The sequence below is a fragment of the Cannabis sativa genome, chromosome 5 (genome assembly GCF_029168945.1).
Source record: "Cannabis sativa cultivar Pink pepper isolate KNU-18-1 chromosome 5, ASM2916894v1, whole genome shotgun sequence".
Classification (NCBI taxonomy): domain Eukaryota; kingdom Viridiplantae; phylum Streptophyta; class Magnoliopsida; order Rosales; family Cannabaceae; genus Cannabis; species Cannabis sativa.
This window is the reverse complement of record NC_083605.1, coordinates 72,287,302-72,359,390: the sequence shown is the minus strand read 5'-3', so window position 1 is coordinate 72,359,390 and position 72,089 is coordinate 72,287,302. Positions and strand designations below refer to the sequence as shown.

Genomic DNA, 72,089 nt, shown 5'->3' with positions numbered 1-72,089 from the left:
AAGTGTTGGCTGCAAGAAACTATGACTTGTACATTGTTTCTTTCAGAGAAAGCCATAGCCGCCCCTCTCTCTCTCTCTCTCTCTCTCTCTCTCTCTCTCTCTCTCTCTCTCTCTCTCTCTCTTTTCCTCTCTTCAATTTCGAAATAGCCTTGAGTGATAGAGTAGTGCCCACACACATCAAGTGGTATCTCAATCATAGTGTGTAAGACTGTGAAGAATCTAAACAACAAGGAGAATCAACATCAAAGGAAGGACAGAAAGAGATCCAGATTCAGATCTTGATTATGCTCTGCTACAGAAAGGAATCAAGGGCTAGAGATCTGAATGGAAGGAGTCATTATATTCCGCTGCACCCAATGTAAGGTTTACTAAACTTTATATGTGTTTATTTCATTGTTTTAGAATTCATATTAGGATGTTAATGAAACATACTTGGTAGTAAATCTAGATCCTGGTAAAATATTTCCACAGGCGCCTTTCCAGGATTCAACATACCCCAATGTCTTTGATTTCATCGATTCTACTATTTTAGTCTCCTAGCACCGATTCTTCTTCATAGGTTGCCCCTCCCAATGATGACAATGAGGAAAATAACGTTGTTGACTTGTAGTTTTATTTTATAGTTTGTAGTGTAAATAATATTAATTTTTATAAACTAACGATAATTTAATTTAGTTTTTTAATTATAATTTTAATATTGGTAGTATTACTATAGGTTTCATATCAAGGTCCTAAAATCGGTGGCTGAGAGAAATTAAATTTTTAAGTTAGTTAGGACTCACTACAAGAAATATCACTTTTGCCAGCACATTTTTGTGCTGGCAAAAGTTAGTATTGCGCTGGTAAAATAGAATTTATTTGTGAGGCGTTGGCAAAAGGGGGTTGGCAAATCAATGTTTGCATTAGAACTTTTGCCAGCATAAAATGAAAAGCGTTGTCAAAGATGACTTTTCCCAGCACGTAAATGCGCTGGTAAAAGTTAGATTTTAGCCACTGCAAATGTACGCTGGTAAAACTTTGACCTCTTTGCCAGTGCAGTTTGCGAAATGCGTTGGTAAAAGTTACTTTTACCAACGCAGTAGCGAACTGTGTTTGTAAAAGTGACATTTATTGTAGTGACTTAACAAACTTAACAAGCTTTATTATGAGCGAGATCTTCACGTTAGCTTAAGTATAGGTGCTTCTGGGAGCGTGTATGAAAGCTTTCAGAATCACACATCAAAGCACTCGTAGAGCTTCCCGAATAGGACAGAGTCAGTTGAAGTTGACTATTCGGAACTCTTTCTTAGGAGGAACATCTAGTCATCTGAAACTTCTTTTCAGAGAAAGGCTAGCTTTCCTGAAGACCCTTCCCGAAAAGACAAGAAAGTCTTCAAGCATCTACTTCTGTGAGTCAACAACTTTTTAAGAGTAACTTTTTGAAATTTTTTTATTTGGATAAATTATTCCACCCAAGGTAATTTGAGTATGCATGTTATTTACTTTTATGATAATTAAGATAAATGTGAATATATTGGTAAATGAAGCTCCATGTGGGATCGATGTGTCGTGTAGAAAGATTTCCAATGGAATATATAATAATAATAATAATAATAATAATAATAATAATAATAATAATAATAATAATAATAATAATAATAATAATGCCCCAAAAGAAGATGCACCTAATGTATCTTTATATATTAAAAGTGCCTATCTAACGGTATTTCTTGGTTTAACATTCTTGGTTTAACAGAATATACTTAAAAATAAAAGAATATTCTGTTAAATTTAACGATTAGGTTTGATCTCCCGTTAAAAAATAAACCCAATAATTAAACCAAAAAATTAAACAATCTTTTAAATAAACAATCTTTTAAATATTAATAATCTCTTTTTAAATTAAAAAAATCATCTTAGCCACATATCTCTCTAACAAACTTATCTTGGGAGAATATTAATAATTTTTTTATTTATTTTTTAAAAAAGAAAAATATAGATAAAATATTTAGAAAAGATAATATAAAATAAGATTGATTGTGTTGGCTTAGAGATTTTTGGGCTTGGGCTTAAAAAATAATAATAAAAAAAAGATAAAATGGGCTGTAATTAGTATTTACCTTATATGTTTGTGCTTATTTTTAGTTTTATTTTTAATTTTACCACCAAGAGGAGAAGGTTGAAAAATATTAGAATATGAAAATATTATTAGTGCTTAATTATTAGTAATTTACAAAGAATGTGAAAGTCTATAAATATATAGTTGTGTAGCTATTATTAGATATGAAATGAGATAATAGAACTTCTTTCAATTAGAAGATTAATGTACATTTTACTATTAATAACATACATTATTATAACACAACTATATTTTACTTACTAAATATACTGACACATATTTTATTTTTATAAAACAAATCGTTCAAATAATTATACTATTTTAATTATTAATTCAAATAAAAAACTAAAATATTAAATAAAACTAACACTACGTGGCTTGGCACGTAACAATCACCTAGTATAATTTCTATCTATATATAGAGAGGGAAAAAAACATGTATATAAATTAAAGTCAACTAGCTAGGGTTATTTCCACCTTTTTAAATTTTCTAAAAATAATAATTAAGTTTAAAGTTTCTTTTTTTCTTTCAATTTTTTTTCTTCATGTTTATCACTTTGTTATTATTAAAAAAATGAAATTTAAATTTTTCATTGGTTTTTATATACGAAAAAAAAAATTAAATATTTTTTCGTTTACATTAAAAAAAATATACATATATTGATACGTAAGTTTATCATTATTTCATCCAAATCAAATATTTTTGTAAATTTGATTGCTTGGTGACCAAATTTCACGCGCGTATAGCCAAACATTTTTTAAAAAGAAAAACTTAAAATAAAATAAAAAACATTATTTAAGTGTTTAATTTAAATAAATTTGCAGTGAAACTTTTGTTATGTTTTATTTGTATACAATTCTCTAATTTTTTTTTAGTTAATTACTATATAGCTTAAATTTACTTTTTTCTACAAATTTAAATTTTGTTAATTTTAATTGTTAGTTGTCACATAGGATTATTATTGTATATATATTTATTTTTCTAAGTAATTTTAATTATATATTAATATTATAAAAATAAAAATAAATAAAATAAATAATTTCCTTTTCTCTTTTTCTTCATTTTTTTTTCTTCTACCCACCATCATTACCACAACTGTCATGACTTCCCGGCCAAGACCAAGAAAGCTCGGTCCCGTCTCTTCCCCAACATCCGACGTTCGCCGTTTGGGTACAGTTGCATGCACGAGAGAAAAGAAAAAAGAAAGAGAAATAAGAAGAAACGTCAAGTTAGTGTTTTAAATTTTATTAGTTCATTTTTTATTTATTTTGTAATTATTTTTTATTGATTTTAATTTTTTAATAATTTTTATAACGTTTAAATAATTAAAATTATTTGAATAAATAAACATATGTCATGTGTATATAATAATAATCTTACGTGACAGTTAACAGATAATTTAAATTTACAAACAAAAATAAACTTAAGCTAATGCTACAAAAAAAATAAGAAATTAAGGGTACTATATATACAAATGAAAATATAAGAAAGTATGACCACAAATTTCTCTTTCATTTATGTAAAATTTCCTATTATTATTTAATTTGTTCTTTTCCATTTAATTAATATCTTTGTTCATGATCTTGTTCTCTTGTGATCATATTTTTTTTTCTTTCAAATAGTACTTTTTTTATTTGTTAGCTAACTATCATTTTTTTATGTTCATTGATATATACATACACGTATTATATATATGGATAAATTTGTATATTAATTGATTATTGACAAAAATTAGTATCATTTTCTATAAGTTCAACAAAAGGGAGTGACATTAGAATATATGGCCAATTATAATGACAGCCATATTATAACACAAAAGTTCTATTAATGGATACACTTTTCAAATTAAGAAATAAATATCTCAATCTATATATAATTTTAATAACAAATAAAAAAATGTGAGCAAATAATAAATTTTCCTAATGACAAAAATAATAAAAATATACCCCCACTTACATTAGTGTAACAAAAGTAATATACCTAAACTCTTATTGAAAAATAATCATTTTATTACTCAACCTAAAATATGAAATAATTAATGACCGCAATGAACATAGCACTACTAAGTACAGCAAAATTCATATAAAATTATAAAATATTAATTTCAAACCTCAACTTCACGAATACAAAGTTAATTAAGTTAAAGAAAAAAAAATCAAATAAATATAAAATATAAAACAGTGCGAAAGAAATTAAAGAAAATTAAAACTAATATTTTAGCGAGATTAATATTCTTGAAAAATAATAAAAATACATTAATGTATATCGTATACATATACATAAGTATTTGCGCTTTTATTACAGTAACTGGAATTAGAATAATCAGTGGGAGAAATAAATAGGTTTAAATAAAAAATAACCTAAAAAATATTTTATTATACTGTTTACATTTACATATTAAATTATCCAGAAAGAAAACTAGAATCATATTATTTTATTTACATAATTAAAAAAAGTAATCATGATAATTTAATTGAGAAAATTATCATGATCAAATCATGTAATTATTTTTTATTCATAGACTTTTAAAAGGTTTATTTATGATCTGATTTATTTTTAATTAATTATTAAAATTAAAATAATTAGGAAAGAAAAACATATTTCCTATAAAAATTGGGGGAATTTTTTTTTTTTTTTTCTAATTTTGTGTGGATATCATTACTTTTTCTATTTCTAAATTTAGTAAATAATTGTAAGAAAATCGATATCATACCATTAATTTTCATTCTTTTTAAATAAAGGGTAAATTGCGGCATTAATACCTAATGTTTAAGATTTTATACACTTAAGTACCTAAGGTTTATTATTGGAGGCAAAAATACCTAATGTTACAATTCTCTTACACCGTTACTACTACTTCCGTAAATATAGACACGTGGAGGGCACAAATGCATTACATTTATTTATTTTATTTTAAAATTTAATATTCTTAATATCAAAAATTAAATACTATGTGTTTAAAAAAAAATAAGAGAGATGCAATACTAAATTACCATATGTGAGTGAACTAGTATATGGAACATGATTATTGAATTGAAGTGTCAATATCTTGTGAAAATTATTATGAAAACTATTTTTTTTTTTTTTTAGAAATAAGTAGCATTTAGTTTCTGATATTAAAAATATTAAGTTTTAAAATAAAATAAAAATAAATGTAATGCATCTGAACCCTTCACGTGTCCATATTTATGAGTTAACGGAAGTGGTAGTAACGGTGTAAGATAATTGTAACATGAGATATTTTTGCCTACAAAAATAAACATTAGGTATTTAAGTATATAAAATCTGAAACATTATTAAGTATTTATGCCGCAATTTACCCTTAAATAAATGTAGAGACCAACTTAGGTGGCGTTTGGTTGGAGGTAATGAAATGGAATGGAATGGAAAGGAAATAATTTTTATTCCATTCCTTTGTTTGGTTGCATTTTAAAGTATTAGAATAGCATTCCAATGGAATGCTCTTTCCACCATTTTGGTGGAATGGCTATTCCATTTTAAAAAGAAAAGAATGACCATTCCAATGTAACAAGAAAAAAATTTAATGATTTTTTTATCAATTTTTTTATGCATTTTAAATTTTATTCCATTCCATTCCTATTCCCATTCCCATTCCCATTCCCATTCCTATATTTTCATTCCTCCCAACCAAACGTCCTTTGATGGAATATTTATTAAATTAATTTAATTAATATTCATAAATATATTTTCCAAACTTTTTCGGCTGAATCTGTATATATTGTGTGATTATATTTGCTTAGTTTATTTTAAGTATAAATACAGGAAACTTGACAAAACTTGATAGAGTTGGAAAATGATTAATAACCTATCATGCTCGACCAAAACAAGCAAATTTGGGTTACAAAACATCATGATGCCCTTCTTATAAAGTCCTTTTAATTTAAGCACAAATTAATGTATAAAATATATATAACTCTTCCCTAAAATGCCAAAAGCAAAACTAAGTTGTTGATGATAATGATGATACAATTAAATTCAAAATAATACTAAAATTTATTTGTACATAAAGTAAGTCAAAAATAGTGTCAATTTAGAACCAACACCAAAAATTTGACTTTTTATAACTGAAGAATAGGTGTCGATTTTATGATCTGACACTAAAAATATAAGTGTCAGTTTGAAACTGATACTAAAAAATACAATTTGTAGTAGTCACTCCAAAAAATCTTACTTTTAATCACAACAAAACTTGTGACTAAAAATGAAAAAATTGTGACTAATTATAAATTATTATTCTTATGTTGTGACTAAAAGGTCCATGGCTAAAGATATTAGTCACAAAAATATAATTTGTTGTGATTAAATATATTTTTAGTCACAATACTTATTGTGACTAAAACTAAATTAGTGACAGCTTGTAACTAAATATTATGTTTTAGTCACAAGTAACATTTTGTTACAAAAAAATTATGTTGTGACTAAAAAATAGTTGCTAAGAAACAATTTTTTGTAGTAAGTGATTCTCAATCTGATCTCTCCAAGTAGGTTTTGTTCAAGAAGTTTCTATAAAATAAAATAAAAAATCAAATATAATTAGCTAGGTTATTATCAATTTTTTTTTTTTTCATTTATTTTAATTTGGTAATAATATATATGAATAAATCTTTCATTAATTTGTGCATGCATGTGTTTCATGTGTAGGCAATAGATTTTAAGAAAGGTAACACGTAATTATCAGCCATGAAACAATATATACTTTTAATGAGGCCCACCCTTATTATAATTATGTATGACTAGTATATTACTGTTGTTAGATCCTATATATATTTATATATATATATATATATATATATATTCTTTAGTTTGTACAGAAAGAATAAGAAACTATAGATTACAAATTGGAAGAATGAATTCTTCATTTTCTTCTTCTCTCTTCCACTGATTATATTTATACATATCATGACTTAATTTCTATTTTAGTGGCCAAGAAAATTTATAACAAAAGAATTACTATTATATATAATGCCACAGCTCATATATAGCTAGGCGTTTTATTTTATCTCTCTAGCTTTTTTGTTTTTAATAATAATAATAATAAAAAAAAAAAGTTAAATGTATATGTGTATGACTGGAACCCATTTTCTTATGTGTGGTTCAATTAATTTATATTAAGCATGTGTTTTTATTTTGTGAAGCATATACATATAAGGACACATATAAGCACAGGATACATTTTGTTGGCACTTGCATGCAAAAATAAAAATATATATACATATATGTATTGTATATAAATATATATATATGTACTGTGGCATGATTTAAATTATATATATATATAACGTCTATGTATATATATACATTAATACTGTATAATGCTATATGTATTAATTTGTGATTTTTTTTTTTAGAGAAAAATGATAATTATTGTATACGTGTACTTACTTTCTTTTGCTATATATATATAAAGATAAATATCATTCACACGTAGTATTATATGTATAAACTATAATAGGACAATGTAGATGTATTAAATGTAAAATATTGATATAGTTAATTAACAAAAGGACATAATTTGTTAAGAAAAAAAAAGACAGTTAATTATATAAAAATGATAATAAAACACATCTCCCCTATCTTAGTATATATTGATGTATTTTCTCTTTGTCAAAGCGTATATAATTAATGTATTAATTAGCATTTTAATATAGAGCTATATATATATAAATGCTAAAGCTAGTGTTAATGTGGTTAATTAGTATATTAAGCATGGGTCAAGTGGTATTTAAAACATATGTATGAAAATTTAATAATATATATATGAACTACTTATTTCATTATCAATTAATTTTGAGATCTTACCATATACCTCACTTTAATGATATTTCATTATTTTTCTGAAAAAATAATTGTAAATAAATATTATCTATTAAATAATTAATAGTTGAAATTTTTGAATTGTATATATTAGTATCTACGGCCGATTAATAAGACAAATTAGTGTGGATTGATGAGTGAACGCATAATTAATAGTTTAATTCACTACTATAAAATGAAAGAGACCACTACAAGAAAAATGAGAGTTTTGTCAACGTATTTTTTTTTACCTAGTTAGCAAAAGTTAAATATTAGTAAAATAGATTTTTTTTTTTTTTGCTAGCGCTTTTTGCAAAATGGGTCGATAAATCAGTATCAGTATTGGAATTTTAATCGGTACAAAATAAAAAGTATCGACAAAAATGATTAAAATTGGCGCATTAAGACTTACTACAAAAAACTGCTACTTTTAAATTAGTCACAACATAAATTTTTTGTGACTAAATGTGACTTTTAGTAAACAACAAAAAGTGTGACTAAAACATAGTATTTAGTTACAAGTTGTCACTAATTTAGTTTTAGTCACAACAAATATTGTTCTAACTAAAAACACATTTAATTAGTCACAACAAATTGTAATTTTTGTGGCTAATACTTTTGTAACGTCCCCGCTTTAAACCTCTATTGGGTCCTTACACCCACGGAATAAATGGCTCTTATACACGAGTACGTCACTCTGGCTGCTTCATGGACTGATGACTGACCCTACAGATCAACGCGAGTGTTTCCAGCGTGCTTTGTCCTCACTCACACGCTGCCTGGGAAAACTTCCCAGGAGGTCACCCATCCTAAAATTACCCCAAGTCAAGCACGCTTAACTGTGGAGTTCTTTCGAGATGGGCTACCGAAAAACAAAATGCACCTTGTTGACATAGGTAGTACCAATCAATCCATTTAAGCTATCTTCAACTGTGTAGTCCCATACCTACACAGTCTCAGAATCATCCCACTTGACCTTCCCCAGGCGGTGTGGGATTGCACAGCTTACCCGGTGTTTCCCCTAACGGATCACGGGACTACTGAATGTCACAATCACCCCCCCCCTTACGGGGTCCGACGTCCTCGTCGACCACACTTCCAGCTGGGTCAAGGCTCTGATACCATTTGTAACGTCCCCGCTTTAAGCCTCCATTGGGTCCTTACACCCACGGAATGAATGGCTCTTATACACGAGTACGTCACTCTGGCTGCTTCATGGACTGATGACTGACCCTACAGATCAACGCGAGTGTTTCCAGCGTGCTTTGTCCTCACTCACACGCTGCCTGGGAAAACTTCCCAGGAGGTCACCCATCCTAAAATTACCCCAAGTCAAGCACGCTTAACTGTGGAGTTCTTTCGAAATGGGCTACCGAAAAACAAGATGCACCTTGTTGACATAGGTAGTACCAATCAATCCATTTAAGCTCTCTTCAACTGTGTAGTCCCATACCTACACAGTCTCAGAATCATCCCACTTGACCTTCCCCAGGCGATGTGGGATTGCACAGCTTACCCGGTGTTTCCCCTTACGGATCACGGGACTACTGATTGTCACAACTTTTAGGCACGGACCTTTTAGTCACAACACAACACAATAATGATAATTTATAATTAGTCACAACTTTTTTATATTTATTCACAGATTTTATTGTGACTAAAAATAAAAAAAAATTGTAGTGACTATTATCAACTATGGAAACCGTTAGAATAACTAAGGTGAGATTTTTTTCTGTGAGTTTAGCACCGAAAAAAAACCGTTAAGATAACTATTACCACAACAAAAAAAAATATCATGAACAACACTAATTGCAATTTTTTTTTAAATAGTGGGCAACATAATATTATGAGATATAAAAAGTAAAGGCATATGTGAATGTTTTGGAGAGTGTCTTAGCCACTTGAGGCATAAAGGTATGTATATATAAAAGGTCATGTTAATTATTTGAGTATAGAATTGAACATTTACTAAAAAAAAGGAACATTTTCACATATGACACTCCATCTATGATGATCTATATCATTATATATATTATTTTTATTATATATAAATATTACTCTCTCATGATCTCGTGCATCAACACTAAATAATGGAGCATATCTCTATTTACAAGAATAATAATTATTAAGGAATCATATCTCTTGATAATTGAGCTACAAAACTAAGTGAATATTATTTCAAATGAAATTAATTAACACTACACAAACTATATATATATATATAATATCCCATAATTAATTTATTCGATATATATATATATAATAATTTCGGTTTCTACTTTCTACTATAGAATCATCTTCATGTCATAATACTACTATACAAACTCCTATAAGTACGTAATTTAATTTGTATAATATTTATATAAAACATTAATTATGTGGTTGTGCATTGTATAACATGGGTTAATGTGACATCTATATATAATTATATATAATAATATAAATATCCATATAGTGAAATATCTTTTACGTGCATGGTCATTATTTGAGACACATATCCATATATAATATTTGTTCACCTTTCTGATACTACTATAGTCTCTCTTATTATTATACTCTATAATTTAAATATACCATTATACATAAGGCAACTCGAATATTCTAATTAGGATTTATTCAACAATTATTCAAAAAATATATATATTCTAATTAGAATTTAGGCTGCACTAGCTTAGACATTTATATTGGAATAGGAAAAAAAAAAAGCTAAGAGATCATGTTCTTTATTATTATTGTCTCCATATATGCCCCAAAAAAAATTAAAATTCACATAATACTCTTTTTTTATGTTCTTTTTTTGCCAATAAAATATAAAACATAACATAATTAATATATCTACATGATTGAGATAATAATTAACTAACCTACAAGCCATAATCAAAATAATATCATTCATTAAATATATCTAGATATATAGCTTTTAATTAATTATTAACTTGTATTTACCAGTCTTTCAAGTTGTCTTTGGCATAATTATTTAATTTATTTTTTTCTTTTTAAATATGATGTTATTAATTATTAGACTTCCCATAATATTTAATATATTTTTTTAAAATGCAAGCTATAGAATATAGAGATATAACTTAGCCAACATATTGTCGTTAATGAATTAATATTGATTTTATTACAACATAGATCAAAAGTGTCATCAAGAAATTAGCTGGGGAGCACAAAAATTTATTAATATTACTATCAAGAAACAAAAAATAACAGTCAATAATTAATTAAAAATTATGAGTCAATTTTTGTACTAAAATGCTCAAAGACTGTAGGATATATTGTAATGTCAAATCTGTCACTATCAAAAAAATGGATATATAAGTTTTCAAGCAATTCTATTCACCAAGAAAATGACAAATAAAATTGAAGCAAAAATAAATTAAAAAAAAAACCCACTTCTTTTAATGACCCCTTAGCTAAGGTAGATATCATTTTGTGATGAGTGTATTAAAATTAATTAAGAAAATGCAGATATTGGTTAAATTTGAGATGATGAGGTGTCCCCAGTAGTATAGTACTTTTTGGGAAATGAAATCTGAGCCGTTGATGCCACCCCTCTCTTTCTCTATTTATATCACCAACTCACACTTCATTTTATTCATTCCCCAACTCCATCATTTCTCACATACCAAAAATAATCACTACCACTACTTCTTATATTACTTATAAAACCTCTGCTACATACTCTTCATTAATGGCTTGCTTTAATATGTCCAAGGAGGTCAGCCAACCCCCCTCTCTCTCTCTCTCACTATATTTATATATGTGTTTCATTAATTTTATTGACTTGGGGTCCTATTGATTTTTCCCCTTAATTAGAGAATTTTCTTTTGGGGTACTCATAATTAAATTTATGCATACATACATTGCTTCAATTGCCAAAAATTCTTTGATTAAATATATACACTAGCTAGCTATTACATAAAATTTTATTTGAATATATATTTATTTATATATATAGGTGGATCATGAATTGAAGAAAGAAGAAGAAGGTGGTGAAGTGTTCACTCTTGATGGTACGGTTGATTGGCATGATCGCCCTGCAATCAGAACAAAATCCGGTGGTTGGGTTGCCGGAACTATCATACTATGTAAGCTCATATACATACATATATATATTATATATTATATACAGAAAGAGAGACACATTATATGTGCCTTTCAGTTTCAATTTCTATTATAGTGACCTTTATTAAAAGTAACGAAATAAAGAACATCACTACTCACAAGTTAAAAACAAAAACTCCCCTGTTTTTCATTCTCAAAAATCTCACTCTTTTAAAAGTTGGCCGCAAAATAATATCTCCATTATATATATATATATATGCTCTTTTTTGGTTGGTTGAACTCTACCTATCTTATCATGCACCTACACATATATATGTATAAGCCATATATGGAATATTCATGAAGTTTTAGAGAGTGATATAATAAATTTTTATCCAAAATGAGAAAAAAATAAATATTTTCTTCTTTATTAATATATGATAGATAAGTAGTTAGAAGAGGAGGGTGTGATTTTCAAATAATTTTAAGATAAGTGAAAAAATATAAGTGTAACATGTGGCAATGGCCAAGTATATATATGCATATGTGTTAAAAACTCTAAATAAAGTTAATTAATATTGTTTGTTTTCATGTGCATATATATAACTCAGTCTTTTATCATCTCTAATAAATACAACAACAACAACATTCACTGCATCAGCCGCACGTTACTCTTTTTTTTTTTCTTATATAAATAAATATATTTATTATTTTATATTTAATATATATAAATAAATAAAAGAATATATATATGAATTATAATGTTGTTATTTGTTTTATAAGAGGGAGCTAATTTAGATAGGGTAAGAGTGAGAAAAGCATGCATTCAATTGTTATACGTACAAGACACGTAATACCACTTCTTCATTTTGCATGAGGTGGGTTCATGACACGTGTTATTGATCTTTCATAAATTATTTTAAAATTTATGTTAATATCATGAATAATAATATATGTAATATCTAAACATACATTTTAACTAATTTTATAAATTTATTTTAAAAAATAAGAAGTATGATTTATTTGTCCCATGTCACAGTTTTCTTAAAAGAAAAACTATATAATTTCCACCGATATATATATAGTGAAACTATGTGGTATATATTCATTTTGGTATTTATATATATGTAACGTATTAATTAGGTCTTCTTTATTTTCTTCATCTTCATGGGGACTTAGTTTTTCCAGAATTAAATAAAGTATATGATATGTTCCATAAATAATAATAATAATAATAATAAAATTATATGACATATAGTTTGCCAAAATAACTAATAATATAATATTAATTATGTGTAATGTAATGTCTACTATACCAACACGAATGCGTGGATATTATTAATTTATAATACTTTATTTTTCGCTGGTGTTTTTATTTTTTATTATTTTGAAACAAGGAAACTAATAATATTAATAGGGAAAAATAAATAATTATATTGGTGGTAGGACACCCAAACCAAAATTTTGTGGGCAAGGTTTCATCAAAATTTTGTCTTTATTCGCCATGTTGGCCAATCATATTATCTTCAAGAACTTGACCTAATACTTCAAATAACTTTGTCTCATCAAAAAATTTGGCTAAAACATTGGTGCTTTTGTCTCTTTAATGGTCCAAAAATCTCTTAGCTTTTTTAGTATTAGAGTTAATAATTTAATTTTTTTAAAAAAAAGACATGACTTTTCTTTTTCCTCTTTATTACACTCACACCCAATATCATACTTAGATAATAAAATTAAAGACAGCCTTTCTACTTTGATAGTGAAAGAATTAGTTAAAGGTTCTTATGTGGCCTCAATTGGTTTAGAGGTCACATAATAAATATTTTTGTGTTGCCAAATTGGAATGATATTGATCATTTCTAAAGTGGGCATTGCTTTTTTGGTGCTCTTTAATCTCTGGTTTCAACCCTTTGATCTTTTTTAAAAAAGAGAGATTACATGACAAGATCACAGCCTCAATTATATTATAGTGAGTCATGATCAGTTTATTTTAACTTTTTATTGTTAAATATTGTTTTGACAAAAATGATCTTTCTCTTTCTTATGTTTTTGACCATAAATGCTTGTAGTTTTATGCTTGGAAGCAACTTTGAAAACGATCTTTAAAGCCCTCTTAACTTAATTAGTTATGGCTAATAGGTTATCTTATTTTGTGGGAATCCTTTATTTATTACTTAGACAACAAAACATAATTGGAATTGTACAAACATTCCCTTAAGTGGGTTGCCTTGTCAATCAAGATAATTAGCCAATAATATAATCCTCTTTGTTTTTTTTACTTGTTTTGTAAATTGTATTTTTGGAAACTTGCCACTTAAGTAAAAAATTAATTAAAACTCTTTTTTTCTCTAATGAATTATACAGTGAATCAAGGCCTTGTGACACTGGCATTCTTTGGAGTTGGGGTGAATTTGGTGCTGTTTCTGACTAGGGTTTTGCAACAAGACAATGCCAGTGCTGCTAACAATGTGAGCAAATGGACTGGAACTGTATACATTTTCTCACTCTTTGGTGCTTTCCTCAGTGATTCCTATTGGGGAAGATTCAAGACTTGTGCAATCTTTCAAGGAATCTTTGTTGTAGTAAGTCCATACACATATATGTGTATTCATATCTTTTATATATTGAAAGATTGATAAACATGTTGTTGTGATATATATATATATATATACTAAGATCAATTTCATGACAGGGTTTGGTATCACTATCTTTGTCAACAAACCTATTCTTGCTCAGACCTAAAGGGTGTGGAAATGAAGAAACTCCATGTGGAAAACATTCAAGCATTGATATGGCCTTGTTTTACCTTGCAATATATCTTGTTGCCCTTGGATATGGTGGGTACCAACCCAATATTTGTACATTTGGGGCTGATCAGTATGATGAAGAGGACCACAGGGAAGGACAGTCTAAGGTGGCGTTTTTCAGCTACTTCTACCTGGCTTTGAACCTTGGCTCACTCTTCTCGAACACCATTTTGGGTTACTTTGAGGATGAAGGGATTTGGGCAATTGGGTTCTGGGCATCTGCAGCTTCTGCTTTTGCAGCATTGATGTTGTTCCTTTTAGGAACTTTGAGGTACCGTCACTTTAGGCCGAGCGGTAACCCTCTCTCGAGGTTTTGTCAAGTCATCTCTGCTGCATCAAAGAAGTGGAGTGTGAGGATGCCACCAAGTGGTGAAGATTTGTATGAAGAAAATGTTAAGGATTCTTCTAATTGTAACAGAAAGATACTCCACACTCATGGTTTCAAGTAAGCATATACAATATAAAGCTCATGAAATTTAGGCTTAAATTAAATGACAATGCTAATTTGAATTTTGTTCTGAATGTTTAGGTTCTTGGACAGAGCAGCATATGTCTCATCCAGAGATTTAGACACCCAACAAACTATCAACAAAAACCCATGGCGTCTTTGTCCTATTTCGCAAGTAGAAGAAGTTAAATGCATTCTGAGACTGCTCCCAATTTGGCTATGCACCATAATCTACTCGGTGGTCTTCACACAAATGGCTTCTCTCTTTGTGGAGCAAGGTGCTGCAATGAAAACTACAATTTCCAACTTCAGAATCCCACCAGCGAGCATGTCTAGCTTCGACATCCTCAGTGTGGCAGTTTTCATCTTCCTCAATCGGAGAATCCTTGACCCTTTGGTGGGGAGACTAAAATCAAGTTCGAAGGGCCTTACAGAGCTCCAAAGAATGGGAATTGGTCTTGTGATAGCAGTATTGGCAATGGTTTCGGCTGGGATTGTTGAATGCTACAGACTCAAGTATGCAGACAAGGAGTGTGCTCACTGCGAAGGGTCGAGCTCCCTAAGTATTTTTTGGCAAGTTCCTCAGTATGCATTCATAGGAGCTTCTGAAGTGTTCATGTATGTCGGCCAACTTGAGTTCTTTAATGCTCAGGCACCGGACGGATTGAAGAGCTTTGGAAGTGCGTTGTGCATGACATCTATATCTCTAGGAAACTATGTCAGCAGCTTGCTTGTGAGTATGGTTATGAAGATCTCGACCGAGGATCACATGCCTGGATGGATCCCTGGAAATCTCAACAAGGGTCACCTAGACAGGTTTTTCTTCCTGCTAGCAGGTTTGACATCCTTAGACTTGTTTGTCTATATTGCTTGTGCCAAGTGGTACAAGTGTATCAAATTAGAAGGAAAATATGACGAAAATGACAACTATGACAACAAAGAAGACAAGGAGTCTGAGAACATCAAACTCTAAAGCAAAGGAAGACCATAACAGACATGTTAAGGCCTATGGTAGCAAAATAACCTTATAAATTAAATAAGAGAAAAGGGGTATGCACAAACACAAGGGGCATAGCTTAGCTTCGTGTTTCGAATAGTTGTGAAAAGGAAAAGAAGACTGATAAAGCCCCCCCTTCTTGTGCTGTAAACTTCTCAGTTTCTACATAGCCTGACAGACATTTTTTGTTCACAGTGAGCTGAGTAGAGTTTGTAAGTGTGTTGTTTTAAGAGATGGGCAACTTTTGGCTTAAGTCTGATTTGCTACCTCATCTTCTCAATTGTTCATTGTGCTAGCCGTAGGATTAACATGTGCTTCATTGCACATATCTATGTATGAAATTTGCTCTGTTTAACGTTTATAAAGGTGACCCTTTCATCAAATGCACTTGATTAATAAATGAAGATTTTCAAATGCTACTATCAGTTAATATATCTATTGTCTACTGACTCATGTTTTTGGTGATATACCATTCACAGTAACTTTTTCATGCCTTAACTGCTAACTCCTGACCTAGCAATTCTCTGATTTTTCTTTCTGTATCCATTGTAAAAAGAAAAATGGAGGTTCTTTGAATAACTAAGCTGAAAATGGTGAATAGAAAATAACTAAAAGGGTCAAGTATTCTAATTTCTTAAAACTAACATGGGAAGAAGAGAGCCTTTATCTGCAAGTAACAGATTCTCTTACCATGTATGTGTTTGTTTGTTGAAGCTCAGGGAACACCTATCGCATATCATTATATGCCATATAATACAATAAAACTTGGATGCAAATCATGGTGGTATGCTATATCATATGTCATGACATACCTTGTTAGTTCACATTTAATGCCACGAGAGGTTGAGCTACCTACCATCACGGTTCGCTATGAAGAATGGCTCTGTCTGAGCAACCTGAGATGTTGATCAAGCCTTCAAGAGCACTGTAAGTTCTCATCTTTGGAGATGAAATTTGCTCTCAAGCTTCAACCAGGATGTCATAGAATACGAATCTTTACAATCAGCTCTGGTAAGAAATGATCATGGAATTTAAAGTAAAGAGAATAATGCATGTCTGAATCTCAACTCAAGTTCAAACAAAACAAATGTTAGCTAGTGTTCTCATTGTCCTCCATTTGACAGTGTCACCAAACTAATCTTACAATGTTTCGCCAATTAATATTATGAAAATCATATCAAAATAGTTGGGAGAGAATGCAAATGGAAGAATATCAGTAAGAGACATGGAACAAATTATTTATATATATATATTTAAACAAAAAAATCAGAATTATGGAGCAGGATCTATACAGCCATAAAATATTAAAAACACTTGAGAATTTTGAGGTTTCTACACATTAGCTTTACAACAAGAGGGAATAAAAAATGTTGATAATTTTATGTCTGCATAAGTGACAGACTAAATCTCAATCAACATTAACTGTTTCAACATGAAAGCTTCTACCTAGAACCCCAAATATTTAAGATGTTTGCAAAATTAAGAAAATTTTCTTAACAAAAAGAAACAAAAATACATACAAATATACACTTACAATTCACAACTTGAATTAACATATTGTTTACTATCAGCCACTAAAAACGAAAACTCCCGCCAGCACAAAATTTAGCTCTGGACCCTACGTACTTGAATGTGATGAGTCGATTCTGAACGCCATATTGGTTGCGCACCACTTTGGACAAGGGTGACATGTTCTCCCTCCTTCAAATGACCCCTATCCTGAAGTCAGAAACAAATAACTGTATAAGATGATGATACAAAAGAAATAAATCTATAGAAGTTAAACCTCACTAACCAGTAAGAGCTTGAGTGCTCTAGAGAAGGTTTCCTCCGCATCATTTGAGAATTCCATATATATTGGCAGAACGCCATGATAAAGCCCTAGCCTCTGCTTAATTCTTACTCTGCTAATCAAAAGTTATCATGTCAAAAAATAAAATATTCTGTGCTTGCAGAGCCGGTGCTACCCTCAAATATAATGAGCACCCGTGCATATTTTGAGTATTGAATATGTATGAAACAAGCATGGGAAGCATATGCCATTAGAGAATTTTATATTAGGGGTCATGGTCCCAACACCAACATAAGGTGACGCCCTATAAATAGTATGTGGTTTTCTATAATTATTATTAAACTAAAATAAATGGAACTGAATTTTTTTGCTAAATATATTATGTATGTTCATCTTCCTAAAATTTCTTTACACTACTAGCCCAAAGCCATAGTGTTAATAAATGCACTAAGATGTTAGCATACGAATCGCTGAAGAGAAATTATTTACAGCTTCAACTGATAAAACAAATGACAGTCCAAATTACAAATAGAATTGTTACATCAGAAATGAATTACATATTATTCCTCATGATAGACTTACTCATTTGTGAAGGCAAAGATTGTTGAGTGAGGTCGATAATGACTTAGAAGTATAGCCATAGATCCTGTTCTTGTGAAAACAATGATTGGTGTATTAATAGTGTTTGACATTGTTGTGGCATGAAAAGCAAATATTTCACCCATGCGGTTCTGTACATGTAAACCAAGTATGATAAGGAATTCAGTAAGCTTTACTTAAAGCAGCTTCAACATAGATTTAAAATGAAGACCTAATGATCTGTTGGCAAAGACATCCAGCACCAATTACTTACTACCAACACATGTTCTTACATGGTATTTTGTGAGGCCAAAGAAATAAGGATGTACCATCTCATATTGTGATGACATGGGGCTTAAAGCATATGATACATCGGTGTGCCCTACTTCCTAACATTCTCAATAACTAAATAGTAAATACACGAAACTTGTACGTAGACTGATCTGCATGTACCTTATAACTCAATTCACTTGGAGGAGCAGTTGTAATTGGTAGACTTGACTCATTCCTTAATGCTACACTATGCATTACTTTGACAGCTTTCAGAGGAAACCTTTGTTATAATTACAAAATTAGACAGTGGATATGTAAAATAAATTAAGAAAAATGACAAACACATAATTTGCATCAACTTGCATTAGACACAAGGGAAAATCATACATAACTGATAACTCTGACAAAGTGTCCAAGAATCATTTAACATTTTTTTAACTGGAGAATACTAGAGTACACTTAACAAAAATGAATTAGTTAACTTACTTTCCGTGGGCAGTTTCTCCTGAAAGCATGACCGCATCAGCACCTTCCCGTACTGCAATTGCAATGTCTGAAACTTCTGCCCTTGTTGGTGTTGGTTGATTGATCATGCTCTCCAGCATATTTGTTGCTACAATAACTGGTTTTTGCATTCTTTGACACCTTCTGATTATGTCCTCCTGTTACAACAAGGAACTTTTATTCATGTCAGAATCTGAAACAAGTTCACAATTTTAACTTCAGCATTTTAAATAATAATCATTTGGGAAGATGAACTTATCCTGTATACATATAGAAAGTACGCTGCACCCACTGAGTAGTGAGAAGGGATGGCAATATATTTTCATGGATGTGATATGACATATCATGAATAAATGTTCTACACATGGTTATTTAAGCTGCTTCCCAAAGCCACAGCATTTCTTATATAAGTCAAATGATTAGCAGTTAGTCACTGTCAATCTACTTCAGAGGTGTGCCTAAGTTATAAATAGGATAGATGAGAATTATTTTCTAGCCTCGCTTTTCAGAACAGGAAAAAATATTGTAAATGGGTTTGATTTTCCTTAACCTTGTCGAAGAATTGATGCATAAAAGTCAAAGCTTTTCTTATTTTGTATTAATCAGCAACCAATAGTTCATCAAGTAGAGTGTCACAGTTAATGAAAGAGTCCTCAATATTCCACCCGGAAAAGAGATTCCAAACAGATATAATACTATTATAACAAAAAATTATCGTAACCACAATATTTCGAAATCCTTTAATATTCTCAATATAAATGTCATCAACTTTCTCTACAATGTGCATGCAGTGTGCCAAGATACGGAAATAATGAGAACGATAACTAAAATCCATGTCTTACCTGTAACAGAGGAACGTCCTCGATTGGAAGTTCAGCTCCAAGGTCCCCACGAGCAACCATTGCCTATAAAGTAATAAGCTTGTTAATACAATGAATAAAAAGATATCAACTCTTATGCTCTCTTGCAGAACTGAACATGTGGTTTAGATTCTTTTGTGTAATTCATTCTCCCTTCTCAATGTTTTGGATAAAACAATGAGAGAGAGAGGGGGCATACCAACAATGATTAGGCCTTGATTTTAAAGATAAATTTATGACTAAATAAGTAACCACTGTTCCGAAAGAGACACTTAAACAAACCCCATCAGATGCAGGAATAATTGTATGAAGATTTGGGATAGAGTCTGCACTTTCAATTTTCACAATCACATGAATGTCTGCATTGCAACCTACAAAAGGAGTTTTCAAAAATTTAGTTCTAAACAAGTAACTGAAGTCGAATAACTGTTAAGATGATCTCGATAAGCAGAGAAATAATATTTTACTTTTGAGATAATCTTTCAACTCATGAACTACTTTAGCATCTTTAACAAAAGAGACAGCATAGAAATCAACTTGGTTGTCCACTCCAAACTTGATATCCTCCCAGTCTTTATCTGTAAAATAAACAGATACAACAGATCATGTACTTGATTTACTAACCCCATTTAGTTTACCAAAAGAAAGTATATAAAAATCTTCATATCAGCACCTAATAGTCCTTGTTACCTGTAATTGAAGGAAGAGTTGCACTTTTGCCACGAACATTTAAATGACGCCTTGATTTTAATTCTCCGCCATCAACTACTTCACATTTAACAGTATCATGTGTCTTCGACTTAACAACTAAAGACATCATTCCACCTAACACAATAGGAAAATGTCAAGTTTAAAAATTAATGATAATAAAAATGATATTTCTTGTATCTGCTATCAAATAATGTTTAACTAAAGGATGAAACAAGACACAAACAAGCTTTAAAAACCCATGAGAAAAAAATATATAGATGGATATCCAACAGGTTGTGTTTACTGTAACTAAATCAAATACCCAATAAATAGAGGCTAACTAAGCTTAATATTGATGAATGGAATAAAATGAAACATGCAACCATTTGAAAAGAAAGTACAGTAGTTGCATAGAAACAACAATAGTTTCCATTTTTTGCTTGAGCAGTGCAACAGTTAATTCCACATATGACAACTAACAAAAACACTCTCAACTTACTATGGCCAATTGGCAATTTTGTAGCTTTGTCCTTGCCTAAGAAACACTTGCTCCAACCAAACTTGAGGCTAAGAAAGCAATGTCATTATAAAAACTAGTTAAGGCCTCTAGTACAGAGTTTCCTATTTAAGGGAAGTAAGTGAAAAATAAGACATACAAACAAGAGAAATGTTACAATAAACCAGACCCAGTTAAACCAAATACACAAATTTATATCCTTATCTTGTCTACAAAAGAACCATTTACTGGATCATTGATCCACCAACCTAGAACGCAGAATAGGGGGTATCTAATTACCATCAACCAGTAGTATGTCTCCAATCTCCACATCGGTCACAAAGTCGTCGTAATTCACGCTGACAGTGTTTTCTGTACTGACTCCTCTTTTAATTGTAAAATTAAATTCTTGTCCTTCTTTAAGCATTATAGGTTGAGGTAAATCTCCACTTCGAACCTCAGGCCCCTGCAAGAAGAAGTTGGTTGTCTCAGACTATCTTGTATTCATTACAACTTCACAAGCATGTACCGAAAAAAGATAAAGATAAATACTCTCTTGAATTGTAAGACACACTAATCTTAAAAAGAATTTAATCATAAAAGGCACTATGGTTTGAACTGTCAGTCCAATCATAGTTTCAGCATTTAAGACACTGCACACTATGTGAATACAGAAAAGGGTGCACTCTATTGTAGCAACTGAAGCAAGAAACTGATTCAGATGATAAGAGTAAAACAAATGATAGCAAGCAGAAAAGAAATTAATTATAACAACTTATCACATCTATCATTGTTAAGACAATAAATCATATGCTTTATATGAAACAGCTGCTCTGTATTCTGAGCAAAAATTACTGGCTAGTTAGGATTTTTTTCCCCGAACTTTTCAGACTATTAAAAATTTCCCTCATTGTTTGATTTAAGGATTTCTATCCAATTTCATTCAAATTTACTAACGGGAATCTAACGTGAACAGAAATTCGGGGGGCACGATCGGTACGTGGGCAATAATTGCCGAATTAGACAGAGTTCCTTAAATCCAAAAATCTCAATAATTTGGAAAAAAAAATTAACGGCCTGAATAATTCGATGCACGATTTGATACATGTCAAAGTTCGGGGAAAAAAATTACTAATTAGCCAAAATTATATACATAGATGCTTGTGTTGTATCATAAAGAAAAGGGGCCAACAAACCTTAGTGTCCAGCATTATGGCAACAACCTTGTCATCAAACTGAGAGTTGTACTCTTTAACAAGATCAATAGTTTTCTGGTGTGATGAATGGTCCCCATGAGACATATTTAAACGAGCCACATTCATTCCAGTTTCAGCTAGTTTCCATATCATCTCACGTGTACTTGTGGAGGGGCCAATTGTACAAACTATCTTAGTTTTTCTTCTACTGTTTGGAGTCACCCTTGCTTGGCCCATTGAGTAATAATCAATGGACTGATCATCATAAAGAGAGTACTTTTCCTGAAAAACAAGAAACATAATTAATCATTACTTCACGTTTTGCATATTCTTTTCCAAATAAGGTGGCGTTTGGTTCATTTTATTTTTATATGACTGGTGTAATAGTGATTACAGTGTAAACACATTACAATATTTTCAAAACCAAATCAAACAATGAAATGAAATTATAATGGTGAATTCATTAAGATTACAATTACCTTAAAACAAACATAACATGGCCTAAGAATTACCAAAACGACAAATCAAAGCATAAATAACCATGGAACCTTCTAACAATCCCTTAGAATTGTACAATTACCATATATAAAACAGTTCCTCATAACATAACAAAAACCCAAATAGAGTGAAAATTAACAATTCCAAAAACGAAAGGAATGACAAAAGTCAAAGAACCAATCAAACAGAAAAAACAAAACCCAGAAAGGAAAGTAAACATACAGTGTTACCCAGGGGGCCATTGGAGGAGTTGAGGTGACCTTTGTGTTTCTCCTCGGCTATGGTCATGGATCGAAGAGTGAATGATGCATGGTTATGGTTCTTGTTGTGGGGCGGACGAATGTTTCTGGGTCTGGATTGAAATGCAAGGAAGTGGGTTAGGGTGTTGGAAGAAGGTAGAAAATCAGGGGTGGTTGGTTTGAGGAGAGACATTCTGGTTGAAATGTTAAGAGTGGCCATTGAAGAAGACAGTTCTGAGCAAAACTGACAGAAACCCAGAAAATATTTAACAGACTTTCTCCTGACCAGACAATTTATATACTTAATTTTGTCACATAACTCTTTGTAAAATTTCATAAAAATGTAAAAAAAAAAAACTAATTTGAAGTGTAAAAATATAAAAGCTCCATTCTTTTTTTAATTTTAATTATTTGGACTTACATTTTTCTTTTATAGAAATTTAAAGGAAAATAAATTAAATCATAATTGCCAATATTTTACATTTATCTCCTTTTAAATTTACCCTCCAAAAAATAATCAATAAAGAGCTTTAAATTTTTGTGTGGAAAAAAAAAAGAAGCAATTTCTTGTATTTATTTGGCATAGAAAAAATGAAAAATTTATTTTACCTTCTATTTTCTAGTCCTCCTCACATAATTGAGCTCACTTATTTTACTCGAGCCTTAAGGTAGAATTTGGTTTAGTATAATACAATGATAATAATAGTATTAATAATAATGGAAGGGAATAAGAATTGTAATGGAAATTATTTATTATTGCCTTATTTGAATTAACATTGTAATCATGAGAATGTAATGAAATGTGAAATGTATTCAGGAAAATATTTCTTTTAATTAATTATTAATTATACATTATTACATTAAAGAAGCCCTCAGCTAGACTAATAATTGGCAACATGTTCAAATTAAGACGTGCAGTCTTGTTTCTGTACAAACTATTCGAAGTAACCAAGAAATGAAGTCCACTTTCGGCCTTTTAATCAAAGACTGCCAACTGTTGTTATCTACCCTTCCAGATGTTAATTTTTCATTAGATGATCAACAAATCGAGTAGCACATTATGTTGCTAGACATTCTCGGTAACAATCTGATCGTAGCATTTTTGATATTTTTATTTTTGGTGAACTCTTATATCTCTTGCATTCAGAATGCTAATTTATTCAATGAAGTTGATATTTTATCTCAAAAAAAAAAATTATACATTATATAAAATAATTTACTGTATAAATACTTAAGTTTAATTTCTAGTTGTAAATAAATAACTAAATTTAATTTTTAGCAATGACAGTTAAAGTCATTATACACGTGTTATTTTTTAATAGTATATTTAAACTATTTTTTTTTTAAAAAAAAAAGATATTAATCACTTAAATCAATCAAAAATTATCACATGACAATTTAATTAACATTTAACATTCACTTAGCTACAAAAATTTCAAAATTATAACTTAAGTATATATTAGCAATTTAAATGTATCTAGATAAATTAGGTTGGGAGAGGTTGCAAGAACCCCAAAAGAATGTCTCACGAGGAAACTTGACTTTGAGGTGGCATCATCTACTTTGCTAATATATTGATGATGCTTTATGGAGTTAGTCACATTAATTACAAAAAGAGATAAAATTCAGCTTTTTATTTTACCCAAATTACACTAGAAAAACTTATCATATAAATAATGTGGCTAGATGAGCTTTCGATCGAAACATTACAGGGTTTGTGGAACCTTCCTTTATACATGTTTCTATCCTTTGTAATGACCATGAGGTCTAATTTTCCCTATTTATATAACGCTTTATTTTCAAAAAAAAAAACCATCAGACCTTCATACACCCTTCCAAGCAAGCTCACAAGACTATAGATGGACGTATTATCAAGTTTTTTTGCTCAGTTAACAAACGTTAATACTTGATTAGTAAGAAGAAATTTATCTGGTTAGTGAAACATCATAAAAGGAGACAAATTGCGGGGGTAAATCGGAAAAGTCATCGTTTCTATCAAGCGCCAACTAGGAACTGATGTGCTGCGAGTTTTAAACTTGTAGTGATTCAACAGCCATAAAATTTCACAAGAGCCAACGAACGAATAGCACATTGAACTTAAAACTTATATACTAGTTGGGCATAGAATTTAAACTTGTACTCTAGTTGACACAATTTTCATGTTCAATTACCCCATCTGAATTCAGATAACGAACTCTAGAAAGATGTTCAGCCACACATCTACCATGATCCTTCAGCACCCGCTGTTGGATTGAGGAAGGCGGAGAATCCCCAGAAAGTCTTCAACGAGTAAGGCTGAGAGATTGTTACACCTTCGTCGGTGATCTTAGCTATCTGCAATTGCATATGGGAAATGTGTCAATTCATATATAGTATATGCCAAATCCAAAATGCTTCAAATCAGAAATTGACATTGATATTACAAACAGTTATGTCAGTTGAAGAAAAATATGAGAACTAAAGGGAGAAGAAGAGAATTATCAGCCACTGGGAGTTGCAGAGTGAAAAATACACATTGCAAGAAAAACTGACCTGAAGCTTGTTGATAGCAGACCTATCACGATAAAGGAGAACACGCATGCATTTCTCCAGTATCTTCACACCATCCTCAAAACTCAAATTTTCATGCCACTCCTCACGAAGAATTGGCCGTGCAAGATGATTTCCAAATCCAGTAGCCACATGATTATCCTCAAAATGAACACCAATCATGCTTACCTAATTGTATAGAAAGTATAAAGCAGACAAATGATCCGTGAGACAAGTGATCCTTCTTACTCGATTGAATAAACTAAAAAGTGCAGCTTAGTACATGCACATAGTTTGCAACTGAACATGAAAGAAAAAGTACTCAATAGAAGCTTACCGTGCCAAGGTACTTTTGTCCATTTTTCACTCCACCAAGGACAAGTGAATTCCAAAGAGGATTGAACTTATTGCGTCGGTTGTACATAACTCTGGTCAGATAGTTATGAACCTCTTTAGGTCCCAATGAGTTTCCATCATCCCACATGTTGTCGTATAGGCTACAATCAGAACCAGGAATGAAAAACTTACTAAGACAGCAATAATACTAGCAAGAAAATTAGCTTCAGGAAGTAAAGATAAGCAAAACTCAATTAGAAGAGAAACAAGTTTTAAGCTTGTAACTACATTATTTATTATTGTTCTATTGTTCAAAAACTAAAGCTTACACGAGTTCATCAAGAGTACGCATTAGCTCCTGAAAATCACTTATTTCTCCACTAGCCCCAAGTAGAGAATGCTTTCCAATAGGCTTGATTCGCTCCACGCTCTTGTATCGCAGTGTAGACCCATATGAACCTGTCCGAAACAATGACAAAATGAACCCAACCACAACTGACTTATAATATGCTTGCATGACTATAAACAGACTTAGCATCAACATTCGATCCTTACTAATGCTCCTCAAACTTGAAGACAGAATATTTCAATATTAAAAAAAGAAAGAAGAAATAAATTAACTATTACCAATAACAAAAAGTTAAAATTTAACAATATTTGAACTCCTATCTCAAGCGAAGACCATAAACATAAATATAACAAGAAACTTATATAAAATATGGAAGAAAGATCAAACTAACCTCCCATATCAGAAGCCATTAAAACACCATCTTTGTATTTGAGAGCAACCACAGATGTGCCTGTCACGTATGGATACCTAAAACATAACAAGTACGAATTAAAATAAAACACTTTAAGCCCTAAGATACATTTGTACACACATACTAAAATATATACAACCAAGGTAGATTCAAGTGAAAAGAAAAATTACTGTGTCCTCTGAGAATCAGAGCTCAAAAGGTTGGCGTGGTTCAATTCGACAGACTGCATACATAAGCACAATGAGGTCAAGGAGCTAATACAAAGGATCACATTGACAACTATGAAACACTATTGATTGAAAATATAAACTTACACTCATTTTTCCAAAATCTCAGGTGAAACCCAAAATAAAACAGCTTCAGCAAATGACTAGCTTCCCACTGCTAAAGGCAATTCAAATTTTGTAAACAAATAAGCATAAATTCATCTCCACAACTCCCAACGAAAACAAAAATAATCAAATGGTGAGAAATAGTCAGGAACCCAAATCCGCCTATGCCTAAATCTTTTCGATCAAAAACTTGAAACCCATTTATAGAATTCAAGAAAAGAATAAAACTTTCTCAGATGATCTCAAATAATACACACAGAGTCCCTACCCCAGAAGAGAAGCTGCGAAACTCTGAGAAATACCAAGAGGATTAATTCCGAGTAGCAATGGGGTTTGGGGCTCAAAGTGCAAAAGTTAGTAAATGAGTCCAGGTGAAAAAATATTAAGGCTCAGAAGTCTAGAGCTCTTTTCCCTTTGCTCAACAGAACCTAACACTCACCATTGACAAATATCCCTCTTTATATATAATTGAACCTTTTGGATTTCAAATAAATAACACATTTTGAACTCTCAATGCAAATCAGATCTAAGTGATTCGGCGTTTACAATAACAAAAGCAAATTCCCAGTTCATCAATTTATTAATCTCTCAAGGAAAATAGATAGTTGATTATAATTTCTGAGATATAAACGAAAGAACAAAAAATCACAGAAAACCCTAATAAAAGTGTAATGGTGTATAGATTATGATATAGAATATAGATGAAAGAGAAAAGCAGAGTAAGAGATCCATACCTCGAGAGATGAAGAAAGAACAATTTTTGGGTGAGAACGAAGAAGTGAGGGAAGAATCGACTCTTTTAAGTGTGGGTAGTTGTTTTCCCTTTGCACAAGAAAACTCAAATCACTCCAATTTCTTTTCTTCCATTTCTTCTACTCTTCATTTTTAGGGTTTGTGGCAATAAAGTGTCAAAATGTTTGCATTTTAGTCCTTAATGTTTTTCTTTCACATTAATGGCCCATTCACTAAAATAAAATGGAAATTAGAATAATTTCAAAAAAAAAAATATTAAATTAAATTATGTAAGACCTCATCTAAGCTCTTTAAAAACGTTAGTGGAACTTTGATTCACCTTAGAAACTTCATATTGCTTGAGAAAATCTCATCCTAATGCTTCATCACAACTTGAGGAAATCCTCTTTTTACTATGTTATTAGTTGTGTTACATTTTTTCTACTTGTTATGTTTTTAAGAACATTGAGTATATTTTGGGTGATTGGCTTTACGAAGACAACCTTGGGTGCTTGATATCATAGTACCTTTCTCAATGGAGTTGGCTTGAAGTTGGAGCACTTATTGATGCCCTTGTTAACTAGCCACATGTATTATCTATAGGTTTAGGTTTCGGAACACACTATTGAATGCTTGATTTTATATATGCTATTAGATGTTTATTTTTGTTTTTTGGTTTTGTTAAAAATTGGAATTTTCATTGTATAGTATTTGGTGACTGAAAAACTATAACAATTATTATGTAAGTACTCAGAAAGAACTGGAATCTCAAATTTTTGAAGAGCAAACTATTTGTTTGACTATTTGAGCTACCCCTCTTAAGTATTACACATGTTCAGCAAGTGCTCAACTTCTGTAGTACCCTTTTAGGTATCGCTAAGTTCACTCTCAAGTACACTCTAAGGTTCTCAAATTTAAAAACATGCTTCTAATGCTCAAGTTTTGCTCTCTTTTGTCTTACTCATTATGGCTTCTACACATGTCCCCGAATATCTTCGTGTAGTCATCAACTTCCTTACTCGCATTTCCTTCTTTGCTTCCTCAAAGTTGCTTGAAGCTTTTTGGAAGAACTCTCAGTGGATCCTTGCCTCCACTTTGTGCGGTTGTTTCCATCTTTTGGAAGTGTCCAAGTTACATTTTTTCCTCAAGCATAAAATAAAGTTACAAAGTTTCATGATATAAGTCGTTCAACCATATGAAAACATATAATAAACAAGTAATAAGCATCCACCCTTTGGTTTCACACATTGAAATTGCATTACTCAAATTTTTTGCATTGGCCTAGAATACTTCAAGCTTTGGCTTATGTTTCTGGTAATCATTTCTCGTCATAATTTTCTGTCTACTTTTGATGAACGGTTTTGCGGGTGGGTCCCACCGATTATATTGTTTGTTTATTGATTGCAACTGGTTGTGCTAGGTAATACAAATAGGAAATTTAAAAATATATATATATAATAATTGAATAATTTTTACATTTTTTGACAGTAATTTTTTTTTTTTTTTGGTAACCGATAAAGGTTAAAATAACAACGGTAACAAAAGTTACACAGAAGGAGGAGGATTTTTTCTTTCCAAGAAAGTTCATTGTCTATCCTAAGGGCATGTTTAGCCAATCTATGAGCCTCAACATTAAAGTTGCGGCTAACATGAGAAAGATATGCCCCAGGAAAACTAGACAATAGGACTTTAATATCAGAAAAGATAACCCCCAGTTCATTTAAATACACAGTCTGGCCCTCCAAAGCTGAGACCAAAGAAAGTGAATCAGAAAAAACTTTCTCCACGGGATGTCCCACATCTAGAGCCCAACGCAATCCTACTAGTAAAGCAACTGCTTCTGCCTGGAAAACTGAAAAGGAACCTACAAATGAGATAGTTAAACCACGTTTTGACAGTAATGTGTTCAAGAATGTTAGATTTGAAGAGGTCCTCATGAGGGAGAAAGATTATTACTATACAATGCTACGTGAATTAATAAGTAGGAAGAGTTATCTAAGAACTCATACGTCAAACATATTCCCTTGAACATTATACAATAAAATTGCACACTCAACGATCCAAGTTGCACATGAAGTGTGTGAGCAAGAATAAACCCTTAAAAGTCATGGAAGAACTCTTATCCAAACTAATAAATAAAATTACTTCCAGTCTTATATCTTCTTAGTTAAAGTAAATAATTTTATAATTAAGCATAAACAAAATCAAAATCGTTATCATGGTTATTAGGGTAGAACTAGGGGTGGGCATCCGATCCAATCCAACCTTTTTTTTATCATCCGATCCAATCCAATTAGTAATTGGATTTGGAAAATCATCATCCGATCCAATCCAATTTCTAATTGGATTGGATCGGTTTTTTAATTGGATATTCAATTATACACCTAAATTTTAATATTAACTTAAAATTATGAAGAAAAAAAAAGTACGTAAAAACTAAGTATCACCTTCTATCTAAGTTTAATAATTCATATACATACTATTCTTACAAGTGTCATGTAGCTAAAAATTTTAAATAATTAAAACAATAACATTTTTAAGTAATAAAATAAAACAAAATATCATGAAAATAAATACACAAAACAATCAAGTATTACAAATTTAACATATAAAAAAAATCTAAGTCAATATTTTTTATTATATAAATAATTTTTTAATATATATAAATGTAATTGGATTGGATCGGTTTTTAATTGGATTTTGAGATTGACATCCAATAACCGATCCAATCCAATTAGAATCCAACTTTTAGCATCCAATCCAATTGTGGATATCCAACTTTTTGTAATTGGATTGGATTGGATTGGTTCGGTTCAATTGGATTAGATTGGATGATGCCCACCCTTATGTAGAACGGTTGATCATCTTGTTGAATAACATAATTTCGATCAGAAAAATATCAAAATACACAAGTTTCATGAAACAAATATAAAACACAAATGATAATAAAGATAAACTTGTTGGAAATTATTTTACCAGGAACTTAGATCTACTCACAAGTATGTTGATTTAACAACCTAAAGATGAACTTCTAAAACGATAGTAAATTAAACACATAAGAGTATCAGAAATCTTACATTGGGTGCAGCGGAATATATGTCTCCTCCACTCAGATCTCTAACCCTTGATTCCTTTCTGTAGCAGAGTATAATCAAGATCTGAGCCCGATAGTCCTTCTTTGTTGTTTCTGAATTCTACACAGCCTTCCTCACTATGATTGAGGTATTACTTGATGTGTGTGGGCACTACTCTAGCACTTATGGATTTCGAAACAGTGAAGGAAGAGAGAGAGAGAGAGAGGGTGGCGGCTCAGAGAGAATTTTCAGAGAGAAAATTCTGTTAGGATAAAGTTGTGTATCAGTTGTTCAGTTATGTTCAACTCTGAAGCCTTTGCCTTCTATTTATAGAAGACCACCCAGGGCTATGATTGAATTAATTGACATTTAATATTGAAAAAATCAAAGGGAAAAGGGAAGCTAAGTGGCCGGCCTAGGCATTGTGGAAACAAGGCTTGCCACTTTTCCAACTTTCCTTTTCCTACACTGATAGTTTCCTGTTTTGTCAAAAACTGCCAATTCCTTTGTTCAACCACATAAATGTCAAATCTAATTATTTAATAATTAAAATTAATTATCAAATAATATATTGTCATTTATTTTATTAATAATGAAACTAATTAAAGTTTCCTAATTAATAAATATGCCCTCCAAAATCTCTATTTACTGTTTTGCCCTTAATAAGTGATAAATTCTCAAATAGACAAGTCTATCTTGAGAATTTTTAATTGATTAATTAAAATCAATTAAATGAGTCTTACAAGTAATATTATCTCAACTAGTGAGGGGACCATTGGTCTATATATCCGAGCTTCCAATAAGCAGATCTAGAATTTACCACTTAAATTCACTGACTTATTAATTCTTCGTTGAATCCACACATAGAACTCAGAATTGCACTCTCAGTATATAGAATGCTCTATATGTTTCACCATATAGACACATCATTAGTTATCCATTGTTATAATCCTAATGTGATCAATGATCCTCTATATGGATGATTTACACTGTAAAGAGACTAAATTACCGTAACGCCCTACAATGTATTTTATCCTTAAAACACTTAACCCTGTATAAATGATATTTCAACTAAGTGAAATGAGTACTCAATCATTTATCTCGTTTGGTTAAGCTCGAAGGAAATCACCCTTTGCTTCCTATTTGCCAGATAGAACCTATAGATTCCATCTTTATGTTAGCGCTCCCACTCAATCGCACTACCGTGTTCCCAAAATGTATGTATTGCCCTGACTAAAGATTAGGCTTAACTAAAAAATCAAAGAACACGAATAATACTCTTGAAATTGAGCCTAACCATATCAGGATTTCGATCATGTGATCTAGGATCAACTTATGATATTAAATTGAATAGATATTTACGGTAAGTTTCAAAAATCTAATTCAAAGTTCAATATCGGTCCATTCCAATGCATACTCCATGCATCCAACCTGAGCTTTACTTTAACCTATGTTCTGGAAAGAACATAACATTTCTCCAAATGCAAGTAAACTCTGTTGTAGATTGTCATATCAGTAAAACCCAGTGTTCTGATAAATCTAGGAATACTTTATTCACATAGTCATGTTTACTTTCCACTGTGTTGACAACACAATAAACATGATCAAGTATGTGAAAAGGGGTTTGGATGAATTTATAAATCAAATACACAAACAATTGACTAAGTGAACCAAAACATACACAAATGAATGAAAAAAATACTTCTGTTACTTTATTGATATTTGATGTCGCCCAATTAGTTACACTACGGTCGCGGTAGTAAACGGGCTATATGTCGTATCCACAGGGAGGTAAATTACCACTAAAGATTAGTATAAATAGAAAATGATAAAAATGTGAATGACGTAAAAATAATAAAATGATGAGTGAAAGGGTGTGATCAGATAAAGAGTTTGGTAAGGTAGAAATGTAGTTATGCAAATCCTATTCTAATACCGATATTAATTCAAAACACAGTTGTAATTCTACACCATTAATTACAACTGGAAGATATATATATTATGAGCACAAATTAAATAATCTTGAATAAATTGAATCCCACCTCTAACTTAACAACATATCATATTATATATCATAAATCGACAAAATACCACTATTGGCAGAATGCAGTAAACGACATAAAATATAATAAATATACCAAAATATTAATAGCCTAACTTACATAAGAAAAGCATGACTGAACTTATATAAAAGATACTATTAACTTAGGTAGAAAAATTAAAAGATGAAGAATAATTTAATAAATGAGATATGGAGATGAAGCACAAAAGAATCAATATCAATAATTAAAGTAAGAAGTACAATAGCTACACTCTAACCTCACCAATATTACTATTTTAATACACTCATTTTTGTCACTAAAATAAGTATAGATAAAATAATAATAAGAGAGAAAAATAAAATGACAAGGTGTATTTTCTCTACTCTAAAATCTGATGCCTTTACAATGCAAAATGGTGCAATTTATAGTGAAACTTTGCTCTCCAAAATGGTATTTTAGTGTACCATATAATGGAGAACATGGCACAAAGTGCTGAGAATTTGGTGAAGAGTGGTAGAGTTGGTTGGCCTAGATTGGTTCAGTCAGCTCCTAGTTGGGCCGCAAGTGGTGGACAAAGCTGAAGTGGGGAATTGATGGAAGGAGAATGATTGGCCACGTAATTGATATGTAAATGTTGATGATGATGAGCTTCTCACGCCACTTTCTATTAAAGAGAGTTACCAACCATGTGATGAGTAAAGAATAGTAAAGCCCAATTAATTTCCTCAAGCCCAATTTGAACTTCTTAAACTATTATTGACATCATATTAATTGAGGCTTCCCACACAGTCCAATGGATATGATTTGGGTCAATCTTCATTTGGAGTTGCTATCCTCTATTTCATCTTTTACTAATTTATGCACTAAATTTGAAAATTAACATAATATTAGATTAAATTAAATATTTCTAAATAAAATAATTTATGCAATTAAGCTCATAAAATAAATAATTTAATTGTATTTATTCAGCCAAATAACATATAAATATATGTAAATTTTGCACTGTAATCACAACCCCCAACTAGCTTATTGCTAGTCTCTAGCAATTCAAGCGAAAGAATAATAGTGTCAACATAATATTTTTAGGTCAAAAATTTTAAAAATGGCACAATTATTCAAGCAAAATGTTAGTAACAAGCCAATAAGAACTATATGAAATTACCTTGAATAATTCTAGAGTTGTGAGTGTGTGCACTAAACCCGAACCTTCTTACTGCAAACCATAACACATAAATGCTTTCGAAAAATGTACCAAGTGAAAGTCTCAACTCCATTAGCCTCACAGGTCATTGAAAATATTTATATATGGCTAAGGTATCACTCATGGAGTTTGAAATTGAAAAGTGAGCACTCGAAATGGATAAATCAATTTAGGACAAACATTTGAATAAGCATTGAAACGAAGATAGATTATAAATTATTTGGACCAACCACCATAAGAGTACCACAAACCAGCTTTTCGGAATTTTTGAACGAAAATAGACAATCATTTACATTTATTCTAGGAGCCAAAACAAATGAAATACAACAAACTTTTTTTTTCTTCTTTTCTTTTCTTTTTCTTTTTTTTTTTTTTTTTTTTGTTTTTGAACAAGAGGCAACATGTTGGATATAATGATGGAAATGTTGCTCTTGTATCTTTTTTTTCTCTTTTTTTTTTCTTTCAACAAGAAAATAATTACAAAAAGGCTCCCTAATAAGATTTGTCTATAGAAAACTCATCCCTTAAAGCAACATCCAATCAAACCCTAGTACCATGTCCAAAATAATTATAATCATTTCTAAGAATCAATGAAAATTCAAAAGTTGTTTTCTCAAATCTCGCCACTCACAAAAATATAAACACTTAAACTTGGCAAAATTTCTAAGCAAATATGTGCTAACAACCATCTTACCACAAAGTTTGGCATGTGCTTTGTATAACTCTAGAAAAATTCTAAGCAATAAAGATAGTAAAAATTGGCTTGAAAATAATATTTTACAAGACTAAATGAATAATTTTTAAAAAAATTGACCATGAAAATATTAATATGACAAAAAATTAAGAAAAAACGCTTGAATATGCTCACCCAAAAATTGATATAATTACACTACGGTCGCGGTAGTAAACGGGCTATATGTCGTATCCACAGGGAGGTAAATTACCACTAAAAATAATTAAGAAAAAGTAAAAAAAAAAAACATAAAAAAATAAGCTATATATACACTATATTAGAAACAAATAATAAAAAGAAAAAAAAATAAACTACTATACTAACCTCTTGTAGCACAGAAACCTCCCCGGCAACGGCGCCAAAAATTGATGTCGCCCAATTAGTTACACTACGGTCGCGGTAGTAAACGGGCTATATGTCGTATCCACAGGGAGGTAAATTACCACTAAAGATTAGTATAAATAGAAAATGATAAAAATGTGAATGACGTAAAAATAATAAAATGATGAGTGAAAGGGTGTGATCAGATAAAGAGTTTGGTAAGGTAGAAATGTAGTTATGCAAATCCTATTCTAATACCGATATTAATTCAAAACACAGTTGTAATTCTACACCATTAATTACAACTGGAAGATATATATATTATGAGCACAAATTAAATAATCTTGAATAAATTGAATCCCACCTCTAACTTAACAACATATCATATTATATATCATAAATCGACAAAATACCACTATTGGCAGAATGCAGTAAACGACATAAAATATAATAAATATACCAAAATATTAATAGCCTAACTTACATAAGAAAAGCATGACTGAACTTATATAAAAGATACTATTAACTTAGGTAGAAAAATTAAAAGATGAAGAATAATTTAATAAATGAGATATGGAGATGAAGCACAAAAGAATCAATATCAATAATTAAAGTAAGAAGTACAATAGCTACACTCTAACCTCACCAATATTACTATTTTAATACACTCATTTTTGTCACTAAAATAAGTATAGATAAAATAATAATAAGAGAGAAAAATAAAATGACAAGGTGTATTTTCTCTACTCTAAAATCTGATGCCTTTACAATGCAAAATGGTGCAATTTATAGTGAAACTTTGCTCTCCAAAATGGTATTTTAGTGTACCATATAATGGAGAACATGGCACAAAGTGCTGAGAATTTGGTGAAGAGTGGTAGAGTTGGTTGGCCTAGATTGGTTCAGTCAGCTCCTAGTTGGGCTGCAAGTGGTGGACAAAGCTGAAGTGGGGAATTGATGGAAGGAGAATGATTGGCCACGTAATTGATATGTAAATGTTGATGATGATGAGCTTCTCACGCCACTTTCTATTAAAGAGAGTTACCAACCATGTGATGAGTAAAGAATAGTAAAGCCCAATTAATTTCCTCAAGCCCAATTTGAACTTCTTAAACTATTATTGACATCATATTAATTGAGGCTTCCCACACAGTCCAATGGATATGATTTGGGTCAATCTTCATTTGGAGTTGCTATCCTCTATTTCATCTTTTACTAATTTATGCACTAAATTTGAAAATTAACATAATATTAGATTAAATTAAATATTTCTAAATAAAATAATTTATGCAATTAAGCTCATAAAATAAATAATTTAATTGTATTTATTCAGCCAAATAACATATAAATATATGTAAATTTTGCACTGTAATCAATATTGAATAATCTGGATTACATTGAAACAGAGTTTTATTTAGGGCATAAAACCCAACAAAACTCCCATTGAATCTAGATATTATCATACTCTAAAACACCCATATAAACAGTGTACTCATGAAAGACCTTGGGTGGCAAAATCTTTGTAAAATAGTCTGCAACCATGGAATTTGTACCTAAGTTTTTTATACAAATTTGTCCAATCTGCACCATTTCTTTTCCAACAAGGAACTTGATGTCAATATGTTTTGACTTTGTCGAGAATCTATTATTGTTGGAATACAATACAACTCATTTATTATCACAATACAACTTACTTCATAGCGGCATGTAACGTCCCCGCTTCAAGCTTCCATTGGACCCTTACACCCACGGAATGAATGGCTCTTATACACGAGTACGTCACTCTGGCTGCTTTCTGGACTGACGACTGGCCCTACAGACCAACACGAGTGTTTCCACCGTGCTTTTCCTCACTCGCACACTTCTTGAGAAAACTTTCCAGGAGGTCACCCATCCTGAAATTGCTCCAAGCCAAGCACACTTAACTGTGGAGTTCTTTCGAGATGGGCTACCGAAAAACAAGATGCACCTTGTTGATATAGGTAGTACCAATCAATCCATTTAAGCTCTCTTCAACTGTGTAATCCCATACCTACACAGTCTCTGAATCATCCCACTTGACCTTCCCCAGGCGATGTGGGATTGTACAGCTTACTCGGTATTTTCCCTTACGGATCACGGGACTACTAACTGTCACACGGCACGTTAAGCATTAGGGCGTTACAACGTGGTTGGAGCGTTAATGAGTCTCAGTCCACGAGTATGTATTATTATGAGCACTCTATTCTCTTCTCGAGCTTGTGAGGCAAAAAATTTCAACATTTTGTATGAGGGACTCAATGTGTATTTATAGAGTAGTGGAGGTCATACTTCGTTACCCTTTCCCATTGATGGGGAGTTTACAAGTAATACATCACTTTGTGCTTATCAAGTGAAGTCTAGCCCATGAGGCAGTAGCTGTATGTTGACTTGGCATTTTGATCACAGTCATAGCTATTCATACTGTATCTCTTGATTATGGATAATTAATGCGATATTAATTATTTGATCTTTAATTATGTATTTTAGCTTGATATTTATTCTTGTCCAATATTTAAGGAAAGTGATTTTCTTATTTTGCACGTAACAGTAAACGGGAAACTACGGCTAGCTTCTAGATACATGCTAAAGAGTTCTTCCAGATACACGGAACTAGGATCCTTCCAGATGCAGAGTAACCTTGGCAGAAGCTCGCCTAAGCGAGAAGTGTGATTGCTTTCCCAGAAGGCTAGGTTGGTGTTGGGCTCGGCCTAGTCCATGTTGTTTGGGCCCACTGATAGGTCTTGACTTCTATTTAGAATCCACATGTCTTTTACCGAAAACACCAATAATAATAAAAATTAATATCATCAATAAAAATACTATATGTTAGACGAATCAAATTAACATAATAAAATTATTATGTATAATGTACATAAATAATACCAAATTAGTTTCTAAATTATGTGAGATTATCACATAGTTTAATATGTACAATTATTTTTTAAATAAAAAAAAAAAAAAACTCTCAAATTTTTGAAAATAGAATGAAAAAAAAAAAAACTAAAATGCCATCTCACCTTTTTTAAACATTCTTTTATATTTATATATTGATTATCAAACATATTATATATTTTTCTTTTATTAATATATAATATATATCATAATTTTAATCTCTATATCATATTATTTAATTTATAAATAATATAATATATGAGATCTGAAAATAAATTACACCACTACTAATATTACATTTAAATAATGTTGAGTTACAACTTAGGTGCTTTCTAGTATTTTCCTAGAAATTGTACCAAACTGGCTAGTAAAAAGTTGAATGGTGCAAAAGATAGAATCAAGACCATGTGTGAGTATCAAGCTTTATCTTGTGTCTATTATTTAATATTACTTAAAACTAAACCACATTTTCCTTTCAAACTTTAAATCACATGTCTAACTTCATTTCAAATATAGATTAGAAGCTCTAAATATTCATTTTCTGCCTACCTACTTGGAAGAGATGAAAAGCTATTTTACATCTATATAATTAATTTTTTTTTATAAGTAATGAACAAATTTATTGAAAATATAATAACATTATATAGTTTAACTAAAAATATTATACAGCTCATGTTCATTAAATAAATACTTAACATGCCATACTATAATTAATTTTTTAAAATAAAGAAACCATAAGATCATATGATATATTACTTTGTCAAAAAAAAAAACCATAAGATATGAAATCGAAATTGATATTTGAGGGGGTTGTCCACTATATCTTCATTTTCACTTAAGTCTAGTATATAATTTAGATTAATCTAAGGAGTCTAATAAGGACGTCATCTATAAAAGTATGTATATCTTAAAAAAATGTGAAAATAGAAGTAAAAATTAAAACAAGTAAAGTAACGTTAGTATATAATATAATTTCCTCTTGTATTTATAGCAATTAATTTTAATATGTAATAAATAATAAGTAGAAAACTATATGGGATGCTTGGAAAGTATATATCTGGGATAAAATGGGGTGGGTAGTATCACTCCCGACCCTACCCCAAACCCATTTTGGGTGTATAAAATTGCACCTCATCCCCGCTCCATTACCCATCAAGGCGGGTAATCCGCGCCCTATTTTGGGTAAGTACTCGTGGGTACTTGTCCCTGCGGGTCAAATTTCCATCTCTAAATAGGGCTATCCAACCTTTTGCTTCTAATCTAATCTAATAATTCCGTTAATAATTAGATTTTAAAAATTATATTCTCATCCAATTTAATTACGCTTCAAAATCTAATTTATCTAATCTAGTTAATAATTAAATTTAATTAATTTTTTATTTATATTTCACTTCGACGCTTGATTTTAATTTTAATTTTAATTAATAAAACAAATATATAAAAACTAAACTATACATGAGTTTTTAGAATTTTTTTAAGTATTTCTTTAGTAATATGTAATAGGATCCATAAAACATTAATAAACAATAAGAAAAAATTAAATTTAAATATTATTTTATTATATATAAATAAATATAACATTTTTGTAATGTATATTACATGTAATTTGATTGGATTTGATTGATTTTTAAATGGATTTGAAAGCATCATTGAATAACCTATATTAGTTCGGTATAATTGAATTAGTTTAAATGTTGTCCAACATCTTGTATACATTTTTTCTTTATTCGAGGGATAAATATCATTTTGGATTCTGTATGTTGCAAAAGTTACTAATTGGACCATCTATTTTGTTAAATGACAAAATGGACCCTGTATTTTTCAAAATTGTACAAATAGGACTCTAAACTGATTTTTTTTCAAAATAAAACTTAATAATAATCCGACCTAGAGATGTTATGACAAAACTGGTTATATTTTCTTTATCTGTTCGTGTCAAAAATTGTCTTAAAATTGATTATATTAAAAAATAAAATTGTTGAAAATTAAGCTCAGGATCTTATTTGTACAATCTTGGAAAATACATGATTTATTTTGTCATTTAACAAAACAGAGAGTTCAATCTGCACCATTTCTTTTACAACAAGGAACTTGATGTCAATATGTTTTGACTTTGTCGAGAATCTATTATTGTTGGAATACAATACAACTCATTTATTATCACAATACAACTTACTTCATAGCGGCATGTAACGTCCCTGCTTCAAGCTTCCATTGGACCCTTACACCCACGGAATGAATGGCTCTTATACACGAGTACGTCACTCTGGCTGCTTTCTAGACTGACGACTGGCCCTACAGACCAACACGAGTGTTTCCAACGTGCCTTGTCCTCACTCGCACACTTCTTCCATTTAAGCTCTCTTCAACTGTGTAGTCCCATACCTACACAGTCTCTGAATCATCTCACTTGACCTTCCCCAGGCGATGTGGGATTGTACAGCTTACTCGGTATTTTCCCTTACGGATCATGGGACTACTAACTGTCACACGGCACGTTAAGCATTAGGGTGTTACAACGTGGTTGGAGCGTTAATGAGTCTCAGTCCACGAGTATGTATTATTATGAGCACTCTATTCTCTTCTCGAGCTTGTGAGGCAAAAAATTTCAACATTTTGTATGAGGGATTCAATGTGTATTTATAGAGTAGTGGAGGTCATACTTCGTTACCCTTTCCCATTGATGGAGAGTTTACAAGTAATACATCACTTTGTGCTTATCAAGTGAAGTCTAGCCCATGAGGCAGTAGCTGTATGTTGACTTGGCATGTTGATCACAGTCATAGCTATTCATACTGTATCTCTTGATTATGGATAATTAATGCGATATTAATTATTTGATCTTTAATTTTGTATTTTAGCTTGATATTTATTCTTGTCCAATATTTAAGGAAAGTGATTTTCTTATTTTGCACGTAACGGTAAACGGGAAACTACGGCTAGCTTCTAGATACATGCTAAAGAGTTCTTCCAGATACACGGAACTAGGATCCTTCCAGATGCAGAGTAACCTTGGCAGAAGCTCGCCTAAGCGAGAAGTGTGATTGCTTTCCCAGAAGGCTAGGTTGGTGTTGGGCTCGGCCTAGTCCATGTTGTTTGGGCCCACTGATAGGCCTTGACTTCTATTTAGAATCCACATGTCTCTTACCGAAAACACGAATAATAATAAAAATTAATATCATCAATAAAAATACTATATGTTAGACGAATCAAATTAACATAATAAAATTATTATGTATAATGTACATAGATAATACCAAATTAGTTTCTGAATTATGTGAGATTATCACATAGTTTAATATGTACAATTATTTTTTAAATAACAAAAAAAAAAAAAAAAAAAAAAAAACTCTCAAATTTTTGAAAATAGAATGAAAAAGAAAATAAACTAAAATGCCATCTCACCTTTTTCAAACATTCTTTTATATTTATATATTGATTATCAAACATATTATATATTATTCTCTAATTAATATATAATATATATCATAATTTTAATCTATATATTATATTATTTAATTTATAAATAATATAATATATGAGATCTGAAAATAAATTACACCACTACTAATATTACATTTTGAGTTACAACTTAGGTGCTTTCTAGTATTTTCCTAGAAATTGTACCAAACTGGCTAGTTAAAAGTTGAATGGTGCAAAAGATAGGATCAAGACCATGTGTGAGTATCAAGCTTTATCTTGTGTCTATTATTTAATATTACTTAAAACTAAACCACATTTTCCTTTCAAACTTTAAATCACATGTCTAACTTCATTTCAAATATAGATTAGAAGCTCTAAATATTCATTTTCTGCCTACCTACTTGGAAGAGATGAAAAGCTATTTTACATCTATATAATTATTTTTTTTTAAAAAGTAATGAACAAATTTATTGAAAATATAATAACATTATATAGTTTAACTAAAAATATTATACAGCTCATGTTCATTAAATAAATACTTAACATGCCATACTATAATTAATTTTTTAAAATAAAGAAACCATAAGATCATATAATATATTACTTTGTCAAAAAAAAAAAAACTATAAGATATGAAATCGAAATTGATATTTGAGGGGGTTGTCCACTATATCTTCATTTTCACTTAAATCTAGTATATAATTTAGATTAATCTAAGGAGTCTAATAAGGACGTCATCTATAAAAGTATGTATATCTTAAAAAATATGAAAATAGAAGTAAAAATTAAAACAAGTAAAGTAAAGTTAGTATATAATATAATTTCCTCTTGTATTTATAGCAATTAATTTTAATATGTAATAAATAATAAGTAGAAAACTATATGGGATGCTTGGAAAGTATATATCTGGGATAAAATGGGGTGGGTAGTATCACTCCCGACCCTACCCCAAACCCGTTTTGGGTGTATAAAATTGCACCTCATCCCCGCTCCATTACCCATCAAGGCGGGTAATCCGCGCCCTATTTTGGGTAAGTACTTGTGGGTACTTGTCCCTGCGGGTCAAATTTCCATCTCTAAATAGGGCTATCCAACCTTTTGCTTCTAATCTAATCTAATAATCCCGTTAATAATTAGATTTTAAAAATTATATTCCCATCCAATTTAATTAGGCTTCAAAATCTAATTTATCTAATCTAATTAATAATTAAATTTAATTAATTTTTTTATTTAAATTTCACTTCGACGCTTGATTTTAATTTTAATTTTAATTAATAAAACAAATATATAAAAATTAAACTATACATGAGTTTTTAGAATTTTTTTTAAGTATTTCTTTAGTAATATGTAATAGGATCCATAAAACATTAATAAACAATAAGAAAAAATTAAATTTAAATATTATTTTATTATATATAAATAAATATAACGTTTTTGTAATGTATATTACATGTAATTTGATTGGATTTGATTGATTTTTAAATGGATTTGAAAGCATCATTCAATAACCTATCTAATCTAATTAAATATATAAATTTTCATAATTGGATTAAATTAGATTAGTTCGGTATAATTGAATTAGTTTAAATGTTGTCCAACATCTTGTATACATTTTTTCTTTATTTGAAGGATAAATGTCATTTTGGATTCTGTATGTTGCAAAAGTTACTAATTGGACCATCTATTTTGTTAAATGATAAAATGGACCTTGTATTTTTCAAAATTGTACAAATAGGACTCTAAACTGATTTTTTTTGAAAATAAAACTTAATAATAATCCGACCTAGAGATATTATGACAAAACTGATTATATTTTCTTTATCTGTTCGTGTCAAAAATTGTCTTAAAATTGATTATATTAAAAAATAAAATTGTTGAAAATTAAGCTCAAGATCTTATTTGTACAATCTTGGAAAATACATGATTTATTTTGTCATTTAACAAAACAGAGAGTCCAATTGATAACTCTTACAAAACACAATGTCTAAAATGGTATTTACCCTTATTTGAATAGTGTTTCACATTTTGAAAGACTATAAATTGGTGTGGCTTGGAGTTTCCAAGGTGTGAAATCAATCAAAGTAAATTCAAGAAATAAAAATCGTTTGTTCTGTTCTTTTGTGACGGTGAAGAAGATGAGAGTTGCGGTGGTTGGTGGTGGTATTAGTGGGCTGGTTTCAGCCTATGTTTTGGCAGAAAAGGGAGTTGAAGTGGTTGTGTATGAGAAACAAGGCCATCCCAACACTCTTACTTTTGATGGTTTTGATTTGGATCTTGCTTTCATGGCCTTTAATAGTGTATATATACATGCTCTATCTCTCTCTCTCTATATATATATTATATATATTTTTCTAAAATATTTGAATAATGTAATATTTATATATCTTTCTATATTAAAAGTACCTATTTAACGGCATTTCTTGGTTTAACAGAATATACTTAAAAATAAAAGAATATTCTGTTAAATTTAACGATTAGGTTTGATCTCCCGTTAAAAAATAAACCCAATAATTAAACCCAAAAAATTAAACAATCTTTTAAATAAACCATCTTTTAAATATTAATAATCTCTTTTTAAATTAAAAAAATCATCTTAGCCACATATCTCTCTAACAAACCTATTTTGGGAGAATATTAATAATTTTTTTATTTATTTTTTTTTAAAAAAATATAGATAAAATATCTAGAAAAGATAATAAAAAAAAAAAGATGAAATAGGCTTAAATTAGTATTTACCTTATATGTTTGTGCTTATTTTTAGTTTTATTTTTAATTTTATCACCAAGAGGAGAAGGTTGAAAAATATTAGAATATGAAAATATTATTGGTGCTTATTAGTAATTTGCAAAGAATGTGAAAGTCTATAAATATATAGTTGTGTAGTTATTATTAAATATGAAATGAGATAATAGAACTTTTTTCAATTAGAAGATTAATGTACATTTTATTATTAATAACATATATTACTATAACACAACTATGTTTTACTTACTAAATATACTGACACATATTTTATTTTTATAAAACAAATCGTTCAAATAATTATACTATTTTAATTATTAATTAAAATAAAAAACTAAAATATTAAATAAAACTAACACTACGTGGCTTGGCACGTAACAATCACCTAGTATATATATATAGGGCAAGACTATGGTAGGACCTAGCAAGAGTTCCCTACCGGTAGGGTACTTTTTTTAACCATTGATTTTAGATCGTGTGGTTATTATGATGTAAGGTATATACTCTTACGATAAGACTGCTTGTATACAATTAAAACTTTATAGATATTATAATAATATAAAAATGATATTTATTTATTAAAAAATAAAATGATATTAATAATTAAAAAATTTATTAATTTTTATTTTTAATTATTATTTTTTTATAATGTTTATTTGAATTATTTTTATATTGGTATTTATTTTCAAAAAATAATTGCTTCTCCTAAACTCTTTTTTTTTTTTTTTTTTGCTTTTCATCTACCTTAAAAGCATATGAAAGCAAATTGTAATTGTAGTATGCTTTTAGTATTAATTAATAAAGTTGGTTAGATTTTATTTTTTCTGTCAAAAAACAATAAGTTTAGGAGAAACAAATTGGTACGGTACCAATTAAAAAGCATCTAAAATAATTTTTATAAAACACATAGTTGAAAATTTTGAAAATAAAATAAATTTCTTTAAAAATTCATTTAAATAATTTTTTTAATCACAATCTATTTTGTATACTTTCTTTTATCAAAATTCATTTCATTTATCTCATCACTTTCTCTCTCATTTTCTATCACATTGTTTTCACTATTTTCACTTAATTAAAAACTAAAACGTAAAATTAAAACTATTCTCTCTCGCTCTCTCTCTCTCTCTCTCTCTCTCTCTCTCTCTCTCTCTCTCTCTCTCTCTCTCTCTCTCTCTTGTTTCTCGTCAGGTCGTGTGTTTCAGTTGGAGGATTGTTCCAACGAAGTACAATCCATTGTTATGGATGATTTTACTTCTTAATGAAAGTTACTGGTATTTTCTCAAAAAAAAAAAAAAAAACTAAAACATAAAAATAAAAGTTATAAACACATTTTTATTTAAAAAAATTTACACAATACACTTAAGATCAGATTTTTATATATTTATATATTAACATTTTATGAATTTTATTTTTTAAAAGATTTTTCTTTGTTTTTTTTTTAGAAAGAAATATTATTTTCACGTTGTTTTCCTGTTGTAATAATGTGAAAATAACTCTCCGTATTTAAAAAAAAAACTTAAATTCGTAAAATATAAAATAATTTTAGATCCATAAAAATGTAAATTTTTTGTTATTTTTGGGTGTATAAAATAATCCCTTTTTTAATTTCTAAAAAAAATTAATAACATATTTTTTTTTATATTTAAATGTTTAAAATTAAAAACAAAACATGAAAAAAAGAAAATATTATACAATCAGGCACACATTTAAGAATTGTATTTTTTTTTTCATCTTGTTTAGTCTAACAATTTATTTATTAAGTTTCAAAAAAAAAAAACAATTTATTTATTAAAAAAGAACTTTAAAAGAATAGTAAACAAAAATTTATTAATATAATAAAATAAATAAAATAATTTCCTACAATGAAATGCATTGTATTAAAGTGAAACTCAAAATCATGCTTGATAACTGGTGGAGAAAAAATCCTTATACTGTAGGGTAGAAAGAGTCGGCCCCACAGTAGACAATCCCTATATATATATATCAAATGTAATGAATTGGCAGGTAACATATCCAAAGATGATGGAGTTTTTTGATAAGCTTGGAGTAGAGTTGGAGCCATTAGATATGTCATTCTCAGTAAGCTTAGAGGAAGGAAAAGGGTATGAGTGGGGTACTCGAAATGGCTTCTCAAGTTTATTTGCTCAAAAGAAAAATCTCTTTAATCCTTATTTCTATCAAATGATTAGAGAAATTGTCAAGTTCAAGGATGATACTATCAGGTAATTAATTAAGGAAAAATTTGATAAAACATGCTTTCTCTGTTAAAAATATATACTATACCATCAATCAACATGCTATTAACAATAACAATCAACAACAAATCATGATCATATTAACTAAGACGAAATATTTAATTTTAGAACATATTTTAATCTTGATTTCCAATGGTCACATATGGAGAAAAGAAAGCTTGGGTGTGATGAATGAACACTTCTCTTTCTCTCTACAATATAGCTAGGGGTCATAGAAAAAAAATAAAATTTTAGACTCTTATTTAAAAAAATATAATATTATTAAAATTAACAAAAAATAAATAAATTTAAAAGGATAATTTTTTTTAGGTGGACTGTAGGCACAAACCTAACCCACTTATGCCCAAAGCTAGGCTTGACCACAACCATTCTACCTTAAAATACCAATCACGAGCACAATTCTCTTTATAAGGTATTATGGGCCCAATATATTATATATATTCAATGTGAGAAAATTAGTTGTCTTAGCCCAAAAGACTAGCCAAAAATATTTTAGAGTGCGCCGATGAGCCCGAGCGTATTAGTACGTTATGTCCATCCTATTATGGCCCAATAGTAATACAATGTATTACCGATTATATAATTATTATTATATATTAATACTGACACTGAATGAGCAACACTTAATTATGTTAGAGCATCTCCAATTAATAGAGATGCAAATAAGTGATGCAAGCGCAAAATATAGCTCACTTTATTAAAGTCTATTCCAATGGTGTGATAAATCATGATGCAAAAATCTCACATAATAAAAAATTATTTAAATTCGCATTACAATATGACATGATGCAAAATTTGCATCACAATAAATACTTTTTATATTTACCATTATGTTATTTTTAATATTTTATTATTAAATTTTAACTATCATAATTCTTTACATTAAATAAATGACTTATATTATTATTTTATTATTAAATTTTACATTTAATTTTGTATTATTATTACTTTATATTTTTTAATAAATTATTAAGTGAATATTAAATAACATATTAAATTTTACATTAAGATTTATAATTATGCATTGGAACACAATAATAAAAATTGATGTAAAAATATTACAAAACTACTTTTAATTTGTATAAAATATAGCTTAACTTTTACATCTTTCCATGATCTTAGTCTACATAAAATATTATAGATACTCTATTTTCATTTTGCTTATAATTATTTATTTGATTTTTGTGACCATATTAGCTATGTTGATATGCTTGAGAACAACCGAGACATAATAGAGCGAGATGAAACGTTAGGAGAGTTCATTAAGTCTCATGGTTACTCCAACTTGTTCATGAAAGCTTTTCTTGTGAGATTAAACACTATACCCTTTTCTATTAATTACTCAAGTCTATTTGTACATATTATACTAATTCATTTAATATTGTGTATCTATATATATAATCTATATATATATATATATGTACATATATATATATATATTTATATAGATTCCAATGGTTTGTTCGATATGGAGTTGCCATTCAGAAGTTATTATGAGTTTCTCTGCATTCTCTGTCCTTTCGTTTTGTCGTAACCACTATCTCTTTCAGGTATATATATACATATTTTGGCCATTCAAATATATTTACTCACTTAATATTAACTATTAAGGATGTTTTCGGTAAAATCTTATTATTATTATTGTTGGATCAAAAGTTCAAAACTAAAATATTATATATATTTGAACCTACATATATTGTAACGCCCTAAATAATTAGGCACGCTACCCAAGATACTTATAAAGCCCTAATCCCCTAAACGGGATTACTAATAAAATTAGTGCAGAATTTAAACTTTAATCATAAACGAAAGGAAAATAAAACTTGTAATAATTTAAACTTTACAATCTAAAAATTACAGAAGTTGGGATCCCAAAAACTGTTGGAATTGTATAAACTGTATAGGTGGTTAAAGTTAGTTAAAGGTCTAACTGTTTTTCTGGTATAACAGTTTCTGGTGTACTGTTATAACAGATCACTAGTTAGTTTTGTTTCTTTCTTTTCTTGCTTTGTAACAACCTGTTATGTAACTCCTAATACAGTATAAATAATAGCAATGCCAATCTAATCTGATTGAGCATCCATTTCATTCATTCAACTTCATCTTTCTCTCTTCTTCTCCCTTTCTCTCTCTGCTCCATTACTCTGTTTTTCAGAGTTCTTACATGGTATCAGAGCCATGTCTAACAATGGTGAACGCCGAGTTGATGCACCAGAACAAGAACGTGCACAACAGCAAAACCAGAGAATTGCACCACCTGCTCTACCAAACAACAACCTACTTCCCCTAAATCTGAGACTCGATCGAAACAACTACACAATTTGGAGATCTATTGCCTTAGCTGCTGTTCGTGCTTATGATCTTGATGGACATATCCTTGGAGCTCGTCCAGCACCTCCAGAAACTCTTGCAGGTAACACTCCTAACCCAGAATATCAACAATGGATGCGATTTGACCAATTCCTTATGCACTGGTTGATGAATTCTGTTTCTGACAATATGTTGGGTCATATCATTCATTGTCAATCTTCGGCTGAGATCTGGAATACTTTCTCTCAACTCTTTGCAACAAGATCCAGAGCAAGATTGCTCCAACTCAGAGGACTCCTTCAGTCGACAAAGAAAGGAAGCCAATCGATCGAGGACTATATTTTGAAAATGAAACAATATGCAGATAGCCTTCGCCGGCCAACCATTGTCGAATGATGAACTTGTACCTTGTACATTCTTGGAGGTTTAGGATGCGAGTATGAAGGCTGTCGTGGTTAACCTCACATCCGGATACGAGTCTTTGAATCTTCAAGAAGTACAATTTATGTTACAAAGCCAAGAAATGAGAATTCAACAACTCTCGACCGACACGTTGACTAATATTCAAGCAAATCTTGCTAATACCAGTTTCAACAATGGAGGCCGAGGAACAACCTATAATCGTGGAAATCGTGGATCTACAAGGGGCGGTAGAGGTTCTTACAGAGGTGGAAGAGGAGGAGGAAATAGACCTGTTTGCCAATTATGTGGCGAAGCCGGCACTGCGTGGTAAAATGTTATCACCGTTTTGATATCAATTTCACAGGTTCTCAACCCAATTCCTCACCCACCCAAAACAATGATGATTCACCTCAAGCCTTACTCACAGAAACAAACAGCAGCCATGACAACTCTCATGCTTGGTACTTGGATAGTGGAGCTACCCACCACATGACCAATGACACTCAAAATCTCTCCACTTCGGCTGACTACAAAGGAAAGGCCAAAGTTGTTGTAGGTAATGGCTCTTCTCTTTTATCTTGCATATAGGTTCTGGTTCAGTTAATACAAATTTTCCTTCACAGTCTTTAGTATTACAAGATATACTCCATGTGCCAAGTGTTACCAAAAACTTACTTAGCATTTCCCAATTTACCAAAGATAACCAAGTTATTCTTGAATTTGATGATATTTGTTGCCTTATAAAGGACAAGAAAACCAAGCAGGTTCTTCTTCGGGGTAACCTGTGTGAAGGTCTCTACAAGCTACAAGTTCCTTCCCCAAGATCCAAGAATCCTACCACCAAGTCTACTAATCCTCAAGCCTTTAATTTCACCACTACAAGCAATCCTGTTCATGACAGCCAGCATTTTGCCACGGTTTGGCATCACAGGCTTGGTCATCCCTCCCACATGGAATAAATGGTAGAGAATTGAACCATATATAAGAACATGGGCTACTCCACTCATTGCCAATTGGTTTTGAGATGGAACCTCATGATTCTCAACATGGTATCAGAGCCATTTCCCTTGCGGGCAAGTGATCATATCCGATCCGCACCTATACAGATAGTGACCATGTCCACTCTAATACGGTTCAAGATTGATGAGCAAAAAATAGCCATCATCTTGAGGGGGAATATTGTGGACAATGTCCCACATGCAATAAATGGTAGATAATTGAGCCATATATAAGAACATGGGCTACTCCACTCATTGCCAATTGGTTTTGAGATGGAACCCCATGATTCTCAACAAAAACATTTACAAAATATTATTACCAGTCTTTTTCTTTCAGTCGGCCTAAGCGGCAAAACAGAGTCTCAAAAAATACAATACTGGTAGACCCCAACCCGCTTGGTCTGATATGGCCCGGACATGTACATTCTTCGTCCAGCTCCTGCACTCATGGCTGATCAGCAATAGTCCTACCTTTTCCTGCACAGTAGAGCACCCGTGAGCCAAGCCCAGCAAGACAGTATAAAACATATCAATAATATGCTCATCATATAATATAAACAATAATGCCATTCAAATTTGTCTGTGTGACACAGACCTGCATGTTGCGCTCACATACCTATTTATGTCTACGTGTCGTAGACCTACGTGTTGCGCTCACACGTCTAAATACAATAAGGCCTTAGAACAGTTCATCTCAGTTCTTGTTACCGAGTCCAACCTGATTATGCCTTGAACGCATAATCCTTAATCTCAATATATATATTACATAATTAATGGTGCCACTGTACTATTTGTCTATTTGCTATAGACCTGCGTGTTACGCTCACACGCCTATATATGTCTATTTGGCATAGACCTACGTGTTACGCTCACACGTCTATTTACAATAAAGCCTTTGTAAGGTTTATCTCGGTTATAATTACCGAGTCTAACCTGGTTATGCCTTGCTCGCATAACCCTATTCATATATATATTTACGTAATCCATACATTACGTTCTTTCAGTGGTTTATCTTGATAATATATACCAGGTCCAATCAAGTTATGTCTTATACACATAACTTTTGATATATATACATACATTCCATATACACTATAGCATATAAAATCTTAGGATAATAACCCTAACTTGTATACCAAATAATCTCTCATATAACATATTATTGCATGCTCAAAATAACACTTATAGAAATTAATAACCCTAATTCATGCTTTCACTTGATTAGCAATATTATTGTACATCATCGCTTTCTTACCTTCACATAAATTCTACGGTAATAACCCTAGACCACATTACTATCAAACTCAAGGTACTAATTTAGCAAGTCTAACTTAATTATGTTTTGAGCGCATAATTCTTTATTACAATATATTTAGCATGACATAGCATTTACACATTAATAATTACTAGGGTAATAACCTTAGGCCATTAAACCGCTCACTTTAGGGTAATAACCCTAATCTCGGTTTCTTAATTAATCACAACCATAATATACAACATGAGCGCCACCGCGCTTAACTCTATGTGCAAACTACTGTCTTACCTACTGTACCGCAAAAGCAGAGATTCCAAATCCCCGAACTGACCAGGTGCCGGTAATCTTAGTCACACAATCCGGGATTTTCATAAATAGGGTTAACCCCTGATTTCACATTCATAAAATATATTCATGGCATTTAAAATACAGATAATCACATAGAGCTTGGAACGAGCTTTCCAACGATATAAAGAACTCCCAAAACGGAGTCCCGAGTCAAAAGTTATGGCCAAAATAAAATTCAGCATTTCCCGATATAGCCAACCGGAATTCCGGTTGTCTGGACAGCAACAACACGAAATTTTTCAATCTTTAAGCCCTCAAAACCTACTCAAATCTTCCCCAATCACCACCAAACTTTCCAGAGCATCAACATATGATATATTAAACATATCCTACAGCTCAAACACAATAATTTCACCAAGAATCAAAAAGTGCCATTGTTGAGCAAGCTTTGAGTTCTTCAACTCAAACTTGCTCATCCACACAATTAAACAATAACCATAGCTTAATCAGGTCTAAATCTTCAACAAAACAAGCATTCTATAATCAGATTAACAATAATCCAAACAAGCTCAACACTTGAGCAAAATTCAACTCAACCACATAATCAAGAGCTTGAATATCACAACAAGCTTTACTCATCCAAACAACAATAAATAGGGCTAAAAAGATCAGACTTTCTACCTCTGAAAACAACCCTAAAAACTCACTAATAAATAAAGATGCATAGCCCACAATTAAACAAGTTCAAACAACAAAATAATCATTTATAAACTCCAATCCACTTCACATGCTTCCAAGAACACTCAATACCCAAAGACATGCTTTTCTAATCATCAATTTCAGCAACAAAACTCAAAATTAAACTCAAGAGTAGCAAAGTTTGAAGCTTACCATCACCCACAAGCTTCCATCACCAACAATTACTCTAATCCAAGCAAGATTTCAAGATTAAAGCAAAAATTGAAAATGATGAACTAAGAAGAGCAAAAGGGGGGGTTCGGCTAGGGCTAAACAAACCAGAAAATGAATTTCTCATTTTGTCAAAATTCCCTTTTTGATGATAACTAACTAATGGGTCAAAAGACCAAAATGCCCCTATAGGGCTATAAAGCATGCATATACACTCACATGGGCAATTTAGTCATTTCATGCTCATTAATTTCCAAATAAAATTCAGATTTCTCATTATCAAATTAAATGCCAAATAATTCAATCAAATTTGCATTTCGGACCCGAACCCGGTTCAATCCGAAATACCCGGTTGTGACTATACCACGCCAACCTGTCAGAACACACTTGAAAAAGACAACACAGGCATACTATATAATAATATAGTTCCATAAGCATGTAATTAAATTAATTTAATTATTTTACCCTTCCCGGGTCATAATTACTAAAATGCCTCTAGCTCACCAACGGGGTCTTAACATAATTAATCAAATAAACTCTCACATATTGAACTATATAATAATATAATTCCTCAATTATTCATAATTATCTAATTAGGGTTTTATTAATCCTTCTCTTAATTCTAGGGTATTGCATATATTATCTAGGGAATATAGTAGTAATAATTACATAATGCACTATTTTTTGTAAAAAAAAAATTACATTTTTACGTTTAAAGAATTTTTATTTTATATTTTTACAGTTTTTCATTAAAATAACACGAAAACAACAAGAAAACTACATAAAAAAAACATAAAAATAACATCAAAACAACAAAAAAAAAAACATACAGATAACAAAAAATCAATAACAAATTAACAAGAGTACAGCATAAAAAGACCGTATTTTCTGTAAATAAAATAAAAAAAATCGTACAAATGTTTAAAATTCTGTAAAACAGTATTTTTGTAAAATTTTTGTTGTTTTTGTGTATTTGTGAACTAATCCCTATATAGTACCTGTATTTTCTTAAAAAATATATTTGGTACTTTAGATTTTTAATAATACTTATTTGATACTTTATATTTTAAAATTGTACATATTTAGTATCCTAAAATAAAATTTAATTAATTAATACAATTTTATCAATATGACCAAACAGTTCTTGCTTATATGTAATCAAATAATTACATTTGAATTTAGATTCATAAAATTGAAGACAATTTGATTGTATTGATATAAATTTAACAAATAAATTTAAGTTTGGGGTACCAAATATGTTTGATTTTAAAATACAAAGTGTAAAATAAGCATTATTAAAAACACAAGATATCAAATCTGTATTTACATGAAACACAAAATACCGACAGTATAGCCATTATAATATGTGCAATCTACTTTAATTATTATACCGATGCTACTATTACATCTAAAAAAAGTAAAAATATCTATCTTTTATTACAAATATATCAACTACCCTATCTACGTTATAGTTATTTAAGACATCTTACGAAATTTGGAGAAATTTCGAATAATTTACAATAGAAACTGTGTTTAAACAATCTATTTCACACGTGTACAAAATAAAACAATAACGCGTGCAACAAACAGTTTGAATTCTATTTTTGATGTGTTAATTTTTTTTTTTTTGTATTTCTCAAATTTTTTTAGAACATCTTAAATAACTATAACTTACAGGACCATGAGTTGACTAAAAATATATTTCAGATACCAAAATAGATAGGGGTCAGGGGTGCATCAGTACATTCCTTTTTAAGTGGTGCATTATAAAATTTTCTAATAATTTTTATAGAAATTAAACCTCCACAAAACTAAATAAATTTACTAAAATTGATTATAAGTTTTATTTAAAATAAGTATGAATACTTTTTATAACAATTAAGCCCATAAATAGCAAAAATTCTAAGTCTATCTATGTGTTTTGTACATATTTTTGTAAGCTCACCCTATACTGAACCCTACCCTAAATGTACACTTTAACTTGTAGGAACGTTACATGTGTGGTTTTATAAATTAGTTTATAATAATAAACTATCGGTTCAGATAAAATTTAAATTTAATTAAAACTTTACTAATTATTTTTAAATACATAAATCATGGCATTATAACTTTTAAAGTCAGGGATCTCCTTAAATTTCTTATAAAATAATACCAAGTACAGTTTTATTCCAAAATACACTTATAAGTCAAAGTGTCATAAACTAAAATTTCGATAACTCATCATTGTGAGTTGGATGAGATGATATGTACATTTACCGGAGAAGACTTCTAACTCATAGTTTTCCTAGCTTATTCTTTTCCTTACCTGCACCACAAAACTTGTGAGTCACATATGCTTAGCTCGAAATATAATAACACTACATCACATATCAGTATACAAACATAAGCAATAATACACATGTAATCATAATCAAGTATTCACATACTTAATCCATAAGTAGAAATCACTCTACACAATATAATCATTCATTAATACCACATATTTTTCTAATAAGACAAACTATTATTGTTACTTTATACAAGAACCATTATTATCCGATATCTAATAAAGAACCATCTCTTATAACGTTGCTTAATTAGACAATCAATGTCAGTACTGTTACCTAATGAGATAACCGATATATAAGAAACCTAACAACAGTTTCAAAAATAGAGTAGTAATTTTCTCTTATATCGCTGCCTAATGAGACAACTAATTTATAAGAAACCTAACAACGATTTCAAAATAGAGTAATAACTCTCTCCAATAAACGATAATTACAGTATCACATTTTGACATGCTAGGTGGTACAATTGTACTTTTTGTACTTTTAATCCAAATTCAAGCGTGTCGATCAACTTGAGTAGAAATCGCTCAACGATCCGGGGCCCTATGTCACAACAACGGTAAATCAATAAATAACTCATTTGAACCTGTGCTAAGACTTAAACTCAAAACTAAAAATTTTTATATCAATAAATAGCATGGCAATACCCTAAATATCGAGAAAACATAAAAATCTAGGCACCCAAAAAAATACCCCAACCAAGTAATCGGATCCCCAAACAGTTCATCGTTTTTTGGGATCCTGCTTGGAGAAACAGTTCACCATAACTACAAACTTGAGATTTTTCATTTCAAACTTCCTTAAAACCTACCAAACTTTCTAAAATTGTCCTAATATGAGTTCTAAACATGTGTCGCAACTCAAATAGCACAACTATGGCAAAAATCTCAATTCACCATTGTTGAGTGAGCTTTGATTTCTAAAACTCAAACTCACCCAAACACATGACTACAACAGCTAAATCTATCAAAATTCAGGATAAAACTTAACATACAAACAATTGTAAACCCAACCAAACTCTACAAAACCTAATCCACAAAAAATTCATACAAAACCAAACTTAACTTAAAATTCAAAGGAGATGAGGAGAACTTGGGTTACATTGATCATTCCTTTCAATTCAACACTACTTCTAACAAGGTTAAATGGCTGATTTATTGAAGAACAAGCTCTGAAACCCTAAGTCTCCTTGAGTCTTTACTTAGCCGAGAGAAAGATAGAGATATTGAAAGAGAGAGTGACTTTGCTTTGTTGTTTATCCTCAATTGAACTCTTAGTTCAATTAATAAAATCAGCTCAAAATCTACATTTTAGACTTTAGAGGTTGAACTACCTTTTCTTGGCTATTAAGTAAACTCCAATAGTTAAGGGTAAAATGGTCATAATCAAATTCCTCATAATCAAAATCTACATTTAGACTTTAGAGGTTGAACTACCTTTTCTTGGCTATTAAGTAAATTCAAAAAGTTAAGGGTAAAATGGTCATAATCAAATTCCTCATAATATTTCGGTAATATCAATTAATATCAACTATAACTTCTCGATATCACATTCACATACTTATACCGACGTGATATTTCTAGCCAACCAATTGAGTTTTTATTTGAAAATATTTTATTTTACAAATAGTATTTATATTGTTCATATTTTTTAATAAAATTTCTCTAATTAATAAATTTTACGTATTTTCTCCACTTCTAATGATGATCTTTATATAACTAACCTAATCAGATTATAATCAGACTTATTTATTCCCTTAATATACATATTAATTTTATAAAATAACCATTAAATATATAATTATAATTGAATTTTTGGAATATTACACAACTATAATGCAATGGTAATACCCTGATGATCATATGGGTATTTTGGGTAGGATATTAGCCACACATTAATGGGTTTGTGGGTGAAATTGCCATTTACTTATTAATTTGTTGTTTTTGACTAATGCAGCTTTATGATCACCCTCAATGGCTTACAATCAAAGGACATGTACAGTGTTACGTCAATAAAGTAAGTGACTTTTATTTTAAGAAAATAAATATGAAATTTGATTGTAATTGATTTTTTATCTTTTTAAAAAATAAATAAATAAATAGGTAAGAGAGAAGCTAGAGAGTAAAGGTTATCACATTAAAACCTACTCCGAGGTACAAATGATTTCAACTATCGATGAGGGTTAGTACTCAATTACTTTTTACTATATTATTTGTTATAATATAATATAGATTAAAAACATTAATAAGTGTTTAATAATTAAATATATAATGTAATTTAATAATACACGTGGTTTATAATATAAGAGTAGTTATAAAATTGAAAAATGATATTGTAACAAATGATTACATTTAATTATATGTAAGTAAGTAAATTATTATAGAGAGGTTATCATGAAATTAATGAAATAAATTTTTAACTGTTAGGAACGACTATAATACTCATTTATATAATTTAAATAGGTGTTAAGACGTTAGAGAAAAATTTAGCTCGAGGAGGAGTTACAAAACTCAATATTAGATTTTTTAGAGACAGTTACTTTATGGTTGATGACATGTTATTTTACGGTTGTTTTCCTTTGTCTGGAGCAAATTTTGAAATAACGTCAATAAACGTACATGAATTCATTCATGAGCATGTTTTCAACTTTCTTGTCCAATATTTTTATCCCAATAAACTCCAATTAAAATGATGGTAACAACAATGTGGTAAACTGATTTTGATTTTCTAATGTGGTCTTAAAACATTATAAATAGAGGTCTACAATGCTCATATGAGATGATGAAGTTTCCATCAAGAAAGTACTTTGCTAGAAACCCTAAATGCATGATTATTACCAAAGTTATTTCCTAGGGAGTTCCCTTAATACTTAGAGATAGGAAAATTAACAAGTTTTTGGACAAAGATGATAATATCTTGTTCAAGTCATGGTGACCCCCATTAATATACACTCAAAATTGTAAGCAAGTGTTTCTATGCATATTCTTCTTCTTCTTTATATATATGTATATGTGTGTGTTATAATACAAGTGATGTAATCTCTCTTCTTCTACTTTTCTTTTATATATATATACATAATATAGTGTATATGTTGTTATAATATCTCACTACAAAAAATAATTACTTTTAGTGACAATTTTCTAGTCACAACATAAATTTTTTATGACTAAATGTAACTTTTAGTCACAACAAAAAGTTACATGTGTCTAAAATATATTATTTAGATACAAGTAATTGTCACTAATTTAGCTTTAGTCACAACAAGTATTATGACTAAAAACATATTTAGTCACAACAAAATGTAATTTTTGTGAATAATATACATTTAGGCACAGATTTTTTAGTCACAATATATATAAGAATAATGATTTGTAATTAGTCACAATTTTTAACTTTTAGTCAAAATTTTTGACGTGACTAAAAGTAAGATTTTTTGTAGAGTCTATTTAATTTATCTTTTAGTCATTGTATTATATTGCAATAGAATTGTAATATTATGATTTGTAATAAAATTGTAATAGGTTGTGTAGTTGAGACTGAAGATGGTTCTAAAGAAGTGTATAATGGGTGCATATTGGCTGTCCATGCTTCTGAAGCTCTGAGATTACTTGGAGACCAAGCTACTCCTGTTGAACAAAGAGTTCTTGGTGCAATCCAATATGTTTATATAGGTTTTCTCCTCCTATATTAATCTAAATCATCTCAAACCATGCATATATATATATATTATTTTAATTTAATCAAACATGTAACTTTAATTCTTTTGGCAGTGACATTTACCTTCATCGTGACAAAACTTTAATGCCCAAAAACCCAGCTGCATGGAGTGCATTGAACTTCCTAGCAAGTAGTGACAATAAAGTATGTTTGACATACTGGCTCAATGTGATTCAGGTGATCATTACACACAAATTGTTTCATATATATATATATAGATATATATATACAATCTCTGTCAAACTTAATTGAATAAACTTAATTAATTATACTAGAGATATATATGACTATGAATATGCAGAATCTTGGTGAAACAAGTCTCCCTTTTTTTGTGACTCTTAATCCTAATCACCCACCAAAACAAACATTGCTTAAGTTTTCAACTACCCATTCACTCCCATCTCTTACTTCATCGAAAGTTTCACTCGAGTTTCATCGAATTCAAGGAAAAAGAGGAATTTGGTTTTGCGGAGCTTATGATCAAGGTAATAATATATCTGTTTACAAGAAAATCATACTTTTATTCATTAGCATTATCACACTATATATATATCTACTTATTATTTCAGGTTATGGATCCTATGAGGATGGATTAAAGGTACTTATTACTAAACTAATTAAATTTAACAAATTATAATACAGACAGTGAAATGATTGTTTCTCTTAGATTAATAATGTTTATAATTTGTAGGCAGGAATGGTTGTAGCATATAACTTAATTGGAAAAAGTTGTGAGCTAATTGTTGGTAATCCAAATCCAATGGTACCTTCTATGATGGAAAGAGGAGCACGCCTTTTTGTTACTAAATTTCTTACAAAGTTTATCACTGCAGGATGTTTCATGTAATTAAGTTATTGTATATATTTTTTGAATTTGAAATACTTATATATATTTTGTTTCATGTGAGATGATCATGTATATAAAATGTTTGTATCATAACAGTATATTGGAAGAAGGAGGCACTGTTTTCACTTTTGAAGGAAACACAAAAATATGTTCCCATAAAGTAACTATCAAAGTTCACAATCCACAATTTTATTGGAAGGTATATATGTACATATATAGTTTTTTTTTTGTTATTGGTGCAATTCAATATTAGATCTCATTTATTTTACTTTAGTTAAGACTATAAAGAACCGTTAACTAATTATAAGGCGTCACCTCATAATGGTACTAGGCATCTTGGTGCCTAGCAATGCTCAATGCTATTAGGCGCTTTATAGTGGTGCTAGGTACCTTGAAGCCCTATAAACAATGCCCCACCATACGGATGTAGCGTGTTACAAGTAGTTAGCAGTTTTTTGTATTATTTATTAAATCAAAATGCGTGGGACACAATATTAATCTATACCAATAAATATCACCTCTATTGTAAGGTGCCTAGCATTTCTCTTTGATAAAAATATGGTATAATCACAAGTTTTAATATTATATATCTACACTGATAGATTATGATGGAGGCAGATTTAGGACTCGCAGATGCTTATATTAATGGAGATTTCACCCTTGTTGACAAAGATGAAGGTCTACTAAATCTCTTTTTGGTAAAGAACTCTATGTAGGATTTTTAATTAGTAAAATTTTTGACATATTCAATTGATATTTTAATAACTTCTTGTTGAGCTTGATTTTGTAGATATTTATTTCCAATATGGAATCAAAGTCCTCAGCCTCACTAAACAAGAAAGGGTGACTAAAATATGTGATAATATTTTTAATAATTAATGGAAGATTGATACTAGTTTTTATCTCCTAAAACTCACTAGGGTTTTTCTTGTTGTTAGGTTGATGAGGGAATGGTGGAATCCCTTGTTGTTCACAGCTACTATTGCCTCAGCCAAATGTTTCTTTACCCATGTTTTAAGGAAAAATACTCTAACACAAGCTCGCAGAAACATCTCTCGTCATTACGACCTGGTAAAATACTTATGATTTCGTGAGACTCGTCTCAACTTAATTGGGGATTCTAGGCTAAAAATCAAGTTGGATTTTTTTTACATAAAAAAATTATAATTTTTTTTATATAAAATAATAAAAATTTAAAATATAATATTTTAAAAGTATCTTGAAAAATAAATTAAATATATTTTTAGAAAACAGTTATATTTTTTAAAAAATAATTAATAGGAAAAATACAAAACATATTTTTTAAAAAATAAATTTGAGGCATCTTTATTAATATTTTGGACTTGGTGGGGCCTAGAGCGTAAGCCCCTACTAACACCCTTAGAGTATCTCCAATAGCTAGTAACATCTCTAATAGTAGCATCCTTTAAGGATGCTAAAAATTTACATATTATCTAAAAAAATATATTTTATTTTATCTCTCTTTCACATCATTTTTAACACTCTTACTTCTAAAAACACTCTAATGTATAGCACTCTTTAAAAATACTATAATTATGATCTCACATATTATTATTATTTAATATATATCATAATTTTTTGCTACAATAATTTTTTAGCTTCAATTTTTTATTTAAAAAAATGAATAGCATCAATGCAAATTTCTAGAATGACATCATTTTCTCTCTAACGGTATAACATCTCAATATTTTACTATGTAATATGTGTTAAATTATCATATAGATTATGAGATGTTCAAACACATTAAAATGTTAATCTTCCTTACTCATAATCATTAACCAAGATCTATATTTTATTTAGAGCATCACAAACCAAAATAAACATACATCCCTTCCATTGATGAACCATCCATGTGATCCATGTTAGAGCATCCAAGAATCCAAATAATGCAATGTAAAACCAAGATTGGAGAGGAGCACAATGTGGAGCTATCCCCTCTTCACCTTATTACCATTAACCTACCTTAAAACCACTTCTTCATATATAACATATATATATATATATACATCTCATGCCCCTTTAACCCTAAAGGGTTATTTACTAATTGGGCTTAAGTGGTCCAATAATGGTATACTATAATTTAATGGGCCAATTATAGTTTTAAGGGTGCTCTCATGTGCTTCTAACATAATATATGATTATTAACCATCCCATTATGGTATTGAACAAATATTGGGCACATAGTTAATGATTGTGTTTATGGTATTAAGCTCATAATTATATTAGTCCACAATAATAATTCCAACAATATGTCCACTTCACGAAACATCTTTTAAAATTTTACCATTAGAGATGCTTTTTATACTAATAATTGGCCGTTATATATTCATGTTCAAATCCCAATTCTGAAAGAAAACTTACAATTTTTTATTGATTGGTGTTAGAGTAATGAACTCTTTGCTCTATTCTTGGATGAGACAATGCAATACTCTTGTGCTATATTTAAGGTTAGAAATTCAAATTCCCAAATGATTTTGTAGTAATGCTCTAAAGGTTAATTTTAACCTATAAACTAATTTATAATTTGAATTATTCTAGTCAATTGATGAAGACTTGAAGAATGCACAAATGCGAAAAATGTTAATTCTAATTGAGAAAGTGAGTATCACTTTTTCATACACATTAATTCTATAATATAATGAAAAAATCATAAAAATAATTTTATTTAATTTCCCTCTTTGTTTTTTCAAAATGTTATCCAGGCAAGAATTGATAAAAATCATGAAGTTCTTGATATTGGGTGTGGTTGGGGAAGTTTGGGTATTGAAATTGTCAAAAGAACTGGATGCAATTACACTGGCATCACTTTATCTGAGGAGCAATTGAAACTAGCACAAAAGAAAGCTAGAGATGCTGGCCTTCAAGTATCAAATAATTATTATTTACTAATCCATTTTTACTATCAAAATAAGAGAAACAAAAATAAGTTATAATAATTATTTATATTTTGACCAATTCTGTTAACAGGAAAACATTAAATTTCTTCTTTGTGACTATCGACAATTGCCTGCTACCTACAAATGTGACAGAATCATATCTTGGTGAGAGTGAAACAATACATATAGATAAGTACAATATACAGATTTAAAAGACTAGTATTTTTTCGGTATTATATTATTATTGGTATAATTAAATATCAAGTCTCAAATTATTTATAAAAAGTATTGGATACTATTGATACTTAATGAGAACCTTACAAAAATACTAGAATTTGGGTTAACTTTTACAAAAATACTGTCACACGGAAATTTTTTCAAAAATACTGTGTTTTTATAAAATACCAGTAAAACACAAAGCAGAACAACTCAAAACAATAGTAAAACACTAGTAAAACACCAGTAGAACACTAGTGAAAACTTAACACAGTATACTGCCGTATGAAACTTATGAAAAAACACAGTAAAAAAGTAAAAAATACTGTCTGGCAGTATTTTTATAAAAAAATAGTAAAACTTAGTATACTATGTAAATTTCCCTACTTAATAATAATGTTAGGCACCACATGAACATTGTTATTAGTACTAATAATGTCTAGTACCTTCTATAAGTTGCGCTCTAATCCCCATAATTAATTAGCGATATTTTCTAAAAGTTATTTTTTAAATAATATGAGACTGAATACTTAATTACACCAATAACAGTATGACACTGAGAAAGATGCTAGGCACTAATAATGTCTTTTAGCAATTCTCTTTTTTTACTTAGTGTACATGTGAAACAATAGCATGTGAATTGGTGTAATATATGTTGCATTTTGTAGTGGGATGTTAGAACATGTTGGCCACAAATTTATTGAAGAGTTTTTTAGTTGTTGTGAGTCTGTTTTAGCAGAGAATGGCCTTGTTGTTCTACAGGTAATAATAAGAAAATGATACTTTTATTTTTCTGTATTAATCTTCTAATTTATTATGTGTTTCAATTAATAATACTTTAAGGGCTCGTTTGGAACGTCGCATTAGGTCGTATTGTATTGTATTATATTGAATTAGATTATATATCATATTTTTATATAATACTATGTTAAATTTTAATTTATACTAAAATATTATATATTTAGGTGTCCATAAAAGTTTATACCACATATATTTTTACAAAAAAAAATTGCATAAAATATAGCTCAATATAATACAATACAATACAATACAACCTAATACGGCGTTCCAAACGAGCCCTAAGGTAATAATTTAAGATGGAGTGATGGTTTAATTATTCTCAAATTTTGATAGTTTATATCAATGCCCGATGATCGATACTATGAGTACATAAGAAGTCCAGGCTTTATAAAAGAATACATTTTCCCTGGTGGAAGTCTACCTTCATTGAGTAGAGTAACATCAGCCATGGCTACTTCATCTACACTCTGGTACATATATATATATATATATACATATATTATGTTGATTCAATTTGTCTCTTTTTATTAATTTTTACTAATTATTGTTGATGGAGTGTCCTGTAGTGTGGAGCACGTTGAAAATATTGGAATTCATTACTACCAAACACTGAGGATTTGGAGAAAGAATTTTCTAGAAAACCAAAGGTTAGTAAAATTATGTGTATTATCATTTACAGCATTGTTATTGGACACTTGTGGTGCCTAGTACCTCTAAACATGTCACATTTCGATTGACTAACGATACTCTTAAAAATTATTATATTAAACTTAATTGAACCAATAGAGATTTTTACACATTAAAAGGTGCTAAGCACTACTGGTGCCTTTTAGCATTTCTCTATAATTTATCAATATTTGTGACAGTCAGTAGTCCCGGGATCCGTAAGGGGAAACACCGGGTAAGCTGTGCAATCCCACATCGCCTGAGGAAGGTCAAGTGGGATGATTATGAGACTGTGTGGGTATGGGACTGCATAGTTGAAGAGAGCTTAAATGGATTGATTGATACTACCTATATCAACAAGGTGCATCTTGTTTTTCGGTAGCCTATCTCGAAAGAACTCCACAGTTAAGCGAGCTTGACTTGGGAGTAATTTTAGGATAGGTGACCTCCTGGGAAGTTTTCCCAGGAAGCGTGCGAGTGAGGACAAAGCATGTTGGAAACACTCGTGTTGGTCTATAGGGTCAGTCATCAATCCAGGAAGCAGCCAGAGTGGCGTACTCGTGTATAAGAGTCATTCATTCCGTGGGTGTGAGGACCTAATGGAGGCTTGAAGCGAGGACGTTACAAGGATCATTTATTATTGGATACCAGTGGTACCTAACACCTTCTAGACGTGTCACTTTACGATTAACTAACAATACTATCTAAAAGTTATTACACTAAACTATATGGGACCCGATACTTAATTACAGTAATAGGAATATTGACACGTAAAAAAATATTAGGCACCACTAATATCTTTTAACATTTCTCATATATAACATATTCTAGCTAAGACATTGGTGTTTGATCAATATTAATTTGAGTATGTTTTGACAGTAAAATTAAGGCCCTTGGATTCAATGACAAGTTTATTAGGACTTGGGAGTACTATTTTGATTATTGTGCATCGGGTTTCAAATCACGCACTATTGGTGATTATCAGGTTTAAATTTCATACATATCAACTACTAATTAATCTATTAATTAAGAAGATTTTAATTAATCTTAATTAATATTGAAGACATATTTATTTTGGTTGCAGATTGTGTTTTCTCGTCCTGGCAATGTAACAACTTTTAGCAATCCATATAGGGGCTTTCCTTCTGCCTATGGGGATGACTTTAATTAATGTTGATCTTAGACTAAAAGGCTTTTAATTTATTCCTATTACTGTTTTTATCTTTATTTTATACTTATTGGGATGTTCTATTTTATCTATGACTCATTCTCCAACATTTGAAATAAAATCAAACTTATTATTAGATATATTATTTATTTTTAAAATAGATATCTAAACTTTATAGATACTTCATTACAAAAATAACGTAAGGTGTGGCCGTGTTTATTAGTTATCAAAAATATATATTTGGTATTTTTAAAAGCAAACTTTTACTAATCATACTTAAAAATTTAACCATTATCAATTTTAACCTTCTCTCTCTCTCTCTCTCTTCTCTCTCTCTCTCTTCAACCCACCGACGACCCACTCCATCATTCGACCATTCAACGACCCAGAGCTCCCAACCACTGCCATTCCCCACCGTCGACCCACTCCCTTAGCGAAAGGTTAAATTTTTGTTGTTTTTTTTAAAAAAGTGTGAGTTAAGAATTTGTTTAATCGATTTAGTTTAAATTGATCATTGTATGTATTGTGATATCTGTTTTTTAGATTTTCGTGAGTTTTTTTTGAATTTGTGTTTGTTTGATATTAGATGGTGGTGGGTATGCTTTTCTAGCCAAAACGTAATTATCGATGAGTCATCGATAGTTTTTTATGTGTACACCATTATTTTGTGTACAAACAGAAATCATCGCGATAAACTATCGATAAATGTCAAATTGTTTATCACAAATAAAAATCATCGATAAACTATCGATAACATATTGATGGTTTGAGAATAAATTTGTATTGGTTTAGATTAGAATAGGTGGATATGTAGTTAATAGTTTGATGATGTTGATAAGTTGGATGATTGGTGGGATAAGGAAGACTTATGTAGTGTTTTAATTTTTATGTGTGTAGTAAGAGAGGAGACAAGGTAGTAGGCTAGTAGTAAAAGACTTGCTTTGGCTACTCAAGCTTGGTTACAATTTGGAAGTTTGATGGGGTATTTATAGTTGCTCACTCCTTACACTTTATGGCTAGAATTATTTCTTCTAGATCTTTCTAGTTCAAGGATTTTATCCATACATTTCTACATATTTCTTAAGCATGCATAACTAGAAACTTCTAGACTAAAGTTTTCTAGAAATGCCTATGTTCTATTGGATTTCTACATGTCTAGAAAATTCTAAATTATTCTACAATTATCTAAAAGTTTAGAGTATGTTTTTCTACAAATGTGTAGAAAATTCTAGACTTAATTTAGTATTGTAGAAATGTGTATCAATTTCTAATACTCCTCCTTGGTACACATTTCTGTAACTCCAATCATGTTTCGTAGTAGCTCGAACTTGCCTCTTGGTAGTGCCTTTGTGAATATGTCTGCTACCTGCTCTTCAGTCTTGCAGTGCTTGAGCTCGATTTCTTTGTTTGCTTCTGCTTCCCTGATGAAATGGTACTTGATGCTTATATGTTTAGTTCTACTATGAAATACTGGATTTTTCGCCATTGCTATAGCTGATTTGCTATCGCAATATATCTTTGTAGCTTCTTTCTGTGATTCTCCCATGTCTTCTAGTATTCTTTTGAGCCATATAGCTTGGCTTGTAGTCATTGCTGCTGCAATATACTCTGCTTCTGCTGATGATTGTGCAACAGTTGCTTGCTTCTTTGATGCCCATGAAAATATTCCTGATCCAAGTGTGAAGGCATATCCTGACGTGCTCTTCATGTCGTCCATGGATCCTGCCCAGTCACTATCTGTGTAGCCAACAAGTTTTGAGTCACTTGTAACTCCGTACCATATTCCATAGAATTTTGTTCCTTGCAAGTATCTGAGGATTCGCTTGGGCGCTTTCAGAAGTAGTGAACTTGACTTGGATCATGCATGAATCTTGATAGGAGACTAACTGCGTACATTATGTCTGGTCTTGTAGCAGTTAGATATAGAAGGCTGCCAATTTGACTTCGAAATTTTGATTCATCAGCTTTCGGTGAGCCATCTTCCTTCTTGAGAGCTTTGTTATTGTCTAATGGAGTTGATACAGTCTTGCATCCCTCCATTTTGAATTTCTTCAATAGTGTCTCTGTATACTTCTTTTGTGAGATGAAGATCCCATCTTCTTTTTGAGTTATTTCGATCCCGAGAAAGTAGTGCATTAATCCCAGGTCGGTCATCTCAAAATTTTTCATCATGTCTTCTTTAAACTTCTTTATCATCTTCTCATTATTGCCTGTGTAGATGAGATCATCAACGTATAAAGAGACAATTAGTGTATCATTCGTACCTTGAGTTTTGATGTAAAGAGTTGGCTCACTCTTGCTCCTCCTGAATCCTTGCTCGGTAAAGTAGCTGTCAATTCTGCTATACCAGGCTCGCGGAGCTTGCTTTAGGCCATATAAAGCCTTTTTCAATTTGAGGACTTTATCTTCCTGTCCTTGTATCACGAACCCTTGAGGTTGCTCCACATAAATTTCTTCTTCAAGATAACCATTTAGGAATGCTGACTTCACATCGAGTTGAAAAATCTTCCATTTCTTCTGTGCGGCTAGAGCTATTAAAGCCCTAATAGTGTCGAGGCGTGCAACTGGAGCAAATGTTTCGTTGTAGTCGACTCCGTATTGTTGTGAGTATCCTTTCGCAACTAATCTTGCTTTGTGCTTTTGGATAGAGCCATCTGCGTTGAGCTTTGTCTTGTAGACCCACTTGACTCCTATAGTATCTTTGTCTTGTGGACGATCTACAAGCTCCCAAGTCTCATTCTTCATAATCATCTTTATCTCTTCATTCATAGCTTTTCTCCATACTTCTTGTTTATGAGCTGCTTCAAAGCTTTCTGGCTCCATAAGTACTAAGTTGCATGTCTCGTAGATTTCTGATAGTGGTCTTATTCGCCTTACTGGTGAGTCTGGCGGAGATTCTATGACTTGTGCAGGTTCTTGTGTTGTTGGTTGAGTAAGAACTTCATTTTGATTAGTTTCTTGTCTTGGCGGTAGAGGAATATTGACTGTCTTTCTTTCAACTTCTTGTGTCTCCCAATTGTATGCAGCATCTTCGTCAAATTTTACGTCTCGACTGATTATTAGCTTATTTGTTTCTAAGCTATAGACTCGATAACCTTTTGATTGAGTACTATAGCCTAAGAAGATTCCTTTCTCTGCCTTCTCATCAAGCTTGCCTCTTTTCTCTTTTGGAATGTGACTGTAGCATATGCAGCCGAAGACTTTGAGATGCTTTGCTGATGGCTTACGTCCGCTCCAAGCTTCGATTGGCGTCTTATTCTGTACGGCTTTGGTTGGACATCGGTTGAGTAAGTAGACTGCAGTGCTTACTGCCTCTGCCCAAAATCGTTTTGGGAGACCTTTCTCTAGCAGCATGGCTCTTGCTGCCTCCATTACAGTCCTGTTTTTCCTTTCAGATACACCATTCTGTTCTGGTGCGTATCCAACAGTGAGTTGGTGCTCCATCCCTTCATCTTCACAGAACTTGTTGAATTCATTAGAAGTGTATTCTTTGCCTCTATCACTTCTAATTGTCTTGATGTAGTGACCGCTTTGTCTTTCGACACGGGATTTGAACTTTTTGAAAATATCAAAGACTTGCGACTTTTGTTGCATAAAATAAACCCATGTCATTCTAGTAAAGTCATCAATGAAGAGAATGAAGTACCTGTTTTGGTCATTTGATGGAGTGCGCATTGCCCTGCAGACGTCAGTATGGACTAGCTCCAGTGGCTTTTTGGCTCTCCAAGCTTTGCCAGATGGAAAAGGTTGTCGATGTTGTTTCCCGAGCATGCATCCTTCACAGACTGTGTTGATCTCCTTAATTGCTGGGAGGTCTCGCATCATATTCTTCTGCTTGAGGATCTTAAGCCCATGGAAGTTGAAGTGACCAAACCTTCTATGCCATAGCCATGACTCATCTGTTTGCGCTTGCATTGCCACATTGCTTGCATATTTCCATTGTATGGGAAAGCATCTATTTTCTTTCATTTTTACCTTTGCAATTTGAAAGGATTTATCTTGCTTATCATATATTGTGCCTCAGGGGCAATCATCTGCGCCAGTGTATAAAAAGAAATTCAAAATTTTGACAGTAGCGAGGGACAAAAAATGTTGATTCTGCAAGAATCTCCTTCAAAATGCAAAGAGTACCCTTTTTCAATCATTTGACCTACGCTAAGTAGGTTTTGATCAATGTTGGGTACTAAGAGTACATCATTGATGTATCTCTTGCCTTTTTTAGTGTCAATGGCAATGGTGCCTTTGCCGACTGCTTCCATGAAGTCACCATTCTGGAGATTTTGACTTTAGTCTTGGATCTATCAAGACTACAAAAGATGCTTTCGTTTTTCGTCATGTGGTTACTGCAACCACTATCAAGATACCAAGTATCTTTTCCTTCTTGAGTACTTGACTTAGCGAGACATAGAAGAGATTATTTTCATCATTTTTCTCTTCGGAAAAATTAGCTTGATGGGATTTCTTTAAACGACAAGTTTTTTCAGTGTGGCCAAATTTTTTACAATTTTGGCACTGTGGTTTTCCTTTAAACCAGCAGTCTTTCTCCAATTGACTTTTTCTTTTACAAATGCCACATGGAGGATACTTGTCGTTATTTTCTTTTTGTTTTTCTTGTCTTTTTCCCATCAACTTTTGGTTTTTGAGACCGCGGATTGATTTTAGACTGAAAGGCATTTTCAGCTTCACTTTCCTTATGCCTTTCTCGTCTACTTTCATATGCTTCAAGAGAGCCCATTAGTTCAGTTGGTGATAGAGTTTCTAAATCTTTAGTTTCCTCTATCACAGAAACTATTGAATCATATTTTTCTGTACAAGAAATTAGTATCTTTTGTACTATATTCTTGTCAGAAATTATTTCTCCATAGGCTCCCATTTGATTTACTATTTCTTTAATTCTAGAATAGTAATCTTTTGCAGTCTCATTATCTTTCATTCTAAGATTCTCAAAATCTCTTCTAAGCTTTTGTAGTCTAACTGCGCGTACCTTGACTGTTCCTTGAAACTCCTCCTGCAGCGTGTCCCATGCTTCTTTTGCTGTTGCTGCGCCCATGATTCGTGGAAAAAGATTGTCTGCCATAGCTTGTTGCAAGCAGTATAATGCATGAGAATCTTTTTGTTGATTATCCTCGAGTGCCTTCTTTTGATCTTCCGAAAGAGATGTAATATCTTCCGGAATAGTGATTCCTTCTTCAATAATTTTCCATAGATTTTGTGATCGAAAATAGGTCCTCATTTTGATGGACCAAAAATCATAGTTTTCTCCATGGAAAATTGGAAGAGGTAGTGAAGAGCGATTGTACTCCGAACTCATGTTGATGAGTGGAAAAGATTACGCCCAGTGATATATGATCGAACGGAGCTCTGATACCACTGATGGTTTGAGAATAAATTTGTATTGGTTTAGATTAGAATAGGTGGATATGTAGTTAATAGTTTGATGATGTTGATAAGTTGGATGATTGGTGGGATAAGGAAGACTTATGTAGTGTTTTAATTTTTATGTGTGTAGTAAGAGAGGAGACAAGGTAGTAGGCTAGTAGTAAAAGACTTGCTTTGGCTACTCAAGCTTGGTTACAATTTGGAAGTTTGATGGGGTATTTATAGTTGCTCACTCCTTACACTTTATGGCTAGAATTATTTCTTCTAGATCTTTCTAGTTCAAGGATTTTATCCATACATTTCTACATATTTCTTAAGCATGCATAACTAGAAACTTCTAGACTAAAGTTTTCTAGAAATGCCTATGTTCTATTGGATTTCTACATGTCTAGAAAATTCTAAATTATTCTACAATTATCTAAAAGTTTAGAGTATGTTTTTCTACAAATGTGTAGAAAATTCTAGACTTAATTTAGTATTGTAGAAATGTGTATCAATTTCTAATACATATTGATAAATGCTAAATTGACAAAACTGTGATGCATAAACATAATCATCGATAAACTATCGATAATCTATCAATAAGCACGTTTTGGCTAGAAAACACCATAACCACCATCATCTAAGGTCTCAAACAAACACAAATCTAAAAAAACAAACAAACAAACAAATACGAAGGTGAAGGCGGGGACTCGTGATCTGGCCTTTTGGGCTCGGGATCTGGTTTGGTGGGGCTTCGATGCCGGATAGAGAGAGAGGTGGGACTTCGACGAACGAAAAAGAGAAGGGTGGGGCTTCGACGGAGATGGGACTATAGACGGTAGGGCTTCGAGGATAGGAATCGGTCATGCCGGTGTCAGCCGTCTTCTCGTCACCTCTCAAATGGGTTCCTAATGGTCTTGCCGATGGGATAGAGATAGAGAGATTTTTTTTGGTTTTTTATTATGAGGGATAAAATGGGAAAATTAAAATAAAAGTAAGAATAATTTGGTAAATAATTTGATTTTTAGAAGTTTTTAAGGTGTTAATACTATTTACGTCCTATAAAATGATAAGTACACCTTATTATTAAAAAAATAAACTTAGGAGGTATTTGGAACGGGTTAATGCTAGCAAGGGAATGGTAATGTGAAACATTATCTTGTTTGTTTTGAGGGTTTAACCTTGAAATGTTAT

The 72,089-nt window shown here is 30.7% G+C and overlaps 4 protein-coding genes and 1 long non-coding RNA gene across 8 annotated transcripts; 2 read left to right on the top strand and 3 right to left on the bottom strand.

Annotated features, from left to right (window-relative positions):
* Positions 1–11,489: 11,489 nt before the first annotated feature.
* Positions 11,490–16,595, top strand: LOC115716024 (protein NRT1/ PTR FAMILY 7.3). The gene is made up of 5 exons (XM_030644712.2): positions 11,490–11,634; positions 11,875–12,004; positions 14,325–14,542; positions 14,653–15,212; positions 15,297–16,595. Exons 1-5 carry the CDS (start codon positions 11,608–11,610, stop codon positions 16,186–16,188), a joined length of 1,827 nt encoding a protein of 608 aa, XP_030500572.1. The 5' UTR covers positions 11,490–11,607; the 3' UTR covers positions 16,189–16,595.
* An 889-nt stretch (positions 16,596–17,484) lies between these two features.
* LOC115716023 (pyruvate kinase isozyme G, chloroplastic) lies at positions 17,485–23,661 on the bottom strand. The gene is made up of 12 exons (XM_030644711.2): positions 23,323–23,661; positions 22,603–22,884; positions 21,707–21,872; positions 20,911–21,045; positions 20,688–20,798; positions 20,503–20,591; positions 20,203–20,265; positions 19,343–19,518; positions 19,037–19,136; positions 18,587–18,735; positions 18,008–18,116; positions 17,485–17,931 (listed from the first exon to the last, which is right to left on the bottom strand). Exons 1-12 carry the CDS (start codon positions 23,557–23,559, stop codon positions 17,818–17,820), a joined length of 1,731 nt encoding a protein of 576 aa, XP_030500571.1. The 5' UTR covers positions 23,560–23,661; the 3' UTR covers positions 17,485–17,817.
* A 1,287-nt stretch (positions 23,662–24,948) lies between these two features.
* On the bottom strand, positions 24,949–28,257 carry LOC115716437 (proteasome subunit beta type-4). Of its 2 annotated transcripts, XR_009688016.1 has the most exons (9): positions 28,032–28,257; positions 27,280–27,346; positions 27,136–27,188; positions 26,945–27,021; positions 26,534–26,663; positions 26,206–26,365; positions 25,872–26,057; positions 25,130–25,673; positions 24,949–25,021 (listed from the first exon to the last, which is right to left on the bottom strand). XR_009688016.1 is itself a non-coding variant. In XM_030645230.2 (8 exons), the coding sequence occupies exons 2-8, from the start codon at positions 27,283–27,285 to the stop codon at positions 25,560–25,562; spliced, it is 726 nt and encodes a 241-aa protein (XP_030501090.2). In that variant the 5' UTR covers positions 27,286–27,346; positions 28,032–28,257; the 3' UTR covers positions 24,949–25,559. The 2 variants fall into 2 exon arrangements, 1 of the variants encoding a protein (XP_030501090.2); XM_030645230.2 differs by having other exon boundaries at positions 24,949–25,673.
* An 8,445-nt stretch (positions 28,258–36,702) lies between these two features.
* LOC133038062 (uncharacterized) lies at positions 36,703–41,650 on the bottom strand. Its single transcript, XR_009688017.1, has 2 exons — positions 40,490–41,650; positions 36,703–38,188 (listed from the first exon to the last, which is right to left on the bottom strand). It is a non-coding gene; the product is annotated as an uncharacterized LOC133038062 (long non-coding RNA).
* Positions 41,651–43,788: 2,138 nt separating this feature from the next.
* On the top strand, positions 43,789–65,674 carry LOC115716432 (uncharacterized). Of its 3 annotated transcripts, XR_009687986.1 has the most exons (25): positions 43,789–44,033; positions 46,483–46,700; positions 47,931–48,039; positions 48,182–48,283; positions 57,179–57,238; positions 57,325–57,403; positions 58,744–58,890; positions 58,992–59,116; positions 59,241–59,424; positions 59,509–59,537; positions 59,631–59,782; positions 59,883–59,985; positions 60,389–60,484; positions 60,577–60,629; positions 60,725–60,857; positions 62,192–62,254; positions 62,346–62,405; positions 62,510–62,671; positions 62,775–62,848; positions 63,568–63,661; positions 64,034–64,170; positions 64,267–64,347; positions 64,567–65,019; positions 65,246–65,351; positions 65,451–65,545. XR_009687986.1 is itself a non-coding variant. In XM_061115946.1 (24 exons), exons 1-24 carry the CDS (start codon positions 43,872–43,874, stop codon positions 65,535–65,537), a joined length of 2,616 nt encoding a protein of 871 aa, XP_060971929.1. In that variant the 5' UTR covers positions 43,790–43,871; the 3' UTR covers positions 65,538–65,674. The 3 variants fall into 3 exon arrangements, 2 of the variants coding, with proteins under 2 accessions (XP_060971929.1, XP_060971930.1); XM_061115946.1 differs by lacking the exon at positions 64,567–65,019 and having other exon boundaries at positions 43,790–44,033; positions 65,451–65,674; XM_061115947.1 differs by lacking the exons at positions 43,789–44,033; positions 47,931–48,039; positions 48,182–48,283; positions 64,567–65,019 and having other exon boundaries at positions 46,565–46,700; positions 65,451–65,674.
* Positions 65,675–72,089: the final 6,415 nt, after the last annotated feature.

Coding starts and splice junctions, on each gene's coding strand:
- LOC115716023 (XM_030644711.2), bottom strand. CDS start 23,559: ATGGCCACTCTTAACATTTCAACCAGAATGTCTCTCCTCAAACCAACC. Junction 21,873..22,602: donor CCATAATGCTGGACACTAAG/GTTTGTTGGCCC, acceptor TTCTTCTTGCAG/GGGCCTGAGGTTCGAAGTGG. Junction 20,799..20,910: donor AACTCTTCCTTCAATTACAG/GTAACAAGGACT, acceptor TTTATTTTACAG/ATAAAGACTGGGAGGATATC.
- LOC115716437 (XM_030645230.2), bottom strand. Junction 27,022..27,135: donor TCTGATTCTCAGAGGACACA/GTAATTTTTCTT, acceptor GTTATGTTTTAG/GTATCCATACGTGACAGGCA. Junction 25,674..25,871: donor CTGCTATCAACAAGCTTCAG/GTCAGTTTTTCT, acceptor ATGCAATTGCAG/ATAGCTAAGATCACCGACGA.
- LOC115716432 (XM_061115946.1), top strand. CDS start 43,872: ATGAGAGTTGCGGTGGTTGGTGGTGGTATTAGTGGGCTGGTTTCAGCC. Junction 60,485..60,576: donor GTCTACTAAATCTCTTTTTG/GTAAAGAACTCT, acceptor TTGATTTTGTAG/ATATTTATTTCCAATATGGA. Junction 64,171..64,266: donor GCTACTTCATCTACACTCTG/GTACATATATAT, acceptor AGTGTCCTGTAG/TGTGGAGCACGTTGAAAATA.
- LOC115716024 (XM_030644712.2), top strand. CDS start 11,608: ATGGCTTGCTTTAATATGTCCAAGGAG. Junction 12,005..14,324: donor TGCCGGAACTATCATACTAT/GTAAGCTCATAT, acceptor TGAATTATACAG/TGAATCAAGGCCTTGTGACA. Junction 15,213..15,296: donor CTCCACACTCATGGTTTCAA/GTAAGCATATAC, acceptor CTGAATGTTTAG/GTTCTTGGACAGAGCAGCAT.